The 69,191-nt window shown below is 49.3% G+C and overlaps 4 protein-coding genes across 23 annotated transcripts in view; 2 read left to right on the top strand and 2 right to left on the bottom strand.

Moving 5' to 3' along the window:
- Positions 1-3,715, top strand: part of HEPACAM (hepatic and glial cell adhesion molecule) — a 15,425-nt gene extending 11,710 nt beyond the window's left edge. The window contains exons 3-7 of one of the 3 annotated variants that reach the window (XM_019037731.4): positions 462-743; positions 1,039-1,132; positions 1,654-1,727; positions 2,018-2,085; positions 3,031-3,715. In XM_019037731.4, coding sequence (XP_018893276.1) covers positions 462-743; positions 1,039-1,132; positions 1,654-1,727; positions 2,018-2,085; positions 3,031-3,333 — 821 coding nt within the window. In that variant the 3' untranslated portion in view covers positions 3,334-3,715. Of the gene's footprint in view, positions 1-461; positions 744-1,038; positions 1,133-1,653; positions 1,884-2,014; positions 2,086-3,030 lie in introns of all 3 variants that reach the window. The other 2 variants (XM_004052354.5, XM_019037730.4) reach the window with 2 other exon arrangements.
- Positions 3,716-3,798: 83 nt separating this feature from the next.
- On the bottom strand, positions 3,799-4,709 carry HEPN1 (hepatocellular carcinoma, down-regulated 1). Its single transcript, XM_004052355.5, has one exon. The coding sequence runs from the start codon at positions 4,707-4,709 to the stop codon at positions 4,443-4,445; it is 267 nt and encodes an 88-aa protein (XP_004052403.2). The 3' UTR covers positions 3,799-4,442.
- A 20,199-nt stretch (positions 4,710-24,908) lies between these two features.
- On the top strand, positions 24,909-39,784 carry ROBO4 (roundabout guidance receptor 4). Of its 5 annotated transcripts, XM_063693637.1 has the most exons (19): positions 25,182-25,594; positions 26,013-26,266; positions 26,758-27,087; positions 27,349-27,506; positions 27,702-27,822; positions 28,108-28,235; positions 28,335-28,563; positions 28,827-28,939; positions 29,651-29,819; positions 29,973-30,158; positions 30,288-30,330; positions 32,210-32,346; positions 32,450-32,713; positions 36,170-36,277; positions 36,512-36,653; positions 36,798-37,034; positions 37,189-37,547; positions 38,754-38,960; positions 39,088-39,784. In XM_063693637.1, exons 2-19 carry the CDS (start codon positions 26,197-26,199, stop codon positions 39,108-39,110), a joined length of 3,024 nt encoding a protein of 1,007 aa, XP_063549707.1. In that variant the 5' UTR covers positions 25,182-25,594; positions 26,013-26,196; the 3' UTR covers positions 39,111-39,784. The 5 variants fall into 5 exon arrangements, with proteins under 5 accessions (XP_063549706.1, XP_063549707.1, XP_004052400.3 ...); XM_063693636.1 differs by having other exon boundaries at positions 24,909-25,594; positions 38,754-39,784; XM_004052352.4 differs by having other exon boundaries at positions 25,182-26,266.
- Positions 39,785-42,511: 2,727 nt separating this feature from the next.
- Positions 42,512-58,385, bottom strand: ROBO3 (roundabout guidance receptor 3). Of its 14 annotated transcripts, XM_004052351.4 has the most exons (28): positions 58,226-58,385; positions 54,832-55,158; positions 54,351-54,508; positions 53,890-54,010; positions 53,655-53,793; positions 53,230-53,357; positions 52,820-52,944; positions 51,406-51,577; positions 50,869-51,074; positions 50,569-50,650; positions 50,098-50,263; positions 49,724-49,890; positions 49,051-49,172; positions 48,624-48,849; positions 48,275-48,396; positions 47,835-48,006; positions 47,502-47,687; positions 46,778-46,801; positions 46,653-46,695; positions 46,304-46,443; positions 45,831-46,025; positions 45,526-45,664; positions 45,166-45,378; positions 44,620-44,771; positions 44,386-44,496; positions 44,013-44,174; positions 43,371-43,543; positions 42,512-42,739 (listed from the first exon to the last, which is right to left on the bottom strand). In XM_004052351.4, exons 1-28 carry the CDS (start codon positions 58,383-58,385, stop codon positions 42,728-42,730), a joined length of 4,143 nt encoding a protein of 1,380 aa, XP_004052399.2. In that variant the 3' UTR covers positions 42,512-42,727. The 14 variants fall into 14 exon arrangements, with proteins under 14 accessions (XP_004052399.2, XP_063549698.1, XP_055211821.1 ...); XM_063693628.1 differs by lacking the exons at positions 47,502-47,687; positions 47,835-48,006; positions 48,275-48,396; ... (12 more) ...; positions 54,832-55,158; positions 58,226-58,385 and adding an exon at positions 47,030-47,486; XM_055355846.2 differs by lacking the exons at positions 45,831-46,025; positions 47,835-48,006; positions 48,275-48,396; ... (12 more) ...; positions 54,832-55,158; positions 58,226-58,385 and having other exon boundaries at positions 47,502-47,637.
- Positions 58,386-69,191: the final 10,806 nt, after the last annotated feature.

Genomic DNA, 69,191 nt, shown 5'->3' with positions numbered 1-69,191 from the left:
CATATCATTATCCTAATTTTGCCGATGAGGAAAGTGAGCCACTGAAAGGTTGAATAACTTGCCCAAGGTCACACAGCTAGAAGTGATAGAGCCAAGATTTGAACCTAAACAGTTGGACCTAGGCTTAGCCCAACTGAAATATCTTCCTGGCTGGATCAGTTTAAGACATTAAAGCCCAGGGTTCATGGCAAGGCATTTGGAAAGAGGGAATGAGGGCAACACCATGTCTGCATTGTTCAGCATTGTACCCGCTATGCCTAATTGGTGCTCCATAAATAGTCAGTGAAACGAATGAATAAGCGATGGGAAAGAACTGGACTTAGGATGTCTGAAGTCTTCTCAGCCCACAGATTGAGTTGGAAGGTAGTGTTAAAGGTGTGTTGGAAGGCAGGGAGCTAAAAAGGGGAAGGGAGACACTTCTTAGCCAATGACTTACAGGCTCCCCCATTCCCGCGGCTCAGTGCCCATTTCGAGGCCACAGGTGTTGGTGGCTTCAACCACTGTGCTGGAGCTCAGCGAGGCCTTCACCTTGAACTGCTCACACGAGAATGGCACCAAGCCCAGCTACACCTGGCTGAAGGATGGCAAGCCCCTCCTCAATGACTCGAGAATGCTCCTGTCCCCCGACCAAAAGGTGCTCACCATCACCCGCGTGCTCATGGAGGATGACGACCTGTACAGCTGCGTGGTGGAGAACCCCATCAGCCAGGGCCGCAGCCTGCCCGTCAAGATCACCGTATACAGTGAGTTTCCCTGCAGGCTTTCCTTTAGTACTCAAAGCCCCAAAAGGCAGGTGACCATGAGGGACTGAGGACATCCCAAAGAAATGTCACTGGGGAGAGGGGAACAGAGATGGGCCAACTATCCATGGAGGACACCAACAGGTGGCCAATGGGTTCTGTGCAAGCTCCACCACCAGCATCAGCCAGGCATGCAGCCTGGGGCTCCCCCTCTCTTCCTTCCATGGCAGGAAGTTCTGCTCACCACATCTTGCCCCTTTGAAGTCCCTCCTGCCTCTCTGCTTCTCTCTCTCCCTAGGAAGAAGCTCCCTTTACATCATCTTGTCTACAGGAGGCATCTTCCTCCTTGTGACCTTGGTGACAGTCTGTGCCTGCTGGAAACCCTCCAAAAGGTCTGGGTAACTCTCCTGAGCACCTGAGTCCTTCAATCCATCCCAAACCTAAGCCCCATTATTTTCTTAAGTCTCTTTAAATGCCTTTCCTCCCAGGGCTCTGCATCTCTTTCCAAGAGATCCATTCTTCCACTGTGTATGCAACAGCACCTTGTGCTCCAAAGCCCCCACAACCCCAGCACCAGTAACAATAGGTTTTTTCACTTGCCAACCACCTTTTTTGGGACCAGGCACTGTGGCTGTGGTTAGCCTGCTACCTTTTCAGTATGATTATCTGTAGTTTACAGATAATGACACTGAGACTCGGATTGGTTAAATGACTTGCCCACAGTCACAACGCTAGTGACAGACTCAAGGTGCAAACCTAGATGTGATTCATTCCAAAGCTCATGAACTGTACCCAGCCCATCTTCCTGTCACAAGGCCTCTTTTATGGCCATCAGATCCCTCCCTGTGTCCCCACTGGATCTTCTGCTCACATTCAATAATTCGGCTCATAGTGGGGCTGAATTGATTCACAGGAAACAGAAGAAACTAGAAAAGCAAAACTCCCTGGAATACATGGATCAGAATGATGACCGCCTGAAACCAGAAGGTGAGCTCCCAGCCACCCACTCACCCAACCCATCAACACTCAGATCAGTGGGCTGCTGGGAAAAGGCAGAACTGGGCGACAAGGAAAGCAGCTCTGCAGGGACCCTTCCCCCACCAACTGCACGAAGACTGCAGAGGAGGGAAAGGTTTGGCCAAGGTAGGAGCCAGGATATTCAGATATGTTGGTGGAGGTTGTGGCGGGCCATTCGGGAAGCACAGAGAGTAGGTGCCGGCTGGTGGGGAAGAGTCTGTACCTGGGCCAGCCACCCGCTTCTCTCCCCTGTGCAGCAGACACCCTCCCTCGAAGTGGTGAGCAGGAACGGAAGAACCCCATGGCACTCTATATCCTGAAGGACAAGGTGAGCGGCTCTGGACTGGGTGCCCAGAAACATGCAGTGAGCCCCTCCCACATGCCTGGTGCTAGGGAGCCATACTATATTCCTATCCCTTATAGCAGCAGTCCCCAACCTTTTTGGCACCAGGGACTGGTTTCAAGGAAGAAAATTCTTCCATGGATGGTGATGCGGGTGGTTTCAGGATGAAACTGTTCCACCTCAGATCATCAGGCATTGGATTCTCTTAAAGAGCGTGCAACCTAGATCCCTCGCATGCGCAATTCACAATAGGGTGTGTGCTCCTACGAGAATCGAATGCAGCCACGAATCTGACAGGAGGCGGACGGAGCTCAGGCGATAATGCAAGCCATGGGGCGTGGCTGTAAATACATATGAAGCTTTGCTCTCTGGCCTACCGCTCACCTCCTGCTCTGCCGCTCCCTTCCTAACAGGCTACGGACCAGTACCAGTCCTCGGCCTGGGGGTGGGGACCCCTGCTTTATAGTACTCAGAATAACCCTGTGAAATATTTGTGTCATGCACATTTTAGAGATTAGAAAAAACAAGGCTGTGAGATTAAATGACTTGCTCAGGATTAAACAAGTCAATGAGTGGCAGATCTAGGTTTCAAACCTAGGTCTTTGGACGCCAGTTCTGGGGATTTCCCCAGTATTCCACAACTAACTCTGTCCCAGGCTGTCCACGACGGGTGGAAAGAGGAGAGTAAAGGGGAAAAGCACTGAAATCATCGCATTTCAACATTTACTTAACACCTATTATGTGCTAGGAGGCCCCATGCTCAGTGTGGCATATTGCCAGGAAAACCAGACCTGTCTGCAGCCTTCCAGGAGGTGGGCATGCAGAGGGAAACTGGGTCCCTCCCCTCGGAATTCCAGCAAGCTCTAACACCAGGCGCGCTCCCAGGCTGGGCTGACTGTCCCCTGACCCCTGCGGCGCGTGTCCTTGCAGGACTCCCCGGAGCCCGAGGAGAACCCGGCCCCGGAGCCTCGAAGCGCGACGGAGCCCGGCCCGCCCGGCTACTCCGTGTCGCCCGCCGTGCCCGGCCGTTCGCCGGGGCTGCCCATCCGCTCTGCCCGCCGCTACCCGCGCTCCCCAGCGCGCTCCCCAGCCACCGGCCGGACACACACGTCGCCGCCCAGGGCCCCGAGCTCGCCCGGCCGCTCGCGCAGCGCCTCGCGCACACTGCGGACTGCGGGCGTGCACATAATCCGCGAGCAAGACGAGGCCGGCCCGGTGGAGATCAGCGCCTGAGCCGCCTCGGGATCCCCTGAGAGGCGCCCGCGGTCTGCGGCCAGTGGCCCGGGGGAAGGCTGGGGCTGGGAAGCCCGGGCGCGGCGCGCTGGGGGCGAGGGGAGGTCCCGGCGGGGCGCTGGTGTCTCGGGTGTGAACGTGTCTGAGCATGCGCAGACGGAGGCGGGTGCGCGGAGGCGGCAGAGTGTTGATATGGTGAAACCGGGTCGCATTTGCTTCCGGTTTACTGGCTGTGTTCTCACTTGGTATAGGTTGTGCCCTCTTAGGACCACATAGATTATTACATTTCTGGCCCAAAACCCAAAAGGGTTTTATGGAAACTAACATCAGTAACCTAACCCCCGTGACTATCCTGTGCTCTTCCTAGGGAGCTGTGTTGTTTCCCACCCACCACCCTTCCCTCTGAACAAATGCCTGAGTGCTGGGGCACTTTTTTTTTTTTTTTTTTCAAGTTCAGATTAGAGAGGCCACTATCCCAGAATCCACAGCAGCACTAAGCTAAGGAGAAGCCAGATGCCGGTTACTGGGTGTGCAGGGGCTGTTCTGAGCTGGGGGGATCATTGTGAAGGCCTTCTTCCCTGGGCACCTGGTACCTGGGGACCTACAAGGTGGTGAGGGAAGGGTACGAGTACATTCCTTTTCCCTCTGACCTGGGCGCTAGCAAGGGCAAAGAACCCGAGCCTGCCAGCTTGGCCTCCTCCCAGAGCCTCCCTCCGAGGCATGCCATGCCAAGCATTCTTTCTGTCTCTGTTCATGAATAAAAGAGATGGATGGGCTTATTCTTATAGAGAAGTGAATTTCACTTACTCCCCTGGCCCAGAAAACTAGACCAAATGAGGAACTGTTTTAGCTCATCAAACTCATATATTCCTCCTGGCTTCCTTACAAAACAAGCTTTTCAAACAATCATTGTCCTCAGGAAAGTTGTTGAGCTTCCTCCAGCTGTGAGAATAAGTCCTAATCTCCAGAGAAATGGTGGGGGGAGGAGGAGGCTTATTGCTTCCCAGCATTTCGGGGGAACATGATCCAAACCCTGGCCTCCTGCCACCCATCTGCCCTGCTCCCACATGCTCAGGTCCCAGGGCACAGAAAAAGGGCAGACTCCCTAATCACACTAACATCAAAATAAAGAGGCTGGGCCGCTGTGTAGCCAGGACATGCCCATGCCACCGCCTATTGAACAGTTCATAGGAGTGGCGGTAATCTACTCTGTGAGGAGAGAGGGCAATTAAAAAGCTGAAAGAGAAGGAGGCCCTCTGTGTATTCCGTTCCCTCCTCCTTAATGCCTCCAAGGGTCCTTGCATCCCTAGTCTCCTAAACTCCAGCTCTGATTCGCCATCAACCCATGGAGCAATTCCAAGGCCCCTGTTACCCATCACCTCCACACCAGGTCAAGTTTTGTCTCAGCCCCAAAGGCACTGACATTTCCAGTTTGCCCCCTCTGCCCTGAACCCCACAGCATGCCTGTCTCAGCTCCCCGTCCCTCGGCACTTCCCCAGGCTCATTTGAGCAGGTGTGCCTTCGCAGCTCCCCTAAACTTCCCAGGTGCCTCATCCATAATGAGATAATGCATGTAGGGGAAAAGTTTCTCAGGAAGGTGGAAGAGGCAGCAGGACTTGGATAAGGAGTACCTGCTGGTCAGCCTTGAGATGCACAGGTGAAGGTTAGGGTGAGATGAGAACATGCCATACCCTGGTGCTGAATCCCTGAGGGGCCAGCTTGCCAGGCTTAAGCCAAATCTGCCTTAAATTGGGGGTGGGGAGGGGTAAGTGAGGAAGTGGGATTTTGTTTTTGTGTTGTTTTCATCTTCATCTTTGTATTACTAGCATCCAGCAGAGTGCCTAGCACATACTGGATGCGCAATAAACTTTTGATGAAATGAAACGACAACTTTATTCCACATAAACAAGGGTAACAAAACAAGCTGCTTAAATATACCAGTCATTTCTCTTCTTCTCCTTTCACATCCTTTACCCTCATTCCAAACCCCAAATTGTCCATTCCAAAATCACTTACCCATTCATTCATTTACTTATTCAGGTGTTCTTTTATTTATTCGACAAACATTTGTTTATCTACCATGGACTAGGCCCTGTGCTAGACACTGCCGATACAGCATAACTATGTCAGGAAGACAGATCAGTAAACAGATTACAATATAGTGTGTGAAATGCAATGGCAGAAGTAGATACAAGGTGCTCTGGGAGCATGTAGATTAGATGTCAGCAAAGGCATCTTGGAGGAGAACAGACCTGAGTTGAGTCTTTCTTAGAAAGACTTGTTAGTTAATCTGGTTCTTAAAAGTATGAGAGGACACACTCCAAGCAGAGGGAGAAGCATGTATAAAAGCTTGGAAGTGCAAGACACGATGGGAGGGAATTCAGGGTACTGAGCCTAGCAGTTGATGAAATTATTTCAGGAAAGTATACAAAGTAGAAGGTGAAGAAAGCTGCAGATAGATTTCTGAGGCATCAGTATGTGTAGAAAATTTAAAAGGACTTCACCAAGAAGGCTAAAAAGGCACAGCCAGTAAGATAGGAGAATATATAGGAGATAACTATATCGCACAATCAAAAGAACAAGAGAGTTTCAAGAAAAAGGGAGCATTCGGGACTACAAGGGCAGGGGGCTCACATATGAAATGAAGTTAAAAGTGCATGTTAAATTTGGCAACAATGAAAACATTGAGTGACTTGGCATAAGTAGTTTCAGACATGTAGTAGGGGTTAAAGCCAGATTGCAACAGGTAAAAAGTGATATGTGGAACTTCTCTGCTAAATACTTGAGACTAGATGTTTGAGAGGTCTTCCTGTTTCAGAACAACTAGGTCATGCTTAAATGATATTTGTTTTGCATTGCTGGCTTCAAGAGATGGGGGAATTTTTTTTTTTTTTTCAGACAGAGTCTCACTCTTGTCACCCAGGCTGGAGTGCAATGGCGCAGTCTAGGCTCACTACAACCTCTGCCTCCTGGGTTCAAGTGATTCTCCTGCCTCAGCCTCCCTAGTAGCTGGGACTACAAGCACGTGCCACCATGTCCAGCTAATTTTTGTATTTTTGGTAGAGACAGAGTTTCACTATGTTGGCCAGGCTGATCTCAAACTCCTGACCTCATGATCCGCCCACCTTGGCCTCCCAAAGTGCTGGGATTACAGGCATGAGCCACTTCCCTGCCAGAGATGGGGGAAATTTTAAGCAGCCAGAAGTAAAACAAAATTTAAAAGCACAGTGAGCTCAAAGTACTTAGCACTCATTAAATATGAGATTACCAAGGGAGGTGAAGCAAGATGGCTGAATAGAAGCCTTCACTGATTGTCTTCCCTGCAAAAACACCAGATTGAACAACTGTCCACACAAAAAAAGCACCCTCATAACAACCAAACATCCAATGAGTGATCACAATACCTGGTTTTAACTTCATATCACTGAAAGAGGCACTGAAGAAGGTAAGAAAGACAGTCTTGAATTGCTGACACCACCCCTCCCTCATCACCCAGCAGCTGCCGCATGGAACAGAGAGAGAATCTCTGCACTTGCGGGAGGGAGAGTGCAGTCATTGTGGGGCTTTGCGTTGGAACCCAGTGCTGCCCTGTCACAGTGAGAAACAACACCAGGCAGAGCTCAGCCAGCACCCACAGAAGGAGCATTTAGACCAGCCCTCGCCAGAGAGGAATTACACATCGCAGTGGTTGGAACCTGAATTCCAAAAAGACTCACGACCATGGGTTAAAGTGCTCTGGGGTCCTAAATAAACTTTTAAAAGTCTGTCTAGGACACAAGGACTGCAATTCTAGGGGGAATTCCTGATGCTGTGCTGGGCTTGAAGCCAGTGGACTTGGGGAGCATATGATCTAGTGAGGCACCAGCTGGTGCAGCCAAGGGAGTGCTTGCATCATCCCTCTGCCAACACCAGGCATCACAGCTTGCAGCTTTGAAAAAGACTCCTTTCTGTGGTTGGAGGAGAAGAGCAGGAAGAGTAAACAGGACTGTGTATTGCAACTTGGATATCAGCTCAGCTACAGTAGGACAGGGCATAAGACAAGCTCAGCCACAGTAGGATAGGGCATAAGACAGAGTCCTGAGTCCCCCATTTCAGGCCCTAGCTCCCAGACGACATTTCCAGACACCCTGGGCCAGAAGGGAACCCATTGCTTTGAAGGGAATGACCCAGTCCTGGCAGCATTCATCACCTGCTCTCTCTAGAGCCCAAGGGCCCTCAATAATTTGCAGTAGAACCCAAGCAGTACTTGCCATTGGCCTTGGGTGAGACTAAGACACATGTTGGATTCAGATGTCACCAAGCACCTTTCCAGCTGTGGTGGCTATGGGAAGGGGCTCCTTCTGCTTGAGAAAAGTTGAAGGAAGGATAAAGGGGACTTTGTCTTGCAGCTTAGGTACCAGTGTGGCCTCAGTGGGGTAGAGAACCAAGTGGGCTCTTGGGGTCCCCAATTCCAGGGTTTAGCTCTTGTATGGCATTTCTGGACCTGCCCCAGTGGCCATAGTGGAGCCCACTGCCTAGAAAGGAGAGTCCTATGCTTGGCAGCATTCATAAGCTGACTCAAGAGCCCTTGATCCATGAATGAACATCAGCAGTAGCCAGGCAGTATTGACCGTGGGCCTGGGGCAGTGGTGACCAAGGGAAGAGACACCTCTGCTTGAGGAAAGGAGAGGGAAGAGTGGGAAAGACATTGCCTTGGGCTTGGGTGCCAGCTCAGCTGGAGTAAAATAGAGCACCAGGTAGATTCCTAAAGTTTCTTACCTCAGGCCCTGGCTCCCAGGTGGCATTTCTGGACCTGCCCAGGACTGGTGGAAACTTGGCACCCTGAAGTAATGGATACAAGCCTGGCTGGCATTGCCACCTGCTGACTCTAGAGCCTTAGGGCCTTGAGCGAACATAGTTGGTAGCCAGACAGTGGTTACCACAGGCCTTTGGTGACACCTGGTGCTGTGCTGGCTTCAGGTCTGATGCAGCACAGTCTCAGTGATGGTGGCCACAGGGGTACTTGTGTCACCCTTCTTCCAGCTCCAGGCAGCTCAGGACACACAGAGAGAGAGAAGGAGAGAGAGAGAGGGAGAGAGAAGAGGAGAGGAGAGGAGAAAGAGAGAGACTGTTTTGGAGAAAGAAAAGGAAGAGAATAAGAGTCTATGTCTGATAATCCAGAGGATTCTTCTAGATCTTATCTAAGACCATAGGGGGGTATCTCTTCAAGTCTGCAGGAGCCACAGTGTTACTGGACTTGGGGTGCCCCCTAATGCAGATAAAGCTGCAGTCACCAAAAACTAAATCACAACACCCAAGTTCCTTTGAATACCTAGAAAGCCTTCCCAGGAAGGAAGGGTGCAAACAAACCCAGACTCCAATGAACATCCACAAGCATCAAGACCATTCAGGAAATATGACCTCACCAAATGAACTAAATAAGTCAACGGTGACTAATCCCAGAGAGACAGAGATGTGTGACCTTTCAGACAAATAATTCAAAATGGCTGTTTTGAGGAAACTCAAAGAAATTCAAGAGAACACAGAGAGGAATTCAGAATCCTATCAGATAAATTTAACAAAGAGATTGAAATAATTTAAAAGAATCAAGTAGAAATTCTGGAGTTAAAAACTGCAGCTGAAATACTAAAGAACACATCAGAGTCTGTTAATAGTGGAATTAATCAAGCAGAAGAAAGAATTAGTGAGCTTGAAGACAGGCTATTTGAAAATACACAGTTATAGGAGACAAAAGGAAGAAGAATAGAAGAGAATGAAAGTATGCCTATGATATCTAGAAAATAACTTCAAAAGGGCAAATCTAAGAGTTTTGGGCCTTGAAGAGAAAATCGAGAGGTGAGGGTAGAAAGTTTATTCAAATGGATAATAACAGAAAACTTCCCAAACCTAGAGAAAGATATCAATATTCAAGTGCAAGAAAGTTACTGAGCAGATTTGACCCAAATAACATTAACTCAAGACATTCAATAATCAAACTCCCAAAGGTCAATAATAAAGAAAGGATTCTAAAAGTATGAAGAGAAAAGAAACAAATAACATATAGTGGAGCTTGAATATGCCTGGCAGCAGACTTCTCAGTGGAAGCCTTGCAGGCCAGGAAAGAGTGACATAATATATTGAAAGTGCCAAAGGAAAAAGAACTTTTATTGCAGAATAGTATATCTGGTGAAAATATTATTCAAACATGAAGGAGAATTCAAGACTTTCCCAGACAAACAAAAGCTGAGAGATTTCATCAACACCAGACCTATCCTATAAGAAAGCTAAAGGGAGTTCCTTAATCTGAAAGAAAAGGACATTAATAAAAAATAAGAAATTATCCGAAGGCACAAAACTCACTAGTAATAGTAAGTACACAAAAAGACAGAATATCAAAACACTGTAATTGTGGTGTGTAAGCTACTCATATCTTGAGTGGGAAGACTAAAAGATGAACTGATCAAAAATAATAATTACAACTTTTCAAGACATAGTACAAGAAAATATAAGTAGAAACAACAAAAAGTTAAAAGTAAGGGCATGATGTTAAAGTATAGAGTTTTTATCAGTTTCCTCTTTACTTGTTTGTTAATTTGTTTATGCAATCACTGTTAAGTTGTCATCAGTTTAAAACAATAGGTTATAAGATATTATTTGCAAGCCTCATCGTAACTTCAAATTTAGAAATATACAACAGATACACAAAATATAAAAAGCAATAAATTAAAACATGTCATCAGAGAAAATCACCTTCGCTAAAAGGAAGACAGGAAAGAAGAAAAGAAGAAAGAAGACCATGAAACAACCAGACAAAAAAAAAACTAACAAAATGGCAGAAGTAAGTCCTTACTTAACAATGATAACATCGAATGTAAATAAACTAAACTCTCCAAACAAAAGATGTTGAGTGGCTGAATAGATTACAAAATAAGATCCAACAATTCGTTGCCTGCAAGAAACATACTTCATCTATAAAGACACACATAGGCTGAAAATAAAGAGATGGAAAAAATATTCCATGCAAATAGAAACCAAAAAAGAGCAGGAGTAGCTATACTTATATCAGACAAAATAGATTTCAAGACAAAAACTATAAAAAAAGACAAAGAAGGTCACTGTGATGGTTAATACTGTCAACTTGATTGAATTGAAGGATGTAAAGTATTATTCCTGAGTGTTTCTGTGAGGGTGTGGCCAAAAGAGATTAACATTTGAGCCAGTGGACTGGAAAAGGCAGACCCACCCTTAATCTGAGTGGGCACAATCTTATCAACTGCCAGCGTGGCCAGAACAAAAACCAGGTAGAAGAACATGAATAGACTAGACTGGCTTAGCCTCCCAGCCTACATCTTTCTCCCATGCTGGATGCTTCCTGCCCTCCAACATCAGACTCCAAGTTCTTCAGCTTTGGGACTCAAACTGGCTTCCTTGCTCCTCAGCTTGCAAATGGCCTATTTTGGGACCTTGTGATTGTGTGAATTAATACTCCTTAATAAACTCCCATATATATACATATTATATATATAAAATATATAATATATATTTTACATATAATATATATTATATGTATTTTATATAATATATATTATATATTATATATATTATAAAATATATATTTTATATAATATATATAATATATATTTTATATATTATATATTTTATAGATATATATTATATATATTTTATATATATAATATATATATATTAGTTCTGTCTTTCTAGAGAACCCTGAGTGATACAGATTTTGGTACCAACAAATATTAATGATGGAGTTCTTTTGTTGGTTTTGGGGTTTCTGGAATTGGCTGCTAAATATGATTAGACCCCAAAATGCTAAGGACTCTACTTCTAATAGTATGGAGAACACTAATAGTCCCTGGCATGAGCTGTTTAGAGAGCTACGCAAAATAAGTGCATTTGACACTCCTGATTCACTGCCTATGAGAGGCAAGGAGTTTAGTGACTCTGTACATAATAACTTTGACCATATGTGGAGAACCAAGGAACATAATGAAGTTGGTTGGTTGCTCCTAAGTTCACTGGACAAAGTGATGAAAGAAAATGGTGAACTCAGGGATTCTAACTCCTGGCTTCAGAAGCAGATACTGAGCCTCAAATCTTCTAAGATTGCCCTGAGTAAGAGTCTTATCTCCTGAAGAGAAAGAGATGAAGCTGTGGAAAACCAGACACAAGCTTTTATCATGCGAGTGGCTGGCCTGCAATGAAAGGTGCATCCACAGCCTTGCCAGGTGTCTACTGTTAAAATGAGGGCATTGATTGGAAAAGAATAGGACCCTGCAACTGGGAATGGGGATATGTGGGAGGACCCTGATGACACTGGGGACACTGAGCTTGTAAACTCTGATGAATTTTTTTTGCTGGAAGAAAGAGCTTTCTCATCCCCAGTAGTGGCAACATCCCCTCCCTGACCCACACTCCCATCAACCTTTCCACCTTTGTCTGAGGGGATAAACCCTGCGCTGCCTAAGGCAACAATGATGGCCTCCCCTGAGGCAGTTGCCAGGCAATATAAGTTGATTCTCCTCAGGAGCTATCCCCAACACCTCTGTTTGCTTCTAGACCTATAACAAGACTAAAGTCCTAGCGGGCTCCTAGAAGTGAGGTTCAGAGTGTGGCCATGAGGAGATGTGCTACACTCAAAAAGAACTGCTTGAGTTCTCTAATTTATATAAGCAGAAATCTTGAGAAGAGTCATGGGAATGGATATTAAGGTGTGGGATGATGGTAGAAGGAACATAGAGTTTGATCAGGTGAATTTGTCGATTTGGGCCTACTAAATAGGGATTCTACATTTAATGTTGTAGCTCAGGGAGTTAAAAAAGATTCTAATAGTTTGTCTGCTTGGTTAGATAAAATATAGCTTAAAAGATGGCCCACTGTGAGCGAGCTGGAAATGCCTGATTTCCTCCCTTGGTTTAGAACGGGATCCAAAGGTATAGGGAGATTGGAATGGTGGAGTGGATTAGTCACTTTAGACCTTCTCATTCCAGCTGGGAGGGTCCAGAATATATATGCTTGACCAATGCTTTCTGAAATAGATTTGTGAGGGCAACACCTACATCTTTGAAGAGCTCTGTAAGGATTGCTCTTCTAGATCTTGATGTATGCCAGATCTAACAATGGGAACCCCAGTCACTCAACCACAAAATTTAAATACAATGGAAATAATTGGATCCCGAGATGGCAAGGCCAAGTGGCAGCACTCAACCATCAAAGGTAAGGTGGGCATGGCTACCATAATGGACAGCAGAGGCAAAGCAACAATCAGAATCGTTTGACTTATGCAGAGCTCTGGCACTGGCTAATTAATCACGGTGTTTCTAGAAGTGAAATCAATAGGAATCCTACTGCATTCCTACTTAATTTATATAAGCAGAAAAATTCCAGGTCAAGTGGACAAAGACTAATTTTAAATATAAAAACAGAGAATCATGGCCCCTCAATCGATATCCAGACTGGAGCCAGTTTATAGACCCAGAACCTCTTGAATGAAGGGGAAGTCTGCTCCCCTTGAGGAAGGACCCCACTATACTACCAACAATTTATGCTATTAATCTTTCTCCCATCCTTCCCCAAGGAGAACTCTGGCCTTTTACCAGGGAAACTGTGCACTGGGGAAAGAAAGATGATCAGACATTTTGGGGACTACTGGATACTGGCTCTGAGCTGACACTGAATCCAGGGGACCCAAAACATCATTGTTGCCCTCCAGTTAAAGTAGGGGTTTACACTGCTCAATGAAATAAAAGAGGACACAAACAAATAGAAGAACATTCCATGCTCATGGGTAGGAAGAATCAATATCGTGAAAATGGCCATACTGCCCAAGGTAATTTATAGATTCAATGCCATCCCCATCAAGCTACCAATGACTTTCTTCACAGAATTGGAAAAAACTACTTTAAAGTTCAAATGGAACCAAAAAAGAGCCCGCATTGCCAAGTCAATCCTAAGCCAAAGAACAAAGCTGGAGGCATCACGCTACCTGACTTCAAACTATACTACAAGGCTACAGTAACCAAAACAGCATGGTACTGGTAGCAAAACAGAGATATCGACAAATGGAACAGAACAGAGACCTCAGAAATAATGCCACATATCTACAACTATTTGATCTTTGACAAACCTGACAAAAACAAGAAATGGGGAAAGGATTCCCTATTTAATAAATGGTGCTGGGAAAACTGGCTAGCCATATGTAGAAAGCTGAAACTGGATCCCTTCCTTACACCTTATACAAAAATTAATTCAAGATGGATTAAAGACTTAAATGTTAGACCTAAAACCATAAAAACCCTAGAAGAAAACCTAGGCAATACCATTCAGGACATAGGCATGGGCAAGAACTTCATGTCTAAAACACCAAAAGCAATGGCAACAAAAGCCAAAATTGACAAACGGGATCTAATTAAACTAAAGAGCTTCTGCACAGCAAAAGAAACTACCATCAGAGTGAACAGGCAACCTACAGAATGGGAGAAAATTTTTGCAATCTGCTTATCTGACAAAGAGCTAATATCCAGAATCTACAATGAACTCCAACAAATTTACAAGAAAAAAACAAACAACCCCATCAAAAAGTGGGTGAAGGATATGAACAGACACTTCTCAAAAGAAGACACTTATGCAGCCAACAGACACATGAAAAAATGCTCATCATCACTGGCCTTCAGAGAAATGCAAATCCAAACCACAATGAGATACCATCTCACACCAGTTAGAATGGCAATCATTAAAAAGTCAGGAAACAACAGGTGCTGGAGAGGATGTGGAGAAATAGGAACACTTTTACACTGTTGGTGGGAAGGTAAATTAGTTCAACCATTGTGGAAGTCAGTGTGGTAATTCCTCAGAGATCTAGAACTAGAAATACCATTTGACCCAGCCATCCCATTACTGGGTATATACCCAAAGGATTATAAAACATGCTGCTATAAAGACACAGGCACACATATGTTTATTGCGGCACTATTCACAATAGCAAAAACTTGGAACCAACCCAAATGTCCAACAATGATAGACTGGATTAAGAAAATATGGCACATATACACCATGGAATACTATGCAGCCATAAAAAATTATGAGTTCATGTCCTTTGTAGGGACATGGATGAAGTTGGAAACCATCATTCTCAGCAAACTATCGCAAGGACAAAAAACCAAACACCGCATGTTCTCATTCATAGGTGGGAATTGAACAATGAGAACACATGGACACAGGAAGGGGAACATCACACACCAGAGCCTATTGTGGGGTGGGGAGAGGGGGAAGGGGTAGCCTTAGGAGATATACCTAATGTTAAATGACGAGTTAATGGGTGCAGCACACCAACATGGCACATGTATACATATGTAACAAACCTGCACATTGTGCACGTACCCTGAAACTTAAAGTATAATAAAAAATATATAGAGAAATAGTATAAAAATAAAAAGATAAATAAATTAAGTAGGGGTTTATGGAGGTCAGGTAATTAATGGAGTTATAGCTCAGGTTTGACTTACAGTGGGTCCAGTGGGTTCTTGAACTCATCCTGTGGTCATTTCCCCAGTGCCAGAATGAATAATTGGCATAGACATACTGGCAGAACCCCCACATTGGCTTCCTGACTATTAGGGTGAGGGTTTTTATGGTGGGAAAGGCCAATTGGAAGCCATTAGAGCTGCCTCTACCTAGAAAAATAGTAAATCAAAAACAATATTGCATCACTGGATGAATTGTGGAGATTAGTGCCACCATCAAGGACTTGAAATATGCAGGGTGGTTACCCCCATCACATTCTCATTCAACTGTCCTATTTGGCCTGTACAGAAGACAGATGGATCTTGGAGAATGACAGTGGATTACTGTAAGCTTGACCAAGTGGTAACTCCAATTGCAGCTGCTGTAGCAGATGTGGTTTCATTGCTTGAGCAAATTGACACATTTCCTAGTACCTGGTATGCAGCCATTGATTTGACAAATGCCTTTTTCTCCATTCCTGTCCATAAGGCCCACCAGAAGCAATTTGTCTTAAGCCGACAAGGCCAGCAATATACCTTTAGTGTCTTACCTCAGGGGTATATCAACTCTCTGGTTTTGTGTCATAATCTTGTTCAAAGAGAGCGTGATTGATTTTCCCTTCCACAAGATAACACACTGGTCCATTACATTCATGACATTACGCTGACTAGATTCAGTGAGTGAAAAGTAGCAAACACACTGGACTTATTGGTGAAGGATTTGCAGGCCAAAGGATGGGAAATAAATCTGACTAAAATACAGGGGCCTTCTACCTCAGTAAATTTCTAGAGGCCCCGTGGTGTGGTGCCTGTCGAGATATTCCCTCTAAGATGAAGGATAAATTGCTGAATTTGGCCCCTCCTACAACCAAGAAAGAGGCACAACGCCTAGTGGGCCTATTTGGATTATGGAGGCAACACATTCCTCATTTGGGTGTGTTACCCCGGCCCATTTATCAAGTGACCCAAAAGGCTGCCACTTTTGGGTGGGGTCCAGAACAAGAAAAGGTTCTGCTGTGCAAGCTGCTCTGCCACTTGGGCCATATGACCCAGCAGATCCAGTGGTGCTTGAGGTGTCAGTGGCAAATAAAGATGTTGTTTGGAACCTTTGGCAGGCCCCTATAGGTGAATCACAGCAGGGGCCTCTAGGATTTTGAAGGAAGGCCCTGCCATCTTCTGCAGATGACTCTCCTTTTGAGAGACAGCTCTTGGCCTGTTACTGGGCTTTGGTGGAAACTGAACATTTGACTATGTGTCATTAAGTTAACATGCCACCTGAACTGCCTATCATGAACTGGGTGCTTTCTAACCCGTCTACCCATAAAGTGGGTCATGCACAGCAGTATTCCAAAATCAAATGGAAGTGGTACATACGTGATCAAGCTCAAGCAGGTCCTGAAGGCACAAGTAAGTTACATGAAGTGGCTCAAATGCCCACGGTCTCCACTCCTGCTACCCTGCCTTCTCTTCCCCAGCTTGCTCCAATGGCCTCATGGGGAGTTCCCTATCATCAGTTGACACAGGAAGAGAAGACTAGGGCCTGGTTCACAGATGGTTCTGCATAACATGCAGGCACCACCCGAAAGTGGACAGCTGCAGCACTATAGCCCCTTTCCAGGACATCCCTGAAGGATAGCAGTGAAGGGAAATCTTCCTAGTGGGCAGAACGTCGAGCAGTATACCTGGTTATGCACTTTGCATGGAAGGAGAATTGGCCAGATGTGCAAATATATCCTGATTCATGAGCTGTAGACAATGGTTTGGCTGTATGGTTAGGGACTTGGAAGAAGCATGATTGGGAAATTGGTGGCAAAGAATTTTTGGGAAGAGGTAAGTGGATGGACCTCTCTGAGGGGTAAAAAACTGTGAAGATATTTGTATCCCATGTGAGTGCTCACCAACAGGTGAACTCAGCAGAGAAGGATTTTAATAATCAAGTGGTTAGGATGACCCATTCTGTGGACACCACTCAGCCTCTTTCCCCAGCCACCCATCATCACCCAATGGGCCCATCAACAAAGTAGCCATGGTGGCAGGGATGGAGGTTATGCATGGGCTCAGTAATATGGACTTCCACTCACCAAGGCTGACCTGGCTACAGCCACTGCTGAGTGCCCAATTTGCCAGCAGCAGAGACAAACACTGAGCCCTCAATATGGCACCATTCCTTGGGGTGATCAGGCAGCTACCTGGTGGAAGGTTCATTATGTTGGACATTTTCCATCATGGAAAGGGCAGCAGTTTGTCCTCACTGGAATAGACATTTATTCTGGATATGGGTTCACCTATCCTGCATGCAATGCCTCTGCCAAGACTACCATCCGTGGACTCATGGAATGCCTTATCCACCATCATGGTATTCCACATAGCATTGCCTCTCACAAAGGCACTCACTTTACATCTAAAGAAGTGCAGCAGTGGGCTCATGCTCATAGAATTCACCAATCTTACCATGTTCCCCATCATCCTGAAGCAGCTGCATTGATGGAACAGTGGAATGGCCTTTTGAAGTCACAATTACAACGCCAACTAGGTGACAATACTTTGCAGGGCTGGGGCAAAGTTCTCCAGAAAACTGTGCATGCTCTAAATCAGTGTCCAATATATGGTACTGTTTCTCCCATAGCCAGGATTAATGGGTCCAGGAATCAGGGGTGGGAGCACAAGTGGCACCACTCACCATTACCCCTAATGACCCACTAGCAAAATTTTGCTTTCTGTTCCCATGACATTACATTCTGCTGGCCTAGAGGTCTTAGTTCCAGAAGGAGGAACGCTGCCACCAGGAGACACAACAATGATTTCATTAAACTGGAAGTTAAGATTGCCACCTGGACACTTTGGGCTCCTCCTACCTTTAAGCCAACAGGGTGAGAAGGGAGTTACAGTTTTGGTTGGGGAGACTGACCCCGACTTTCAAGATGAAATCAGTCTACTACTCCACAATGGAGATAAGAAAGAGTATGCATGTAATACAGAAGATTCATTAGGGCATCTCTTAGTATTACCATGCCCTGTGATTAAGGTCAATGGAAAACTACAACAGCCCGATCCAAGCAGGACTACAAATGGCCCAGACCCTTCAGGAATGAAGGTTTGGGTCACTCCATCAGGAAAAAAACCACAACCTGCTGAGGTGCTTGCTGAAGGCAAAGGGAATACAAAATAGTAGTAGAAGGCAGTCATCAATACCAGCTAGGACCACATGACCAGCTAAAGAAACAAGGACGATAATTGTCATGTACTTCTTTTGTTAAAAACATGTTTGTGCAGGTATACACTTGTACTAAGAAAACATCTTCATTTTATTGCCTTTTTTAAAAATCATGTGACATAAAATTTATTGGCTTCATATCAGCATTTAAGTATTGTTAACTTTATGTAGTAGCATTTGGGTTGGGGATTGGTGCATTTCCGGTTGCACAACTGACAGTTGTATTATGTTAGGCATAATTATGACCTTATTATTGTCTTTATTTAAAGATTATATATGATCTCAGGAGATGCATACGGATTCAAGTTGACAAGGGGTGGACTTGTGATGGTTAATAGTGAGTGTCAATTTGATTGGCTTGAAGGATGCAAAGTATTGTTCCTGGGTGTTTATGTGAGGGTGTTGCCAAAGGAGTTTAATATTTGGGTCAGTGGACTGGGAAAGGAAGACCCATCCTAAATCTGGGTGAGCACAATCTAATCAACTGCCAGCGTGGCCAGAATAAAAACCAGGCAGAAGAATGTGGATTAACTAGACTGGCTTAGCCTCCCAGCCTACATCTTTCTTCCATGTTGGATGCTTCCTGCCCTAGAACATCAGACTCCAAGTTCTTCAGCTTTGGGACTCAGACTGGCTTCCTTGCTCCTTAGCTTGCAGATGGCCTATTTTGGGACCTTGTGATTGTGTGAATTAATACTCCTTAACAAACTCCCATATATATATATATATACACACACACACATACATATATCTACATCTATACATATACATATATGTATATGTAAATCTATACATCTATAAATATACATACATATATATATATCTTATTAGTTCTGTCTCTCTAGAGAACCCTGACCAATACAGTCACTATATAATGATAACATTTCAAATAGCAAGACGGCATAGCAACTCTATTTGCACCCAACACTGGAGCACCCAAATATATAAAGCAAATATTATTAGAGCTAAAGACAGAGATAGAAAATAAAAGCTATAGACTTTAACACCTCACTTTCAGAATTGGATAGATCTCCCAGACAGAAAATTAAAAAGGAAACATTGGACTTAATCTGTGCTATAGACCAAATGGACCTAACAGAATATTTACAGAACATTTTATCCAATGGCTACAGAATACACACCCTTCTCCTCAGCATGAAGATCATTCTCAAGGATATACCATGTGTTAAGCCACAAAACAAGTCTTAAAAATCCAAAAGCATTGAAATAACATCAAGTATCTTCTTTGACCACAGTGTAATAAAACTAGAAATCAACATGAGGCTTGGAGGAGATGAACATCCAAACTATATCATGAGAGAACAAAATCAGTTTGAAAACTTAGGCAAAATGGAAAATTGTCCAGAAAAATGTATCATACTAAAACTGACTAAAAAAGAATTAAAATATTGAATAGTCTTGTTATTATTAAAGAAATTGTGCCAGAAAAAAATTAAAATCATCCTATTTAAAAAATCAGCTTAAATGTTTTTTCAGGAGAGTTCTACCAAACATTCAAGCAACAGATATTTTCCATTATATATAAAATATTGCAGGAAATTTAAAAAGTGTGAATACTTTTGAACTCATCCTATGAGATTGGCGAAACCGTGATATCAAAATGAAACAAGGAAAGTAAGAGGAAAAAAATTATAGGTCAATTTCATGAACATAGATGCAAGCCATTCTAAACAAAATATAAGCAAGTGAATCCAAGAATGTTTAAAAGGGGTATCTATCATGACCAAACTCTATTTTTCCCAGGAATGCAAGAATAATTTAACATTAGCAAATTCATAAATATCATTTGCCACATTAGCAGATTAAAGGAGACAAACTATCTCAATAGATGCCCAAAAAAAGCACTTGTAAACTTAATACTTAATTATGATTAAGAGCTCTTAACAAACTAGAAGTAAAGGAAACTTGTAAAACCTGATAAATAGTATCCATAAAAGCTAACAACAAACATCATTCTTAATGGTGAAACACAAGAAACATTCCTTTTAAAATGAAGAAGTAAATAAAGATGCAATCACTCCTATTCAACATTGTACTGGTAAAGTGAGAAAAAGAAATAACAATATAAAGTTTGGAAATAAAAAACCAAAACTGTCACGTATTCAGATTTTATGACTTTCTACATAGAAAATTCAAAAGAATCTACAAACCATTATTTCTAATATCAGGATATCTCAGTTCTTTATTGCCCTGTAACAAACCACCCCAATATTGTGTGACTTAATAGCGTTTCATTTGTTTGCAGTGCTTTGTGTCAGCAATTTGCCTACTCAGGTGGGCAATTCATTTGCTGTGCTGCCTGTGGTCACTATATTATCTAGGGATTTGAACTGGAGCTGGACGCCTTGGATAGCCTCATTCACACGTCTGGTGATTGATGCTGGCTGTTGGCTAAAAGAGTTCATCTCTGCTCTATGTGGCTAACCCAAGCTTCTTCACATGGTCATCTTAGGAAGTGTTTCAATAGGGAAAAGCAGAAGCCACAAAGCTTCTTAAGGCTTACTCTTGGAAGTCCTGTGGTATCACTTCTACTCTATTCTGTGGGCCAAAGCAATTCACAAGGCCAGCCCAGCTTCAGGGGGCTGGAAAATAGATTTTATTCTTCATGAGACAGGAAAAAAGCATTGTAAATGGATATGCATCAGGATGGTAGGGATTATTGCAGCTATCTTTACAGATAATCTGCAACACAATGTTTAACAAGTATGCTAATAATACATCTAGCAACATATGTGTAAAATCTATATAGTGTGAATTATAAAACTTTATTAACATACATTGTAGAAGATCTAAATTTAAAAAGAGGTACACATGTTCCTGAATATGAAGACTTAAATGTTAGTTCTTTCTATAGATTCAAACAATTCCAATAAAAATTCCACAATATTTTCAAAGAACTTAACAAGCAGAAGACCCAAGAATAGCCAAGATACTCCTGAAAAAAGAAAGGAGGGAGGAGAAACACCCTACCAGATAGCAAAACTTATTATATAGCTCTAGTAATAGAGAAAGTGTGGTATTCATGTAGGAATAGACAATAGGTTAATGAAACAAGCTATGTATACATGAACATTTGATGTATGAATGAATCATAGCAGGTCACTGGGATTAAGCAATGAATAGGGCTGGGATAATATGCTACCATCTGAAAAAAATATATCCCTACCTCAAGCCATATAAAATAATCAATTAGCGATAGTTCAAAAATTGTAATGTAAAATGTTTAAACTTTTAGAAGAAAATATGGAATAATATATTTACTTTAGTGTAGATGAAGTTTTCTTTAAAAGTAAAAAGAATACACTAAACATAAAAATAAATATTAATAACTTTACAGTAAAATTAACAACTTCTGTTATAAAGAAATAAAATATGAGATCAAACTTGTTTTTACAACATCTTTAATCCACAGAGAATTATCACCCAGAATACATAAAAATTCCTAAGAGTTATTGAGAAAAAGACAAATAAGCAATAGAAAAGTGGGCAAAATGTAGAAGTAGATATTTCCCAGAAGATAAAACCTAAACTGTGAGTAAACCCGTGAAAAGATGCTCAGCTTCATTATTTTTTAACCAGGCAATGCAAATTAGACAACTATAAAATATCACTTCTTCTAGTAAAGTCGCAAAAATTAAGAAGTCCACCAACTGCTCTGAGGACGTGGCTCAAGGACATTGGTACAATTGACTCGGAAAACAATCTGCTAATTTCATCAAAAGTGGAATATTTGTACATCTCAAGACCCAGATATTCTACTCCTAGGTTTATTTTCTAGAGAAACTCTTAACTGGTTATACTAGGGGACATATAAAATAGAGATTCAGAGCAGCACTGTTTATAATAGAAAAAGAACCACTTGATATACTACATATTCAAGAAAAAGAACCACTTGATATACTACAAAGACACTCCTCTGCAAAGAATCATTGCATGTCCTTTCTTCCCAACAGCACCCAATTTTGAGTGAAGCCTCACTTCCCTGGACCCTCCACGAAATCACCCAATCAAAGCCCAAATCCTAGAACAGGTTCTTTCTAACATCTCTCTTACTGAGACATTCCATAGTTCTCCATGGCATGCACTCTCTCAAGCTGCAAGAAGTAAATCAACTTGTTCAACAATAGGTATGTTCTTGATGGTCTTTGACTGGAGGGCATTGACAGGGTGAACACAAAGCACAGTAACAGATCTCCCCTTCTTCCTGGACATGTGAGAAAATGGTTAAATATTGATGTCAGCAGCCCTTGAAATCTCCAACTGGGCAATGTTTAAGCTAGGTGTGACCCATAGTCATTGGTGTCGAGAAAGTTAAGAAAATGTAGGGTTGAGAGTATTCGATGTGATTTTAGATTCCAAGCACCTAAAATCACCCATGATGTTGATGGGACCAGAAACTAGGGAATAGATGCTGTCCAGTGAAGTGGCCTTAGGGTGAGTTTTCCAGCCAGCTAAGAGGAGGTTATTACTGTCTTCTCTCTTGACTCAATTTCCCTCCAGCTGTTGGCATCTTGGAACAAACATGAGAATTTATAGATTGAGACCAAGCAGACTCAAGCAAAAAAGGGGAAAAAACAAGAAGGCAAAAAGTGTGAGTCTCAAATCCAAAAAGAGTATCAAGGGGTAGCTGGGACTGGCTATGGCTGTGTTGGTCAGGCATGCTGATCCCAGAACACTCAAAGGACAACTAACACATATCTAGTGTTTTCAGAGAACTTTCATGTCCATTGTCTGTAAACCTCATGCAGACATTTTACAAATGAGGGCAGTGGGACTCAGAGAGGTTATGTGACTTACTCAAGATCTCTCTTCCAACAAGAGGTGGAAGCAGGATCTCAACCCCAGTGTAACTGACTCCAAATCCCACCTGAGTTTATCCCTTTTTCTCCACCAGCTTGGCTAGCAGGAGTCTCAGATTGCATCTTCAGAGATCACAGAGCAGAAAGCCAAAGAAGCCAGGAGCCAGAGGTTGAAGAGAAATTTCCTCTGGAGGCTTGCTCAGAAGGGCACCTGGTGCTTCCCCTCTCTTCTCCCTCTTACAAGCAACGAAGGGGGAGTTAGAAAACACAAAACACCAGAATTAGGGGTGAAGGAAGGCACTGCTTAAACTGCTCACCAGGACTGCACATCACCAGAGCCCCAGAACAGAGCTTCCCTGAAATAGCAATTGGGGCGGCTCCCACCAAGCCACATCATCCCCATGACTCATGCAGTCGGCTCTTCCTTAGTTTGTGGAAATGAGACAATGAGGATGCGGATGCACCAGGTTGCTGGAAATGAGCCCGCAGTCTCTGGGAGCCATCCAGACATACCCTACTGTTGGGAAGTCCCCTCGGCCACCACCGCATGTCAGTCACTCTGAGTGCCCTGGAGAGAAAGTTCTAGTATCCTGCAGGAACAACTGAGGAATCTGCCCCTCCAATCACCTTCAGGTGTTAGCACCTAGCTCTCCAGAACCTGGGAGTAGGGTGAGGCTCTGCTGAAGGTGATCTCCAGGCACGGGGCATGTGACTGTGGGGCAGGGGACATTCCTCGGGCTGCGGGAGCCTCTGGGGCTCTGTCCCTGCGGTGCACACAGACCGTTTCACCTCTCCTTTCTCACCCTGCTGAGGACAGGGCTAGTGATGGATTGGAATTCCTTTGAGATTTGCCTTATTTTCCCCTGAGGGAAACCTAGCATCTTTCTGGATTGTGGAGATTGGAGTAAAATCCAGTTGGCATTAAAACATTAGCGAGCACTTAATTAGTGTCCCCAAAACCAATGTAGAAGCAGAGGAGACTAAAAGCAGACTGCTGGCAGTGACATTCTTGATAAGCTGATAGTCAGGGAGTCAGACAGTCTTGGAGGCTTTGTACCTGGGAAATCCCAAATTGGCCTCCTGTGCAGTAAATCCTCCAATCCCACCACATCCTTTCCTGTCTCATCCTCAGCTGACTTCAGTGTCACATGAATCTCCCCTTCATCACTCTGGCCCCACAGATCCTTGACCCCATAAACTCGACTCCATTCTGCCTGCCCCACAATAAATACACAACGTTAGCTCAGCTTTATGGATCACTCACAATGCATCAGGTACTGGATGCCAGTGGTTTTATGCTTTATGTGTTTCATCATTACTTTATCCCTCAAGGTAGTAACTACTATTACTATTTCCATTTTACAGAGAACTACTATTACTATTTCCATTTTACAGACTTGCCCAAGGTCTCCACAGAAGCTGATTTCATCCATCTCTGAGCTGAATATGGACATATCCTGTGGGAATCTCCCAGCTTATCCCAGACGCTCTGAGTCCTTCTTGTCTCCCACCCTACTCCATCTCGTGGTCCATCTGCCCCTGGGGAAATGGACCAGGGCGTTACAATCCACCCCTGCTCCACTTCACTCAGCCTCCCCAGCCTGCAGCCCCACTGCCCTCTGTCCTCAGCTTCTTGCTGTGTCCTGAGACTCCCGGGGTTTTCATTCCTCTCTAGCAGGTGGTAAAGGGATAAGGATTGGGATCCAGGGATAAGATTTAAATAGAGGATTAAGGCTCTGATTGGAGTTATGGTTAGTGTAAGGATACACCCACAGAATTTGGGGTAGGAATTGGGGCCAGAGAACAGAATTTGGGATTTCAGAATTAGAGGTGCTAAGGGTAGTGACATTCTGTTCTCTGGCCCCAATTCCTGTCCTTCCAGCTCTGCCACTCCATGACTTTCACTCTGCCTATTCTTTAGCCTCTGCAAACTCCCCAGTTTGTAGAGACCTTGGTGTTTCCTTGCTCCAATTCTGTCTTTGTCAGTATTGGTCTGAGTTTGAGAGGAAAGAGGAGGAGTGAAGGAGACTTCTACTTGACAGGCTGTTTGTTAGTCTGTGGCTGGCACCGAAGCCAGGATGGGAAGGCGGAGGAAGGGAGGGCGTCAGCTGGGTTAGGGGCCCTGCAGAGAAGCTGGCCAGGAACAATTGGGAACAAAGGCTGGATACTCTTCCGCTGAGCCCCAGAGCCTGGCCTTGGCCTTCCGGGAACAGCTCCAGGAAATGGCTGAGATTCCAGATTTGGAAGGAAGAGGCCAGTAAACATGAGCTGGGATCTGACAGGGCAGTGTGGCCTCTGTCTAGGTTGTGGGGGAAAGGGGGCAGCGGGCAAGAGCTGACATTGTAGGCTCAAAACCTGCAAGGCCTGTCTGCTACAGATATGGACACAGGCTCTTGGGACTGGAAAGACTCTTAAAAGGTCTTTTACTCCAACCACCTTTCCAGGGCCTGAAAAATACTCCTGCCGAGGATCCTCCAATAGTTTCAGTGATGGGATGGGCCTAAAAATAAATACACAATGTTGGCTCAGCTTTATGGATCACTCATAATGAGTCAGGCACTGGATGCCAGTGGTTTTATGCTTTATGTGTTTCATCATTACTTTATCCCTCAAGGTAGGAACTACTATTATTATTTCCATTTTACAGAGAAGGAAACTGACTTGCCCAAGTTCTCCACAGAAGCTTATTTCATCCATGTCTGAGCTGAATATGGACACACCCTGTGGTAATCTCCCAGCTTGTCCCAGATGCTGAGTCCTTCCTGTCTCCCACCCTACGCCACCTCCTGGTCCATCTGGCCCTGGGGAAATGGACCAGGGCGTTACAATCCACCCCTGCTCCACTTCACTCAGCCTCCCCAGCCTGCAGCCCCACTGCCCTCTGTCTTCAGCTTCTTGCTGTGTCCTGGGACTCCTGGGGTTTTCACTCTTCTCTAGCAGGTGGCAAAGGGATAAGAATTGGGATCCAGGGATAAGATTTAAATAGAGGATTAAGGCTCTGATTGGAGTTATGGTTAGTGTAAGGATACCCTGTAAGAAATCCCCGACTAGATCATGAGATAAAGCTTAGCGCTGAAGTTAGGGTCGGGGGTTATAACTAAATGGTCGAGGTCAGAGAGTTTCTCGCCTCTGGTCTCCTCCCAGTTCTCCAAGGCACTGAGGGCCAGGCAGGAAGCATCGGTTTCCTCAAAGCCGCTTCCCTCCTGGGGCAGAGTCTCGGTCACAAACAACCACCACCGGCCCACCCCGCCCCTCCTTCCCTCTTCACTGTGAGCTCAGAGCAGCAGGACAAAGTGCTCGGGACAAGGACAGAGGGCTGAGAGTAGCCATGGGCTCTGGAGGAGAGAGCCTCCTGGGGGGCAGGGGTTCCCTGCCTCTGCTGCTCCTGCTCATCATGGGTGAGTTGCTCTCCCTCTCCTGGCCCACGCTCCCTCCATCCAAGGCCTGCTCAGGGCAGAAGGGGCCTGCTGACTGCTTGCTTCCCTTTTGCAGTGGGGGGACCAGAGATGAGGATGATGATGATGAGGATGATGACGATGATGAGTGTGTGTAAGTGTATGTGTGTTTGTGCATGTGCGCACACACCAGAGAGAGAGAAAGAAGGAAAGAGAGACAGAGAAAGAAAGAGAGATTGAGAGAGAAAGAAAGAAAGAGAGAAAGAAAGAGAGAGAGAGAGAGAGCGAACATGCTATGCAAGCCCTGGCCTGGATGCTGTGCATGCTGGCCCTCTCTCCTCCTAGCTAGCTTGTTCTTTGGGAGGCAACCTTTGGTAGTTCCGATTACAGGTTTTCTGGCAAACTCGCACACAAGAGAAGACAGATGAGGGGTGGGCCAGGAATTTGGGGTGTTGCTGGTGATCAGACTGGGCTCTGCTCCCTTTCCCCCCCAGGAGGCATGGCTCAGGACTCCCCGCCCCAGATCCTAGTCCACCCCCAGGACCAGCTGTTCCAGGGCCCCGGCCCTGCCAGGATGAGCTGCCGAGCCTCAGGCCAGCCACCTCCCACCATCCGCTGGTTGCTGAATGGGCAGCCCCTGAGCATGGTGCCCCCAGACCCACACCACCTCCTGCCTGATGGGACCCTTCTGCTGCTACAGCCCCCTGCCCGGGGACATGCCCACGATGGCCAGGCCCTGTCCACAGACCTGGGTGTCTACACATGTGAGGCCAGCAACCGGCTTGGCACGGCAGTCAGCAGAGGCGCTCGGCTGTCTGTGGCTGGTGAGGCCTGGGAGGGGAGCTTCAGGGTGGGGCAAACCTGGGTGGAGACATCTGAGTTGAATGTTCAAGGGAACATCTGAGAGGTCAGTGGGATACCTGTGAGCAGAGGCCTGGGCTGGAAGGCTTGGGAGGGCAAGCTGGGGTGGGGCTGGCCCTAAATGGGAGGCCAGGAAGGTGGGCAAAGCAGAAGGGGGCAAGAGTGATAAGGGAGAGAGAAGAGGCCTGGGCCCTGCTCCCTGTCACCTTCCATCCTCCCCACAGTCCTCCTGGAGGATTTCCAGATCCAGCCTCGGGACATGGTGGCTGTGGTGGGTGAGCAGTTTACTCTGGAATGTGGGCCGCCCTGGGGCCACCCAGAGCCCACAGTCTCATGGTGGAAAGATGGGAAACCCCTGGCCCTCCAGCCCGGAAGGCACACAGTAAGTGTGGCCCCCTCCCCCACACTTCATCCTGGCCTGGGCAGACCTGGGTACACCCTGAGGGACTGACCTGCCGTCCAGCCCCGCATCCTCCGGTAGAATTTGAGGAGGGGAGAGCAGGGGGGCCTCAAACTTCCCCCCAGCTCAGAGCCCCTCCCCACATAGGAGACTTCACTGTGAACCTGGCCCTGACAGGTGTCCGGGGGGTCCCTGCTGATGGCAAGAGCAGAGAAGAGTGATGCAGGGACCTACATGTGTGTGGCCACCAACAGCGCAGGACACAGGGAGAGCCGCGCAGCCCGGGTTTCCATCCAGGGTAAGGGCAGGGGTCGGCTAAAATCAGAGCCAGGCTGCAGGCTCCAGTTGGGGTGGTGTATTCTGGTTTGGGCTGGGGTTAAGGTGTGTGGGGTCAGGGTCAAAGTGCTGGGGGTCTCATGTAGCGGGAGGTTCCCCCCTGCTAGAGTAGAAATCGGAATGCTCAAGACCTGGAGACTCTGGGAGTTTGGGTTCCCTGGGGTTCCTCCCTGGCTGAGGGATGTTCCACGCCTCAGTTCTGTCATTCTGGCCTATAAGCCCCATCCCAGCCCTATCCTCCCCACAGAGCCCCAGGACTACACGGAGCCTGTGGAGCTTCTGGCTGTGCGAATTCAGCTGGAAAATGTGACACTGCTGAACCCGGATCCTGCAAAGGGCCCCAAGCCTAGACCGGTGGTGTGGCTCAGCTGGAAGGTGAGGGCCAGGTGCTAAGGGTAAAAGCCAATCCAGAGCTCAAGAAAGGGCGTTCCTGAGCTCTCTGACCCCCCGCCCTTCCTCAAAACTCCTTCCCAGGTCAGTGGCCCTGCTGCACCTGCCCAATCTTACACGGCCTTGTTCAGGACCCAGACTGCCCCGGGAGGCCAGGGAGCTCCGTGGGCAGAGGAGCTGCTGGCCGGCTGGCAGAGCGCAGAGCTTGGAGGCCTCCACTGGGGCCAAGACTACGAGTTCAAAGTGAGACCATCCTCTGGCCGGGCTCGAGGCCCTGACAGCAACGTGCTGCTCCTGAGGCTGCCGGAAAAAGGTCAGGGACTGATCCCTTCAGAACCCAACAATATCCCCTCTGGCTCCTTCTTATTTGGGGGCCCCTGGACTGTTCTGCTTCAGTCTTGAGGGGAGATTATGGGTCCTACCCTGGGACTCCCTTCTGCCCCGGCCAGGCCAGCAGAGCTTCAAGAGGCTTCTTGTCTCTTCGGTGGGGTTCTGACTCTGTGTCCGCCAGCCCAGCTCCTTTCCCTAGAGTCCTCTCCCTCAGAGCCCCTCATAGCCTCTCTTCCACCCCTCCAGTGCCCAGTGCCCCACCCCAGGAGGTGACCCTAAAACCTGGCAATGGCAGTGTCTTTGTGAGCTGGGTCCCACCACCTGCTGAAAACCACAATGGCATCATCCGTGGCTACCAGGTACCCCCACTAGCTGACATAGCCCTTCCTAGTGCTGCCGGGACATCTCTTTTCTCTGGAGTTCTGCATACCCTTGCTCTGGGCACTGAGAAAGGTACCTGGGCAGAGAAGCAAAGGAAACCTGCTTTTGCTGAGCAAGGACCCACTGTCTTCCAGACCCTGCCAAGCACTTGACCTCCATGATCCCGTTTTACCTCACAGTCCACCCTGGGGTATTATCCCCAATTTACAGACATGGAAAGTGGGGTGAAGGCCACAGGAATAAGAAACAGAGTAGATCAAACCAGGCTGTGAGTCAGGGAGTGGTGCTCACAGTTTGACTTCTAGAGCAGCAACATCAGCCTCACCCAGGACCTTGTTAGGAATACAAACCCTCAGATCCTTTCCCAGGCCTAATAAATCAGAAACTCAGAGATGGGCCTGGCAAACTGTACTTTAGCAGGCCCCCCTGGTGACTTGGAAGCACGCTGTTGTTTGAGAATTGCTATGTTACATGTATTTTAGCAGCTTGCTTTTGCCCTTCTACTGTTGATCTAGAGAGAGGTATCTCTCACTTGGTAGGGAGAATAGGAGGGGAATAGGAAATTGGGTGCATTCCCCAAGTGGATGGCAGGGCAGAATAACCACATCCCTGGAGTCTGATCTGCAGATAAAGGGCTTGGCTTCTGGGATGGTGCCTGGGGCAGCTGTTCACCTCTGCTTGTGCCTCAGGTCTGGAGCCTGGGCAACACGTCACTGCCACCAGCCAACTGGACTGTAGTTGGTGAGCAGACCCAGCTGGAAATCGCCACCCATATGCCAGGCTCCTACTGCGTGCAAGTGGCTGCAGTCACTGGTGCTGGAGCTGGGGAGCCCAGTAGCCCTGTCTGCCTCCTTTTAGGTGAGGGCAGTGCCCACAGACCCACCCTACCCTTCAGCCTGCATCCCGCCTTCCTCTCCCTGCTCCCGCCTCACACTTCCAGCTCTTCCCCCTTGCCTGCCAGGCCCTCAATGCCTCGACTCCCTCTCCCCCTGAGCTCTGCATCCCATACAGAGCAGGCCATGGAGCGAGCCACCCAAGAGCCCAGTGAGCATGGTCCCTGGACCCTGGAGCAGCTGAGGGCTACCTTGAAGCGGCCTGAGGTCATTGCCACCTGCGGTGTTGCACTCTGGCTGCTGCTTCTGGGCACCGCCGTGTGTATCCACCGCCGGCGCCGAGCTGGGGTGCACCTGGGCCCAGGTGAGAGTCTGAGGGGGACCCACACATATACAGGCCTCCTCAGCATCCAGCCAGAATGGTGCAGGGGCTTTGGATCTCTGGCCAGGTGATCCAGCCTCTGGATTTAGCCTTCCTCCTGCCTTCTCCCAGGTCTGTACAGATATACCAGTGAGGATGCCATCCTAAAACACAGGTGAGAGGTGAAAGGGGAGGTCTGAAGTAAGGGGGGGTGGCAAGGGACAGTGGAGTTGCAACAGAGAAGAATGGAGTACTAGTCTACCTGCCAGGGAGTTTGGGACTGTCGTACATGAATCTCTCCTGTAACTCCAACTGATAGTTCATTTCTCTGTCATTAATATTCCTATCACACCACTTGACAGACTAGTAAACTGAAACTCATAAAACCTTCTAAACCCCCAATCCAGGACTCTTGTCACCCCACCTCTCCTGCTGCCTCACCCGCTAGGTGGAGAATAATCAGCATGAGACGACCACCTCAAATGTCTCATCTTGTGTGTGTACCCATGGTCTACCAAGTAGTGACTTTGCACTCAGTAATTCTCTCACTGAGCCATTGTGCCTACATCATCGTCCACCCGCAGCTCCAGCAGAGGGTGTTCAGTGCCTACATCATAGATTCTTCCTCACTGTTCTCAAAAACAGGATCTGCCCATGGGCCCTTCTGCTTCCGGTATATTCGGCTGCCAGAACAAGTCTGCAGTTTTGGGACATCATGCTGATAGAGAACACATCCTTCTTGCTCCCGTTGTCTTTGTGCTAAGTAACCGCCTCATCTCTCTGTCTGCCTTCTTGGCTCTTTATTTCACTAGATCTCCTCTGGGAGGCTTCCCACTCCAGGTCTGCATCTATCCACAGAAGTTACTGAGCACCTACTATGTGCCAGCATATCCAGGCCTAGAACTGCCATTTCACTGTCAGGTCCTCAGCCCAGAGCAGGGGTCCAAGCTGGCTGGTGTTGTGTTTTGAGTTTTCTGAGCTCACTGGCTTCTTTCTTCCAGCTACCTCCTGGCTTTGTCTGCTCTGCCTTAAGCTTTCTGTGGCTTCCCTAGGATCTCCTGTTCTGTCCTTGAGGGAGATTCCTTCTGATCTTTGGTTCATTCTTTCCTTTGGAATAGCCTCCACCTGCCAGAAACTCTCAGTGTAGGCAGAGACAGGCATGAGGGGATATGAGTGCAATCCTGTATTGGCCACGCAGAAGCGGGTACAAGACACATGGAGGGGGTCAATGTGGAAAAACATAGGAGAAAGAAGATTCCACATTACCCTGACAGTAAGAAGGTTGTGGAGAGAAGAGCAATGAAGCGCAAGTAATAGCCTGCTATGTCCACAGGGAAAGACAAACCATTTGTTCTGGCTCGGGTATAGGGTGTGAGATGGGTCAGAGCAAAGGCTATAGTTAGGGAGCTGGAAGCCAGACCAAGGAGGGTCCTCTTAGCCATGCTAGGTACCTGGGCTCTATCATGGTAAATGAGGGGCCATTGAAGGTCTTATGCAGAGAAGCTCCTTGCTCAGATCCCTGTTCTTGAAGGATCACTCAGGCAGCCAGAGGCCAATATCCATGGAGCAAGCTCCTGCTCTGCCAGCTGAGTGATCTCACATTTCCTCATATAAACCCAGACCATCAGTCTTGAGTGTGGAAGGCCCTATTGCTATCATTTTACAGATGAGAAAACTGGGGCTTAGAGAGGATGTACTTACCCAAGTACAACAGATGTACTTACCCAAGCTAAGCTGTGACAGATAGAGATTGTCAAACCAGATTTGTCTTCAGGTCTTCTTTTTACCTCAGCATACATAGCTGTCTGTCATTACTACCTCCCAGCTCTGGGTGACTCGGATTTCCCCTCATCCAGGAATAAGAAAGGGGTGCTGGGTTTAGGGGACCAGGTCAGAGATCTTAAGGAGTCTGTGAAAAGCTGAAAAGCAGTAGTAAGGATAAAGCCACCATCTCCTTGCCCTCTTCTGCTGCCTCTGAACAGGAAGTCTTGGCCAAAAAGGTTCTCACTTCTCCTTGTTTCTCCTGGCCTCACCCCCTCCCTCCACTGCCCCAGGATGGATCACAGTGACTCCCAGTGGTTGGCAGACACTTGGCGTTCCACCTCTGGCTCTCGGGACCTGAGCAGCAGCAGCAGCCTCAGCAGTCGGCTGGGGGCGGATGCCCGGGACCCACTAGACTGTCGTTGCTCCTGTGAGCATGCTCAGTGGGGGCAAGGGCCTAGGTGGGCGCAGTGATCTCAGGGATGGAAAGTGGGACATGCTCACCATAATTCCTCCTGTCATTTATATCACAGTGCTCTCCTGGGACTCCCGAAGCCCCGGCGTGCCCCTGCTTCCAGACACCAGCACTTTTTATGGCTCCCTCATCGCTGAGCTGCCATCCAGTACCCCAGCCAGGCCAAGTCCCCAGGTCCCAGCTGTCAGGCGCCTCCCACCCCAGCTGGCCCAGCTCTCCAGCCCCTGTTCCAGCTCAGACAGCCTCTGCAGCCGCAGGGGACTCTCTTCTCCCCGCTTGTCTCTGGCCCCTGCAGAGGCTTGGAAGGCCAAAAAGAAGCAGGGTAAGGAGGGGGAGAATAGACATAGACTGAGCTGGTGGTAGGCGGGCCCAGGAATGGGAATGTGATGGGAACAAGGCCTCAAAGCCTGGAGGGGCGTGCAACCTCCACACCCTCCTTCCATTCTCCTCTCCAGGTGGACAAAAGACCTCTTTCTCCTTCCACCAGAGCACTCAGCTAGGGGTGCAATAGCCTTAGCTTTTTGCAATGTGCTCTTGTTTCAGTTTGGCTACACCAGCAGTGAGCCCTAATTCTGCACTCAATTAAACTCAGCAAACGTTTAATAAGCACCACTGCATGCCAGACATGGGGAACACAAGAGACGTCAGACACAGCCCCTGACTTCTAAGGGCTCAGGGCCTGTCTAACGAAAGTGTTGACTAGCAAACAAGTAATGCTAGAGCCTGGAGGAATGTGACCAGTGCTGGCACAAAGCCTCAGGCTCCCACGAGCTCATCTCCTGGTGTACTATGTACAGGTGTGCTTGGGCACCGACTCCCAACTCACTTCTCAGAGAGGAATGGGTATTTCCTTTCTGGACAGGTTTATCTCCTGACTCCCAGCTGCCTTCTTAGACTTTTCAGAGAAAAATAATTATAGCCTCCATTTTTTATCAATTGCTATATACTAGGTGCTTTACTTATGTTTGTTATTTCATTTAATCCTCACAATAGATTGGCTAGCTACTATTTCTCTAATTTTACAGACAGGAAGAGGGTCAGAATGATTGCGTTACTGGTTCAAAATTCTGCAAGTAATTAGCTGCAGGACTCAAATCTGAAGGCAGGATAGTCTGCCTCTGAAGTGATTCTGAGTCTCTCTGGAGCTCCCTCAGGAAATCCTATTCTCTCTTTGAGTATTTTTTCCTATTTCTGGCCTGCAGAACATTGGCCTGCACTCTACCTGCTGTCTTCTTGAGTCTTCTGTACTAATTAGTAAGACCTAACAAATGTTCTACAGCCAAGTCTTTTTTTTAAGTGGATTTAATCCAACTTTTAATAAGACAAAGATGGATTAAGATAATTAACAGCTTGTTCAATATCCAGAATTTTATGACTCTAAATATCAGCGAAGTTGGCATTCTTACCAGCTTTGCCTCAGAGCTATTGCATTATAAATCCTTGGTGGTAACGAAACACCAGCTAAAAAGAGGTGGAATAGTCTCATTTAAAAAACAGCCTTCCCAGGGAGAACTACGCCAACTTTAATGGAATGGATAGCCCTTCTTAGAACAGTAATGGTACTGGAAAGAGGTGAGTGGTTTTCTACAGCCAGTTCTTAAGAAGGGTTCCAATTCTGAGATGAGGCTTCCTAGCCTGTGGTTTAGGTCCTTACTTCACTCCCTGTTTCTCCTCGCTCCAGCCCCATCTCACCACTGCCCCCAGGATAGGTCAACTGCAGCGACTCCTTGGCTGGTAGACAGTAGATATCCTACGTCTACCTCCCAGGACCTCAGCAGCAACAAGATCATGCTATGGTCTTCTCCAGACCCATGGAGTTGATTCTACTGCTGTTTCTTCCTCTTCTAAAACTGGCAGGCTCTCCCAGTACCCCCCACTCCCCTTGACCTGCTTGTTCCTTTTTCTTATTATTTGGCCTTAGTTGGGGTTTCTTCTCCAGTGCTGATATCCTCACAATTACAGTCTCCTGTCTCTCATCCATCATAGCAGGTTCTTAGTTCTGCTCAGTTTGCCAGATACATGCACTGAATATCCTCATTCATTCATTATTTTATTCAAACAAATATTTATTGCAATTTGACCAATGAGTTTCAACCTTTCACCTTGATAACATTTTTCTTGTCCAGTTTATTCAATTAGAATTGAAACTAAAGTCCAAGTAACTCCAAGCAATGTAGGAGGAGGGCTTTTGTTACCAGGGTCCCTTAGAGGAAGTGAAACAGGCTAGGATAAAAGTGGCCTTTTCCAGGCCTGGCTGTTTTCTTTCCCTTTCCACTCAAACCAGCCAACCAACTTGTGCTCATATTTCTGAGCTTAGTCAAGAAGCCAGGCACCAGACAAGACATTGCTGATGATAGCAGAGTTGGCGCACCAACCTGAAGTTGGCTCCCCGGATTACCTGGCTCATATGAAAGCTATAGAAAATCAATAAAAACCAAACAGCCAAAGTACCAAAGGAAACTTTGATGGAGGGAGTCTAGTCATTGATGAGTTTTCATCCTAAAGGATCAGAAGGTCTGGCCACTAGTACATAAATGGGGTCTTGGTCAATGCCAAAGCCTGGCTCACTTCCCTTCTCTGAAGCTGCCCGTAGTGGCCCCCAGATCTCTGATATGTGACTGACTAGATAGCTCTACCCTGAAGGTCCTGCCTGGTCCCTGGTCCACCAAGAAGGGAAACTCTTTCCTAGCTGGGCTTCTGGTCATGGGACACTAATCTAAAGGCTGTTTCTTTTCTCCTTTGTCTGATGTTCTTCAGGTTCCTGCTCCTGGAAAAATCTCTCTCCTGTATTACCCTATTCCTCTCTGGCTTAAACTTAGATCCCTTTTGCATTCTGGTCTGACCAAGAAGCATGCTCACAGGTCATTGCACATAGTTGGGGCTGTCTCTTTAGTTTCCAGCTTCTCTGTTGTGAAAGTTCACTCAGAGCCCTGTCTCTCCACTGCCCATGTGGGCCAGATGACAGCGTCCATCTTCTAGGTGACTCTTCTCACTGTGTGTTTATATCCACATTTCTGATATCACCCATGCATTCATTCTTTCATTCAACAAAAAGTATGGGCAGGGCATTGCGTCCCTGGGATAGACCAATACCTTTTCCCACTCTGAAGTTCCTCTTCCTATTAGCTGACTGTCTCCTGTCACAGCCGACATTGTGTGTCGATCCCTGTTTTTGTCCTACCCACTCAGCTCAACCTGACAGTCTACCCCATCTTTCAAGTGAGAGACAGTCGAGTTTCCCAGAGCAGGGCTATCCAGAGCCATGTGAGATATTTGCAATGTGAGAAATGGAAATTAATAGATTCTGTCCAAGAAAAGAAGGAGTATTTTTCTTACTGAGCCAAAATTCATGAGAGTAGCAATGTGAGGGTATAGAGATCAGGAAGATTGGAATGAATACAGTCAAGGAAAAGAAAGTTGTTTTTTAAAGCATCTATCAAGGCCGAGAACTTGTGCAATCTGTTTTTACTTAATTGTCAAGACCATCATTCGAAGTGGTTGTTTACACATGAAACTGAGACTCAGAAAGGTACATGGACTGCCCTGAAGTCACACAGCTGAGCTGGGCAGGTCTTTTGACCCCAAGCCTAGTGCTCCTTCTACCCTATCACAGCTGCTGGATGAAGATGGGGGTGTGGAGGGGATTCGGGGGGTTCCCCCTCTTTTCTCTGGGTTCAGGGTTGTGCAGGCTGAATTGAATAAGGCTGAAGATAGAGCCAGCAGCTGGGGTCTGAAAAGTCTATCCTGGGCCCCACAACTACCAACCCTTTCTTTGCAGAGCTGCAGCATGCCAACAGTTCCCCACTGCTCCGGGGCAGCCACCCCTTGGAGCTCCGGGCCTGTGAGTTGGGAAATAGAGGTTCCAAGAACCTTTCCCAAAGCCCAGGTGAGAGGGGGGTCCCTGAAAGGGAAGTGAAGGGGTGAGATAGGGTGTAGGGATGCAGGGGCTCACCAGTCCAGGGCCCTCCCACGGGCTCATCCTCCTTTCCCTGAGGAGGCTGATGAGGGTTGGATGGAGTAGTGGACAGGTAGCTAAGGGGGCTGTTGGGCAGGCCGGCAGGCTGAGCTCCAGAGCAGATGGGGATGCCACTGTTCTCACACCCAGGCTTCTCTTCCCCAGGAGCTGTGCCCCAAGCTCTGGTTGCCTGGCGGGCCCTGGGACCGAAACTCCTCAGCTCCTCAAATGAGCTGGTTACTCATCATCTCCCTCCAGCACCCGTCTTTCCTCATGAAACTCCCCCGACTCAGAGTCAACAGACCCAGTAAGAGGGCATGGGGTCGGGAAGCAGGGCTGGGAGAGTGGGGGTGTGGGGAGTGTGTGCCGGGATTGGACAGGCTGGGGAAGGGGGGAAAGGACTTGAAGAGCTGTAGTAACCACCGTGCCATCACTCTCTCCCCCCAATCAGGCCTCCGGTGGCACGACAGGCTCCCTCCTCCATCCTGCTGCCAGCAGCCCCCATCCCCATCCTTAGCCCCTGCAGTCCTCCTAGCCCCCAGGCCTCTTCCCTCTCTGGCCCCAGCCCAGCTTCCAGTCGCCTGTCCAGCTCCTCACTGTCATCCCTGGGGGAGGATCAAGACAGTGTGCTGACCCCTGAGGAGGTAGCCCTGTGCTTGGAACTCAGTGAGGGTGAGGAGACTCCCAGGTGAGTAGCTTGAGAGATAACCAAAGAACTACAGAAAAGCTGTGGGAGCAAGCGCCTCTCCACCCATTCCGCCCTCCCTCAACTGGGGCTTTTCTGTTACTACAACCCTCATCCCACCCAAACCATTGCTGTCTCCCCTTTTGCCTCTCCCTAGGAACAGCGTCTCTCCCATGCCAAGGGCTCCTTCACCCCCCACCACCTATGGGTACATCAGCGTCCCAACAGCCTCAGAGTTCACGGACATGGGCAGGACTGGAGGAGGGGTGGGGCCCGAGGGGGGAGTCTTGCTGTGCCCACCTCGGCCCTGCCTCACCCCCACCCCCAGCGAGGGCTCCTTAGCCAATGGTTGGGGCTCAGCCTCTGAGGACAATGCCGCCAGCGCCAGAGCCAGCCTTGTCAGCTCCTCCGATGGCTCCTTCCTCGCTGATGCTCACTTTGCCCGGGCCCTGGCAGTGGCTGTGGATAGCTTTGGTTTCGGTCTAGAGCCCAGGGAGGCAGACTGCGTCTTCATAGGTATGTGAGGTCTCCCCATCTTACTCCTCACTCATGCCCCTTGCCTTTCTAACAACTGTTATCATGTCATCATTGTTAAAACAACTAGTTTTATTGAATGATTATTGTATCTCAGGCACTAAGTGCTTTGCATACATTTAATATTGAAAGTCTATGTGGAATATTCTTTATCTCTCTTATCCTAATGAGGAAACTGTAAGTCAGATAGTTTTATTGGCTTGCCCAAGTTCACCCACAGAACAAGGACAAATTGTCCAATTCTTTTTGTTTGTTTGTTTGTTTGTTTTTGTTTTGTTTGTTTGCCCAGGCAGTGGCATGATCTCAGCTCACTGCAACCTCTGCCTCCCAGATTCAAGAGATTCTCCTGCCTCTGCCTCCCGAGTAGCTGGGATTACAGGCACCTACCACCATGCCCAGCTAATTTTTTTGTATTTTTAGTAGAGACGGGGTTTCACCATGTTGGCCAGGCTGGTTTTGAACTCCTGACCTCAAGTGATCTACCCGCCTCAGCCTCCCAAAGTGTTGGGATTATAGGCATGAGCCACTGAGCCTGGCCCAAATTGTCCAGTTCTAAAGGCAGCCAACTGTAGGTCCATTTCCCTGCCTCTAGGACTTCCCTCTTACCCTGACTTGAGTCTCCAGGAAAGGTTGCTCCATCCTCTTCCAATCCCATCCTCCTGTCCTGTCCATGGCTGGGGCTGAGGAGCCACTGGGCTCACCTCTGACATTCCCAGCAGAGTGGGACCTTTATCTCCATGTCAGCAGAAGGTAGTACAGGGTCTTGGCTCCTTGGGTGTCCCTTCCCCACATGCACCATCAGATCCCCCATCCCCATTTTACTAACCTTAACTCTATCCTTTGCCCCCACAAAAAAACCAGGCTTGTGGTAAATGGGAGGGCAAGGGTTATCCAGGACAGAAGTGCCCATGATGGCAGAAGAATACCCAGGGAATGGGGACGTGAAGGGACAGTGCAGATAGAAGGCCAGAGCTGGGCTGGAAGGAAACAGTTCAATCACCTCTCCCTAAAGAAACAAATGGATTGGGCCCCTGGGGATGTGGCCTCTGGGACTGATGGGCTCAGTTGGGGCTAGGTTATGTTTAGGGCTGGGTACATGCCCTGAGCTGGTCCTAAGCTTTCTGTACTAAACTGGCCCCTAGGGGCTGAAGGTCAACCCCCCACAGACACCTCTACCCTCCCTGACAGATGCCTCATCACCTCCCTCCCCACGGGATGAGATCTTCCTGACCCCCAACCTCTCCCTGCCCCTGTGGGAGTGGAGGCCAGACTGGTTGGAAGACATGGAGGTCAGCCACACCCAGCGGCTGGGAAGGGGGATGCCTCCCTGGCCCCCTGACTCTCGGATCTCTTCCCAGAGAAGTCAGCTCCACTGTCGTATGCCCAAGGCTGGTGGTGAGTGCGTGTCTTCCTGGCTAATGTGTTCATCTTGACCAGAGGGCCTCTGGGAAGAAGCCAGGAGGAAGCCTGGCACTGGGGAAGGGAGATAAGGAGCAACGGAGATAACTCCACTGTCCTTCAGCTTCTCCTGTAGATTACTCCTGAACCGTGTCCCTGAGACTTCCCAGACGGGAATCAGAACCACTTCTCCTGTCCACCCACAAGACCTGGGCTGTGGTGTGTGGGTCTTGGCCTGTGTTTCTCTGCAGCTGGGGTCCACCTTCCCAAGCCTCCAGAGAGTTCTCCCTCCATGATTGTGAAAACAAATGAAAACAAAATTAGAGCAAAGCTGACCTGGAGCCCTCAGGGAGCAAAACATCATCTCCACCTGACTCCTAGCCACTGCTTTCTCCTCTGTGCCATCCACTCCCACCACCAGGTCGTTTTGGCCTGAGGAGCAGCCCTGCCTGCTGCTCTCCCCCACCCGATTTGGATCACAGGAAGTAGAGGAGTCAGAGGTGCCTTTGTGGAGGACAGCAGTGGCTGCTGGGAGAGGGCTGTGGAGGAAGGAGCTTCTCGGAGCCCCCTCTCAGCCTTACCTGGGCCCCTCCTCTAGAGAAGAGCTCAACTCTCTCCCAACCTCACCATGGAAAGAAAATAATTATGAATGCCACTGAGGCACTGAGGCCCTACCTCATGCCAAACAAAGGGTTCAAGGCTGGGTCTAGCGAGGATGCTGAAGGAAGGGAGGTATGAGACCATAGGTCAAAAGCACCATCCTCGTACTGTTGTCACTATGAGCTTAAGAAATGTGATACCATAAAATGGTAAAGACTTGAGTTCTGTGAGATCATTCCCCGGAGCACCATTTTTAGGGGAGCACCTGGAGAGATGGCAAGAATTTCCTGAGTTAGGCAGGGATCAGGCATTCATTGACACTCAGGGAGTGTCACACATTTCTGTTCTGCAATTAAAGGGAGAATGAGGTTCATACACCAAATTTTAAGCAGAATATAGGAAGGGCAGGGGTGGGGAGTTTCAGGGTCTGCTGGTCCTGGCAACTTATATTAAATCCACCTCCTCAAGATAAGCCTTAGGGATATTTATGGCTGAGGGAAGTGGGATGGTCTAAGGCATGGGGAAGGGTGATTGGCTGTGGGGAAAATGAAGTAATAGGTTCATTCTGCCCAAGTGTAGTTGGGGTTCATGGCATTTCATAAGGACATTTGTGTAGAAAATTGTTTTGCTGGCTGGGCACGGTGGCTCACGCCTGTAATCCCAGCACTTTGGGAGGCGGAGGTAGGCAGATCATGAGGTCAGGAGATCGAGACCACCCTGGCTAACATGGTGAAACCCCGTCTCTACTAAAAAAAAAAAAAAAAAAATACAAAAAATTAGCCAGGCGTGGTGGCGGGCGCCTGTAGTCCCAGCTACTCAGGAAGCTGAGGCAGGAGAATGGCGTGAACCCGGGAGGCGGAGCTTGCAGTGAGCCGAGATCGCCCACTGCACTCCAGCCTGGGTGACAGAGAGAGACTCGGTCTCAAAAAAAAAAAAAGAAAAGAAAATGGTTGTGTTATGATCTGAAGGTGGAGTTTTTGGCCCTCCGATGTCAAAAGGCCACCCCTCGAGCACTTGCAGAGGCCCAGTAGAAAAGTCGGTGGTCTCGATCAGTTTGAGCTGGACAAGAGCTGTCCCAAGTTCCTGAAAAATGACTGTAGCGCCCATTCTCATAGTGACCTATGAATGTTACCTATAAAGTAGCCAGTGAAGGTTGTTTCCACATTCAGCAGCGAGGCCTTCAGCTACCGAAGCTTTGTGCTCCATGGAAAAAGGGAAAAAACAAAAAGCAAGCAGGGCAGGCAGACTTGATCAAATTAACCCCTTGATTTCACCCATCCTGAGGAGAAAACTGCTTTCAGCAGTCCCAGATGGTTTCTTAAAATAGACAAAGCAGCTGAACTCCACAAAAGGTAGAACCACCTGTCACGGTTGGCTTAGGAACACCCTTCAAAGAAAAAAACAGAACAGAGAGATGAACCTCGAAGCAGGACTTCCAGGGCCTGAGCCACAGGAGGCGCTGGAGGGTAGGCAGGCCTGCGTCTTCCTCCCTTGGCGGGAAAGGTCGGGGGCAGAATCCACAAGTTGGTGGGGGGGATGCTACAGAGCATGACAGGGCCGCAGGAAGCAGAGCCTAAAAGGGGGTGCTCATCCCTCAAACCCAGCAGCTCTACTTGGAGGCCACTGGGAGTTGAGAGGCTGAATGAGGCAGGACCATGGGGACTGGGGGCTTCCTGAACCACATTAATCAGGACAGTCTGGGCCAGATTTTTGTGATCTCAGGAGGAAGAATCAGTATTCCACATACACATCTGTTCCTCTGTATTTGCTTTTCCTTGTCTGGATTTTGTGGCAGTTGCAGGGAGGAGGTTGTTTTGGGTTTTTTTTAGCTTCCTGGTAAAATTCCTTTTGAAAACATCCCAACCCTGTTTGCCAGACTGAAAGGGAAAGAGAGATTTGTACACTCACAGGTCAAAGGGGCAGACGAGGTCAGGGCCTGGGACTGGAGGGCAGCTGCCAATCCCAGAGAGTCCAAGGAAGTCACTGAGTCAAGGGTGGAGCAAGCGAGAAGGAACAAAACCTCAGGTCACCAGTGAGCACACGGGATGCAGGGCACGAGGTGACGAGGACCACGGCATTCACCACAAAAAAGTTTTAACAGTTCTGTGCCCATCAACCCAATCACATCTGGGCCCACCAAGAGCTGCCCATTTGCACATACCCTCTGTGACGGAGTCAGATGGTTTGAAAAAGCATGCTCTTCCTTCTTGCCTGGGGTTTCTCCCATAAGCTCCTCCTTTCTTCGAGTTTTTCAAAATAATTTTTTGTGAGGGCTGTATTTTCTTGTGGGAAAGTAGACAGACCCGAGAGGAGGGCACTAAAGAAGGGCCTGGCTTGACCTTCCAAAGGTGGAACATGTGTCTTATTACTGGGCATTTGGAAAGTCTCTATGGTTGTAACTCGGGAACAGTGAGCTTCTTACTCCTTTAAGAAGCAGGACAGTACAGTCCCCACCTAGTGTTTTTTCAGTTTTTTGTTTGTTTGTTTGTTTTTGAGATAGGGTCTCACTCTGTCACCCAGGATGAAGTCCAGTGGCACAATCATAGCTCACTATAACCTCCAACACCTGGGTTCAGGCAATACTACTGCCTCAGCTTCCCAAGTAGATAGGATGACAGGTGCACACAACCATACCTGGCTAATTTATTTATTTATTTATTTATTGTGTGTGTGTGTGTGTGTGTGTGTGTGTGTGTGTGTGTGTGTAGACACAAGTTCTTTCTAGGTTGGCCAGGCTGGTCTCAAACTCCTGGGCTCAAGTGATCCTCCTGCCTCAGCCTCCTAAAGCGCTGGGATTACAAGTGTGAGCCACTGTGCCTGGCCTAACTTAGTGCTTTTGACGGAGTGGAAGGGGAAGCAGAAGCTACCAGTGTGCGTTGATATACAGGACCCTGCAGTCCCCTTCTTCCCAACCTGCTGCACAGAACCAGACAGACAGGGCCCTGGGCTCTGATCAGACTCTTTTTATTGTTTTGTTTTTTATAAACAAGTCTCAGGTGGAAAGAGAAAGAAAGGGAGGAGCTAGCTCTCTGCCTTCTCAGCCAATTGAAATCGTGGAAACCAATGGGCTTCAGCTAGCCCCACTCATCACTGCTGGGAGGGAAAAGACATCCCTACTCCCCTTCCCCGTGGCACTCATGATATTCTCAATGCCCCAACAAGGGTCATCTTGGTTCCTAGGGAGAGAGAGAGAGATGCTGTTTTGTAAAACCCTGGCCCAGGGCAAACAAGTCCAAGAAGGGCTCAGGCTTTCTCTTTCCTAACCCAGTTCTCCTACAGTGAGCCCAGGCTCCTCTATTATGTGTCATCTTGTCCTCACCCCTTGTCATTTCTTTTGTTTTGTTTTGTTTGTTTGTTTTTTTGAGACAGAGTCTCACTCTGTCGCCCAGACTGGAGAGCAGTGGTGTGATCATGGCTCACTGCAGCCTTGACCTCCCAGGCTCAAGCTATCCTCCCACCTCAAGCCCCCTGAGTAGCTGGGACTACAGGAGCACACCACCACACCCAGCTAATTTTGTATTTTTTGTAGAGATGGGATTTTACCATATTGCCCAGGCTAGTCTCAAACTCCTGAGCTCAAGGGATCCGCCCATCTCGGTCTCCCAAAGTGCTGGGATTACAGGCATGAGCCCCCACGCTCAGTCCCCTTGTCACTTCTACAGGATTCCTCCCTCCCCCTCACCCTCTCGATCCCCTCCTTTTGACACTCCTCCACAAGCCCTTGCCCACCTTCCTGTTTTCCATTACCCCTTGGTCCACCCTTCCCTAGTCCTCTGCCCTCATTTTTCTGCCATCTATGGCCCCTACCTCTCGGCGTTTCTGTCCTGGCCTTTGGCTCTGGCTCCGGATCCGGCCAGGGCCCCGGGAGCCCCTAGAGCTGCTGGAGCCCCTGGAAGAGTTGCTGCCGGCCGTGGAACATGTGCTGGTGCCCTGGCCCCGGGACAGGAAGCTTGGTCTGCTGTATGGGAGCCAGGCCTCTTCTGCAGCACAAGAGGGAAGGGTAGCCAGGTGCAGGCAGGAAGCAGAACTTCCCTGTCACCCACCCTGCCACCCTGACCACAAGCTCAGCTCTGGAAGAAGATGAAGGGCAGGCACAGGGCTCAGCCAGCCTGGGGCTGAGGAGCAGCAGAGTGACCGGCACATGGCCTTGACATCACGGGTGCTCAGAATGCTGCGGGGGAGCTCCCAATCAGAGGGAGCCTTGTGGGGAGCGGGGACAGAGCACCTAGAGCCCAGTCCTCTCATCTGGGCTTCCATCCTGGGAATGAACACAACTTGGGACTTCAGGGGATTGTGCTCAGATAGTTAGAGAGACAGGGGAGTTTGATGTGGATCAAATGCATGAACCTAACTAAAGGGAGGGCTGAGCTGGTCTACTATCAGCCCCCAGTCCCAAAGCCCACAGTCTCCTGTGGCAGCAGCCCTCCTGCCTGCCCTGGCCCTGCTTACCATCTGGGTGGAGCCCCCGCTGGGCTGCCAGGGGCACGGCCTGGACCGCTTTCCTCTCCCCACTGCGCTCCCGCTCCAGGGAGGACATGCTGCCTGCTGCCCTCAGCTCTAGGGCCCAGCTCGCCTCTTCCTCTGGTGGTGGCAAGGGTGGTGGGGGCAAGTCTGGGGAGGGAGCTGTTTTCAGCGGAGCCTCCTGCCACTCCTGTCACTAATCTTTCTCTCACCTGCATTCCCTGGCACCAGGAGGCTGCCAATGAACAGCCCAAGATTGGGGTTCACCTGTTCCCTCCTCCAGCCCCCAGAGTGCACCCTTGGTTTCCTGCCTATCCCCCCACCACTACTGTCACCATCTCCCAGGTGCATCCCCCCTCACCCCCAGGACTGTTCTCCCTCCTGTAGGGAAGAGCCTTGGGTTTCTTCCGGAATCGAGCACGGGGTCCTTGAAGTGGGGGAGTCATCTCCCCATTCCCCTGCCAGGTCCTGCCTGCAGTGTTAGGAGACGGGAAGAGGATTGGGTAAAGGCAAAAATCAGGAAAAAGGCCTAAGGTTGAAGGGGAAGCAAGCACTGGAGGGAGCCGGGGGGCAAAAGGAGGTTGTAGAGACTTACCTGGGGCACTGCTGGCTGTGCTAGGGGCAGGACTGGGGCTGAGGTGGGGTGAGGCTGCAGGGCCAGCACCCAAGCCAGCAGGCCTCCCTTCACGGATGCCCAGCATGGGCTGGGATACACTGAGAGGGGAACTCGGCCCAAGGGGCACCCTCCTGCAATGACAGGAGGCCTCAGCCTCTGTTCCCTCCACAAAAACTGAATGCCTACTATGTGCCCGGCACTGTGCTAGACAATCAACCTAACAGATAAACAAGACACAACCCGTCCACCCGTTAAGTCCTCCCAAGCTAGAGAAGCATGAGGAGAGCCATATCTGAAATGTCTCAGGTAGAGTGCTGACCACTCCAGCAAGAGCCAGTCTAACGGGCATGAGAGATCTTGTCGGCCTCCATATTCCTGCCCAAATTACACTTCCACCCTGACACAGCCCTGAGACCTCTGTACCCCAGATCCATCCACCCATCCATCCATCCACCCACCCAGTCATCTACTGAGTAGATACGTATAGAGGGCTTGCAATGAGTGAGGTACTATATACCTCCCTACCTGGGCATCTGATGGAGATGGGGCATGTCAGTTGGGGGCTGGGGAGGGTCAGGAGGTGAGGGTGTAAGAGTGGCTGTGGACTGTTGTCCATAGGAAGGTGTGGGAGAGGGGGTTTCCCTTCGGGATGGAGTGACCAGGCACCCTCCACTGGAGCTGGGCTCCGTCAGGTGACTTCTCTCAGGCATTGGCGGGCACCACTCCTCTTGCTCTGAGCTGGGATCAAAGAGGCAGGAGAGAAGGAAAGGGCTCAGTTGCTTCCATACCTTCCCGTTGGCCTTCCTGCTGCCCCCTCCCCTTCCTCCCCAGCAGCCCATGGTCTGGCCGCAGGTGTGTGGGCCTGGAAGCAGGGAGCATCCCTACCTGCCCTCCAGCTCCTCCTCCGGCCCTTCTAGGCAGCTCAGTTCACAAGAAGGAGGAGGTGGGGGCAGGGCTTCTGGCCAGTTCAGAGAGGGCATCTGCACAGGTTTCCCCAGAAGCTTCACTTTGCCTCCCTTGGCTCCTGAGGAGAATAGGATGGGGACACCCAGAGAACAGGCAGGAAAGAGCCAGAGATGAGACAGGTCAGAAGGAAGTGCTGGGCTAGGTGCCAGAGGGTCAGGGAGGAGGATCCTCTTTGGGGATACCCTGGTCAGGGCTAAACGGGGTTTCAGGAGTTGGAGTCATACCACTGTCCCCCTGGCTCCACTCTGGAGGAGCGTACTGGCTCCAGGGGCCCAGATCTCCTGAGGGATGTTGGGGGAAGCCCCCGTGGAAGGTCTGCAGCTCCTCCCCCGCTGGGTCAATGGTGCTATAGACAGGACCCTCGCCAGGGGCGGCCGTGCCCCTGGCCGTCTGAGCTAGATACAGGGAGATTCCTGCTTCTGCAGAGAAGAAAGAGGGAGGCCCGGAAGCAGAGACAGAAACATAGAGGACAACAGACTGGAAGACAAAGGGAAATCCCGCAGGATCAACTTCTTCCCCCACACAAGCCTTACATCCTAAACCAGGGTGGAGGTAGGTCAGAGAGGCTTCCCCAGCTCACATCCTCCCCAGGGACTGACCAACCTCAGAGAGACCGGGCTCCCGGGCGCCCTTCGGTTTGCCCCAGTAGGTCGGGAGAAGTGCACTGAAGCGAGGTGAGGGAATGAGAACTCCTCACCGTTGTAATATCTGTCGTCCGGGTCAGGATTGCTAGGGCAGCAGCTTCCCCTGGGTTCCTGGGCCGAGGGGCTTCGAGATGGGTGGGGCCACGAATCTGCCAGCCATGAGTAGGGGGCGGGCCCAAGGCCCATGGGTGGCCTGAGGGAGAGCAGGTGAGCGTTGGGGACGGAGAGCCTGAAGAGGCCAGCAAAGGAAAGGGAGGTGGCGATATTCGGGAGTCTCAGGACAGTGGCGGTGGCGTTGGGGTGGGAGGTGGCCATGCTCCCTCCACCTGGGGCGGCAGCGGGGCGGAAGAAGAGTGGCCTGTCGGTGGAGGTCATCCTGAGGAAATGGGCTAAGAGAATTACCTGGAACTGGCTCCAGAGAGGCCCTCTGAGTGCGGGAAGGACACTGGGGAAAATGAGGGGGCGAATGAGTGAGAGAAGGGCCCGTCCTGGGGGGTCTGAACCCCACTGGGGCAGAGATGGCTTACCTGCCGGTGTGTAGGCAAAAGAGGCTTCCAGAAAGGAACCCGTGGGAGAAAGAAGAGGTGAAATGAGGAGAAGGGTCAGAAATACCCCTATACTTGTCCACTCCTCGGCCCCGGTCCCAGTTCCACCACTCAGGCTGCACCCTGGACCCATTTCATCAGAATTTCTCGGGGGTGGGACTCAGGTGTCGGTATTTTTCTCAAGCCCCTCAAGTGATTCCTATGTATAGCCAACCAAGATTGAAAACCACTGACCTCAAACATCTCAGAATCTCTCCAGAGACGTCCCTTACTAGGAAGTAGCAGAACTCGGGTCGCCTTCTTTCAGCGGGCCACGCCTTTCCATCCAGACCCCGCCACACAATTTACTGCCTGGGATCCTGGCCTCACCCTCTCTTGCCAGGCCCCGCCCCCCTCCCTTTGAGTGGGCTTTCCGTCCTCGAACTTGCCCCTTCTTTATGGAGATGGTTGCAAAGCCTGGCCTCCTCGCGGCGTCTTAGGGGCAAACGTCATCCAGATCCTGCCCCGTCTTGGCCCGCAGCCCTCCCTAGTCCTGGCAGCTCCTCGAGCCGCCCCACGTATCCCGCCCCTACCCAAGAGGCTGAACTCCAGGTGCGACCCCTTCCTCCCGACCCGGTCCTCACTCGCCAGCGGCTAAGCCCCTGCCCCTCCCCATGTCCCGCCTGGCTCCCTCCCGGATCCGTCCGCTCCGAGGCCGGGCGCTCACCCGTGTAGTGGCTGAGCTCTTTGCGCTGTTTCCGGCGCCAGTAGAGGGCGGCGGAGAGCCCGAGAAGCAGCGCCCCGCAGGCTGCGCCGCTGCCCGCGAGGAAGGCGGGCTCCCGCAGCACCCTCGCCAGCCGCACCGCCAGCCCCGCGCCCACCTCCAGCCCGGGCTCCAGGTCCGGCGGGGACGCTGTGGGAGTCAGAGAAGTGAGGGGAGGAGGGACCCGAAACCCTGGAACTGGGAAAGGGTCATTCCCGACCCGGCAGGCACAGCTACCCCAGCGGGGGGCTTGCCCCGCCCCCGCCAAGATCCCCAACTGCCCTCGGGTGGACTCACGGAGCTGCACCAGCACTGGGGCACTGGGCACGCCCACGCCTGCCCTGGTGGCCGCCGCGACCAGGGTTCGATAGAGGAGACCGGGCACCAGTCCTCGGAGCATTGCGGAGCGTGCCCAGCCTGCTGCAGATTGATTGAGGTGAAAGCGGCTCTCATTGCCCAGGCACCAGATCTAGGGAGGCCGAGTCCCGGATTTAGAGTCAGAAATGGGATTCTTAGCCTCACCGGGATACTTAAGGCTCCAAATGGTAGAGAAGCCTTATACAGATGTAATTCAACCTGGAAACAACACTTGGAAACCTCTCTCTTCTCCCCTAAACTCATCCCCAACCCTAAAGCCAAACCTATAATAGATTTCCTCCACCCTAATTCTAGCCACTAGGTCCTCCCTCTCCCTCCCGGCCCGGCCCTCACATCCAGTCCCTTCTCAATCCCTCTACCTGGTATTCCGTGATGACCCCATTTTGCTGGGAGGGGAGTGGAGGTTCCCAGGACACAGTGATACTGCTGTTGCCATCACCCCCCAAGGCCACCGCCACTCCCTGTGGGGGGCCACTGGGGGCTGGGCCAGGGTGGAGCATGGTGAGAAGGACACAAATAGTCATTGCAAGCTGCCCCTCCTGCCCCAACATTCCCCCTCCCTGTTCTAACATCTTAGGGAACTGAGAGCCATTCCTCCTTCCCACCCACTCACCCTGCTCTCCTCCTGCAAATTTTCATCCCCCCTCCACCTCCACCCCCACCCCTTCTTCCCTCTTGTCCATCCATCTGTTCAGTGGCCCTCCTTACCCTCCTCAGGAATGCTCCTGGTCACAGAGAGGCTTTCAGCCCCCAGCCCCTCCTGGCCTTGGGCTTGCACCTTGATCTGGATTTGGGTCCCTGGAGGGAGTCCTCTTAGCACAGTACTTTGCTGGCTTGGGGACTGTAGGTCCAACATTGTCCAGCTTCCTCCCTCAGGGCCTGCTACCCTCCAAGACACCCGGAAACCTTGCACCAGCTGGACTGGGCCATCCACCTGTGGGAGACAGGACAAGGCACACCAGAGGGGGGGGCTGGGCCCATACAGGCCCTCCAGGCCGTCCAGGCCCAGCCCCTCCTCCCACTCATGCCACCTTCCCCAGCCACTCACCTCCCACTCTCCCATACTCACTCTTGGAGGCCCTCATGTGCCTCATAATCATCCCCACCCTGAATCTCCTCCCCATACCACACTCACAGTCCAGGACACCTGCAGGGTCCGTGGTCCCAGGACTATGGGCTCCTGCAGGCGCACAGCCACTTCCGCCAGTCCCTGCTGGCCTCTCCATGGGTCCTCCACTGGCCTAGAGGGGCTGCTATCTGTTGACCAAAGAACCCACTCAGCAGAGGCCACCAGGGACAGGGAGATAGGGCTGAGAGTGTGCTCGTGTCCTACCTCTGCCCTGCTCCACTTAGTACTCCAGAGCACACCCCATGGTCAGGAGGGGACTGGTCAGGAAAATAGCTTCCAGACGTGGGCCTCGGTGTCCAGCTAGCATAATTACACATGCCTGCTTTAAAGGCCTCAGTTCCTCATCTCTAAGATGAAGATGGCCCCTCCATGGTCCCTTCTAGTCTTAATAATCTATATTATTATCTATGGGTAAAAGGCTCAGAAGTCAGAAGCTGCCAAAATGAATGACTACCTCTCTCCCTTTCCTTCTCCCCTCCTCCCCTCTCCCTGCCTTCCTCCTCCCTTGTCTCTTCTGTGAGAGGCAAACATGATCTCCTATTCCAGGCCGGGCCACCAGTATAGACCTGGCGTAGCAGGAAAGAACTGTATGAACTGCCATGGTGTCATGGTTTTGGGGGAGAGGGTTGCTTTATGATGTTACATTTCATGCTCATGAGCCCAGGGACTCTGACCTTACCCTGTGTACGGACAGGCTCAGAGACGGGGCTGGGCTCACTGAGGCCCCAGGCTCCCACTGCTCGAACCAGAAACAGGTAGATGGTATTGGGCTGCAGACCGCTGACTGTGTGTGTCTCCAGTTGCACGCCATCTGCCACAGTACGCCACGTGTTGCCAGCTGCTGGGCTACAACAAGAAGGAGATGACAGGGTTGTCTAAGCCAGGAACTCCCAACCTGCCTACTCCATCTCATCCACTCTCTGTGAACCACCATTATGTCTTCCCCTTGCAAGAGGGTACTGGAGAATCCCGCCTCACAATAGCAAAGACCCTAAGGGCATAGGATCCCCTCCTTTTAACTCTCCAGGTTTGCATTCAAAACTTTCTCCATACCTGAAGGCCTCTATCACATAAGACGTGACTGCAGCCCCAGTCTGTGGGTTGGGCTTCCAGGTCAGGGTAATGCTGTTCTTGGTGATCTCAGTGACCACTGGCTGAGAGGGAGCCCCCGGAGGGGAACTGGGTTCTGTAGGGGGGTCTGGTGATACTCCCCAGTCTTCTGCAGTGGGAGATAATCTTTAAGTAGAAAGATAGGGAAAGGATAATCCTAGTGTAACCTGTCTCCTTTCCAGGGGAGCTATGGAGCTCTGAGCTGTGGTGATGGTCAGAGTGGGCTATAGTATATGAACCCCTACTCACATCTGCCTCCCATGGGTACCACTACTGTCCTTCTCATCCTCACCACCGTAACCATGGCATTTGTGACATAAAGTTAATCCCGGAGTTTGAGGAGGTATTGACTACCTGTTGAAGCAGGTTTGGAGGAAGGTATTATCAAAATAAGGGAAGAAAGAAAAAACTCACCCCGCATCTTAAGCCAGCCACTCCACGTGGCTTCCCCTATGGAACTCTTGGCCACGCAGCTGTAGAAGCCCATGTCCATCTCCTGTAAGAGAGGGCAGAGCACTGGCAAACAGAGTGGAGCAAGATCCAGTGAGGGGGTGGAGGCAGGTAGCAGAAGGATGGGAAGATGTTGGACACTAGGTGCTCTGAGAGAACAGAGGGGTAAAGATGGGGCTACAGGCCCAGTGAGTACTTACTTGTGTAAGGAACGTGGAGCAGATAGCCATTCTCAGCTACTAGGGCCCCAGGGGTGACACTCACCTGCACATTGGCGATGTACAGGGTACCGTTGGCCATTGTCTTGAACTGGAGGTCATCCCCCTGCAGCCACTGCCCATCCTTCTTCCATCGGACACTGGGTTGAGGGTTCCCAGTCACTCTGCATGGCAGCCACACGGAGGAGCCAAGCACCAGCGTCTGATTGGCTGGTCCCTGGAGGATGACAGGAGGCAGCCCATCCAAAGAGGCTGAGAGAGGAAGAAGGTGTGCACCTCAGGGGAGGAGCTTAGGGCCCCGCGGCCAGCCCCTTGTCCTCATTCTCTGCTCCTTCACCCTCCCTACCCCAGCCCCTGAAACTTCCGGTGATCAGAGGGGGCTTTGATAATCATCTGAAGTCTCTGCCCAGGACCAGCCATTATTAGTGGCTTCTGCTGCTGGTTTCCAAACTTCAAGGTCATGCCTCAGGAACACACCTCTCCTCTTGCAGACATAGTATATAGACTCCAGGAGAAACACATCACTTTAGGCCATTATTTCCTCCCAAGCCATGGATCCAGTCCTGTCTCCATGGGCATGTACCTCCTTTTATCTCCAGCAGGGCCTTGGCCAGGATGCTGCCAGCCACACTGACAGCCTGGCACACGTAGTACCCAGCATCCCCACGCTGCACCGCGGTGATGTTAAGTTGGCCTCTTGGAGACACTGAGAAGCGCCCCGTCGGCTGAAGTGACTGACTGGGGAAAAGCAGGACCTGGGGACAGAGCCAGGAACCAGGGTAGGGAATGAGCAGGCAGCTGGGCAGGGAGAGGTCCCCATTCCTGTCAATCTCAAAATTCAGAGAATTCCTATGATTCTAGTTCATCGTCTGTCTCCAGCAGTGATGTGAACTTGGGCAAAGTAGTTAAATGTATTCACAAAAACATCAGGGAATTTTATTAGACAATTTCAGAGTCTACTTCCCAGCTCTGTGACTTACTAGTGGGGAAACCCTGAACAAGCTGTTTAACCTGCCTGAGCCCCAATTTCCCAAATTTGACTCCTAGAGGATAGTTATAAAGATCACATGAAGTAATCATATGAAAGTCTTCTAACACGTTGTGGTAAACACATTCCTCTTCTTCCTGCTTTAACAGTTTTCATTCCATAGATCCATGGAAGATAATCCATTAGATTAGACAGGGAAGCAGGTTTGGGTCTCAGGACAAAGGGCACCATGCTGAGACCCTGGGTAATACCTGCTTCACCCCTACTAACCATCACCCTTTTTATTCATGTGAGAATCTAATTAGAATTCAGCAGTCCCAGGTGCTAGAAAAGATGTTAGAAAATTGTGGCTGTCGATTTGGAATGAGGTAGCAGGTTGCCTTGTTTTCCAACAGAGTGGAGCTCATCATACTTACTTTATCTTGCTGACCCTGTTTCCAGTAGCAAAATTCCTACCCTTCCTTTAGAGAGAATTATTTATGTGGTAACTTCAGTTAATGTTCATTCTGCTTCTGGATTTTGAGATTTGTTTGCAAGGTTCAAAAGGGATGACTGTGAGCTCTCCTTTGTGAAAGTCCCTTGTGGCTCTTATAAATAGAAGAGCGAGTACTTTTCTACCCTGAGCAGCTTTGGTTCAATACTGTTTCCAGAGCAGTGTGTTATGTCCAAAGCCAAAGCCCAGGGAGTCTAAAGGAGGAGAGATAAACTGAATTTGTTACATCCTCAGGATAGCCTTGCCCAAAACAGAAAGATTCTCTAAGAAACTACCATCCAGGACTGTTCTCCACCATCTAAATGTATTATTATCATTTATTAAAAAGTGTCCCTATGTGTTCCAGGCCTTTTATATTCATTATCTTACTTAATCCTCTCAAATAACCTGCAAGGGTTTCTGGGGGCTCCCAAAGATAAAACAGAAGCCCCAGAGAGAAGTTTGCAGAATGTAGAGGGAGGGAGGCTGAGCCGCAGAGGAAGGCTGATGGGAAGCTCCTTGGAGATGGCCACCCACCTGACTCCCCTCCTTCTGCCAGAAGATGGCAGGTGGGGGGTTTCCTTTGGTCTCGCACTGGAAAGCCACGCTTTCTCCAGGAGCTGCCATCTGGTCCTGGGGCTGGGTCACCAACTGGGGTGGGACTGGGAAGGGCAGGTGAGAAAAAGGAACAGGTAGTCAGAGGCACTAAGAAAGGAGACTGCAGGAACAGGAGAGAGAAGCTCCAGCTTAGCTCCAGTGTGCAGGAGCAGATATCCATCTCTTCCTCCCGGCCTGTTTAGTGTTCTCCTCCTCCCACTCCTTGCAGAAGTCTCAGGTGTCCCATCCACATGCCCTTCTCTGCCCTTTCTCCCTCAGTCTCCTGCCAACCATCCTCCTTCTCCCCTCCTACCATTCCTGCTGCAGGCAGTCCCAAGTACAGCCCTCACCGTGAACACTGAGGGAGCCAGATGCTTCAGCGCGGCCCACGCTGTTCTCTGCCACGCAGGTGTACGTTCCCTCATCTTCGGCACTCACATGCCCAATCCAAAGGCTGTGGTCACTCCGGATCTCATACCTGCTCCACTCCCCACCCCAGGCTGGGTTGGCCACAGCTACAGACCCTTTCTCTCTCCCCCAGGACAGACACCAGGGTCAAGGTACATAAAGACAGGCAGGACCCAGCAGGGACAGAAGCTGGTTACCCATGGACCCATCAATGGAGGTGGGGACTGGATAGGACTGGGGCCACAGGCTCTAGGGAACAGACTTCTCTGTGTTCTCAAGTGAGAATGTGCCTGTCTTCCGGTTTTCTAGGGCAGAATAGTCTCTTGATCAGGTTGGGTCTTCCTACAGGCAGAAGGGGGCCTCTCACCTGCCTGTGGGCAGTTCCCCATCCTCCTTGCGCCAGCGTAGACGAGGTGGGGGATCCCCCTTCACCTCACATAGGAAAGTCACAGGGGCATCAGCCAGGACCACCTGATTCACTGGTCTGCGCAGGAATGAGGGACGCTCTGTGGAGTGGTAGTGAGTGAACAGTCAGGGTGTCTGCACGGCTACTTACTCTGCAGGCTACCTGTTCCCATAATGTCAAAATTCCCTGTGCCTACCCAGTACCATGACTTCAGCTGCCGCACTCTCCCGTTCTCCCGCCATGTTGGAGGCTACGCACACATACATGCCTGCATCGCTCTTGAGTGTATGTGACATCATCAGCTTCCCTCCACGGATCTGCAGAGCAATAATGGTAACTTTGGTCCATTTCAGCTATCACAGCCTATATATATATGGTGAATATATGTGTATATACATATGTATAAAGTTTATTTGATCCTCACAGCAAGCTGATAAAGGAGACCAAGGAAGTTGACCCACATATCAAATGGGAAGTTCCTGGGGCATCATGCCCCCGCCCCTTTTTTATACCAATTCCATCTTCCTTATCCCTCACTGTATAGCTGACTCTTAGTCTCTGGTTAGCTAATGCCCTGATCTCAATCTCCAGCCTTGTCACCTCCCTACCCTATGTCCCCTCCCTTGTTGGGGTCTCCAGTCATAATCCCGCCCTCACCGTGATCCTTCCTTCCTCTTCCTTGAGTCTTGCACCGTCCTTCCTCCAGGACACGGAAGGCTCCGGGTGGCCGCGGGGGGGCACGCATTCCAGTACTGCTGGCTCCCCCACTGCCACCACCACGTTTCCAGGAGACTGCCGGAAATCATCACGGAGGACTGGGCGGGGCGGGGGGTGGGGGAAAATAAGCAGGGTGTAGAGTGACATAACTGGCTGAGGACACAAGGAAAGTGTTGTCTTGGGAAGGGGTTGATCGCTGCAGACTGGAATTCGTTCCCAGGTGAGAAAATATCAGCCTGGAGTCAGATCCACTTCCTTCTCTGGCCGTGATGTGGCTATTAGAGATCAAAGGTCGCGGTCCCAAAGAAGGATGCTGAGTGGGCTGAAGTCCTTTGGGGCTGGTTCTGGGTCTGATTGCCCAGTGCCCTCCCGCCTACCCCAGACTCTGGAAGCAACCAGCTGACGGTCAACTGAGTCTCACCTGCCACTTCCAGCGAGGCGTTTCTGCTCGCTGCTGCCCCCAGGTAGTTGCGAGCCACGCAAGTGTAGACACCTTCGTCCGGCCGCGCGCGGCGCCCGTGCACGATGCGCGGGAAGAAGAGGGCGCCGCTGGGCAGCAGCAGGCGGTGCGCACGCGGATCCTCTCGCACAGTGGCCACACGCGCCCCGTTCTTGTACCACTCAATGTTGGGTCGGGGTCGGCCTTCAGCGCGGCAGGGCAACGTGGCGGGCTCGCCTCGGGAGACCAGCAGATCTGGCGGCTGCTCCACGATGCGGGGCATAGCGTCCTCCGGTCCTACACTTGACCCTGGGGACAGGGGGTGGCGCAGAGCGTTCAGACAGGGAAATTGTGGGGCGAGATTGGGGCTCCAGAGGGAAAGAGAATCCTCTGGTCGTTCCATCTCCTATGCTTCTCTGCTGGAGCTCAGTCCCCACCTGCCTACCCTCTCCCTCTGCAGGATCCAATATGTCCTTATTGGCAGACGTTCCGCGTTCCTCGTCTCAAAGGAAGATGCCTACAGACAGGCCGGTTAGTAGAGGAATCGGGACACAAACTTCTAGGCCGGCTTTCCGGACCACCTAGAGACCTCCGTCTCCTCTCCTGCCAAGTTTAAGCGGGAGTGGCTGAACCACCGCTTGGCGAGTAGACCGCTCCCTCGCCTCCTGCCCAGTGGTTTCCATCTCCACCTGCACTGGTTCACGGATCGTCCTTGCTCAGTGAAAGACCATAAACCGTGCACTGGAGCCAACAATTTGTTCTTGACTTCTGCAAGGTCCCGGCTCAGTGAAATTGGGAATGTGGACTGGCTTGGGATCCCTTATGAAAGGCAAGACGGGAGTGACAGGGCCGGGCCTAGAAGGGCTTGTCAACCTGGATTCTATGAATCGGCACAGAGTCCTTCTTACTGACACCCCGGATAATCACGCTTCATTTCAAGGGTCCTGTGAAGTCACAGGAATTGAACGCAAATAGCAGCAGAAATGTTAGTAAGGCTCCTTTTCCTGAGAGGTGCATAGTTTCCAATAGATTATTCTACTGATTGATGTTCCTCTACTTCCCCTGTTCACTCCGATCAGTTCATCCACATATTCTGTCCTACCTGTCACTTGGCCTGCAGACTTTGGCCTGTTTCGCCTTCTGCAGCACGGTTAGGATCCCGGAGCCTGTTATACTCCGGCACTCTCAGCCCCTAGTCCAGCCAACAAAAGTGGATTTGTAACCCGTGGCGGCCAGTAGGTGCCACTGCAGCCTTGAATAACCCGCTGTAAAATAACCAGGGACCACTTCAAGCATCTGTTCTGCCCCCTGCCCCCTCCCCCTGCCCCCGCCCCTCCTACCCTGTTCCAAAATCTGCAGGAACCTCCCGCTTCCAGCCCGCCTGTGAGATTGGGTTTCATTTCCTGCCCCTCCTCTTAGAAGTTCTGTTGTAGACAAAGCTGGACAGGCTGACCCGTGCTGGCGCTGTTCTGAGTTTATTTTAATTGCCTGGAGTCAAGAAGATCGATTTCTCTCCCACTTGGGAGAGTAATTTTCTCCATCTCCTCCCTTCCAAATGGAAATCTCTGCTTTTCACCCTTCTCTTCTCCTCCATCTCCTCCCATTCACAATTTTGGAACACCCCGTGGTGAGCAACCCTGGAGTGATTGAGAACAAGCGTTGCTGTTGAACCAACCAGGGCTGGAATCTCAGACTTTGACGCTTCCTAGCTGTAAGAACTTGGGCAAATTATTTAACTTCTCTCAGTCTCAGTTTCTTTATTTGTGATGTGGGAGCAGTGATAGGGTTGCTCTAAGACCATAATGTATGTAAAGCCCTTGGGGGATAAACGTCACTACTCTGCCATTATTTAAGGGCTTGTGTTCCCAGCATATGCACCTTATCTTGGCTCCTACAGTCTCTACCTGAATCAAATTCTACCAGGCCCCAATATTCTTTTTTCCCCTTGGTATAGCCCTCAGGTGTAATGGAAATGGACTGATCTGTTATCGCTAGGTTTTGCTTCATGCTGCTTTTGTGACGATTAGGGCACCATTCACTCTATAAAGCATTTTCTCAGCGGCAAAATGTGTCTGTCAACACCTTCCTTGCATACCTCACTAAGTTTCGAGCTTAGATGAGACAAAGTATGGTGAAAACACTCTGTAAACGCGCTAGGTGAGCAGAAGCGGGACTCTGCGGGGTGCCAGCGAGAAGGGATCTGTGCTTAACCTCCTGGGAATCTAGGAGGGTCAAGAGGTTGGAGAATCGGGCTCCTCCCCCGTCGTCTTTCTCCCCAATCCTTCTATACGGACCACACCCTTCTGGTCGGCCTTTTCCCCCTAATTCCTGTAGACACAGCTGCAGGCGCCCTTTCCCTGGAATTTCCCCCTCTACCCTTCCCGGTCTCAGGAGATGCTTCGACTGCAGCCTAATGAATAGCTAATGGCCATGCTAATGAGGCTCTGGGGCTCCTCCCTCAGCACCTGATGTGCCCCACACATAAACACCCACATATTGCCAGGGTCTCCTTTCTCTCCACCTTCGAGTCCCCAGCACAGTGCTCGTCACTAGACTCGAGTGGGTCGAGGCAGAGGGATGGGGACCGCGTGCACCTGGAGGGAACCACACGCGAAAGCGCCCGGTAAAGCGGGGGTTCCCGATGCGGCAGGCAGGGGGCGCGCTCCGGCCTCTCCGCAGGCTGGCGGCGGCCGGCTCCCGCAGCTTCCCCGCGGCGCTAGGGGAGAGCGCGCTGTCCCAGTCATTTATTAATCACCGTAATTAGCGGTAACGACCTCGCCGCCAGCTCCGCCCGCCCGCCACAGCTCTGCCGGGGTGGGCCGGCTGAGAGTCCCGCCGCTGAAAGACAAACTTCTAAGTTTCCTTAAAATGATCGCCGCCCCTATCCCCTCCGCAGCAAACACATCCAGCATTTTGGCTTCCTCTGGTCCTAAGTGAGTTCTTGGGAAACTTCGGGGTTCCGAAGACCAGCTGCCTGGGTGGGTCACCGAGTGACCTGGCTTGGCCGAGGCCGGCGGGAGACTGTGCCCCCTCCTCTGCCCTCCCTGCGCTGGGCCCGGGCCTTTCTTAGCTCGGACTTCCCTGCCCGTTACCAGCAACGGTTCTTCTCACCTGGGGTGGGCGTTGTAGGGGAAGGGAAGGAGGTGTAAAAAGACTCAGTAGCCATCTTCTCCCAAGCCCTCGACCTCCCGCGGGTACCCCCACTCAGGTGCTCGAAGCTCCAAATTATCCCTTAGACCCCATGACCCGGGGAGGCGCTGGGAGGCACCACTCAATCCTGGACCTCGGGACAGGAGCGCTTCTCCTTCCCTTCCACGCCGCCCTCTCACCTCATCCCCATCCCAGGATCCCATATCCCCAAGAGGCAGGGTCTCACCGTTGAGAGAGGGATCGCCGGGAGGCAGCAGGGTGTGGTTGAGCGCCGCCAGCGAGGAGTTGAAGCCCAAGAGCAGCTCGCTGGAGTTGGAGATGTCCCCGGCCAGAGAGTCCGCGAACAAGTTCATCTGCAGCAGCGTTTTCAGCAGGTAGCGCAGCATGGCTCTACCCAGCTGGGATCGGGACGGGGGGCTGGGGGCCCAGCCCCTGGGTCTGAGACCCGTGGGCTGGGAGCCGTAAGCCCCTCCACAGCCTCTGCGCGCTGCGGCAGCCACGGTGCCGCTCTCCTGCCGGTGCGCCTGGGTACGGTCGGTGCCTCTCGTGCCCTCCTCCTTCCCTCGTCCTTCTCTCCACCCCCTAGTGCCGGAGTCCCCTGGGAGCTGGGCAGGCGGAAAGCAGGTGCCACGCCGATCACGGCGTAATTAAGGGATTAATCCGCCTCCCTCCACCCTCCCACCCTTACCTCTACAGTCACTATCCGAGCAGGAGACACGAGTAGCGTAGCGCGCGAGTTGGAGTCCCCGCCCCGCACCCCAAGCCCAGCGTTCCGTTCTGGACGCGGCGAGAGATTTTCCCTTTCTCAAAGCACCCAAGATGAGGGTCGAGGCTCTGTCGGACTCTGCCCTTCTGCCCAACTTTAGAACAGGAATCTGTCCTCTCTTTTCCCGAACCTTTTGGAAACTGAGGCAAAGCGCAAGCAATGCTCCTTGCTGCCAAAGTTCTGGTTTCCATTCCCTTCCAAGTCTAGGGGTTTGGCGACGGAAGGGCAGGAGACTGGGGTGGTTTGCAGCAAGAGTTGGGAGTAGGAAGAGAATTCCAAGACAGGTCCACCTCTCTGCCCTCTGGTCCTTTGGTCTGCAGCCGGGAGGCCAGAGGATGGAGCGGCGCGCCCTGACCCGGGAGTCCTGCTCCAAACGCCCTAATCTAGGAGTTCCTGTAGGAGACTGAAAGCCAGGGAAACCCAGGCAACTGTCATTTGTTTGAATCCTTTTACATTACCCTGCTTTGACATTTTTTATTAAATTGTTTTACGTTTTTGAGGAGACTGAAATGGAACCAAGGATTCTAGGACAAAAACAAAGATAATATTATTTTTGTAAAGGCATGTGGGATTGCTGCAAAATTAGTGCAAATCTGTTCAAATCGGATAGCAGTCGTCCTAACTGGGGGGCGAAAAGAAAACCATGTGCCCCCACTCCCACCTCCCACTTGCGGTCTGCTTCTGACTTTTCTGGAGTTCTTTCTACCTGAAGACCCACCTCGACAAACTCACTTTCCTAGACAGGAGATGGCTTTGGGGTATCAGGGAAAGAGAGAGGCCGGGGCATTCCTAACCTGAGGTAAGGCCCTGCTGATTGAAGAGTCAGTGCTGGAGTTCTGGCTCAGCCGTCAGGTTCTGGGATGAGACAACCTTCATGGGGCGACTGCTTCTGACCCCAAAGGGGTCGAGATCAGAGGGGTGGGTGCTATACAGTCGCAGACTCGGGAGTAAGCAGAATCAAGAATTGAAATATTTCAGGCAGAGCTTGTTCAAGGGAACCCGAGACATTGTCAAGGGGTGGGGGGCTTGTTCCAAGCCTCCTTCCTCAGTCCAGGCGCCCGGCTGTGAGCCTCCAACTATGGGTGTTTAGGTGCCTTCCAACCCTAGCAGTTCTGGGCGGGACTCAGAAAGGCTGGAAGCACTAGGTGTGGGGGAGGGGGTAGGTGGGAGTGGGGGTGGGGCCGGATGGACCCCCCACCCCACCGCCACGCAGCGCCCTGGGAGCTGTCCTTTTCAGCACCTCATCTGCCGGTGCCTGACTAGGGTCCTGGAGCCCCCAGGGAAGACATAAATCCGAGCAGACCCTGAGGCTGAGGACTGGGGTAGGTGGGAGACGGGCTAGAGACACATCCTTTCAAAAGCAAGAAGATAATAAGAGATTTGACGCCCCTCCCTTCCTCGCTCCAGGGTGCTATTCAGATAAGAGAGAAAGTAAGGGATGTATTTCCCACCCGAAATCTATCCTTCAGGAACGACCAACACAGAAGTGGGTTCTAATTCTACGTTTGCCAAGTACAAGACGTCACCGCTTTGGATCTCAGTTTTCCCATCTGTTAAGGAGGAATTGGAGTGCTTGATCTACTCTGACCCGTGAGATTCGAGGCTCCGGGGCCCTTTGCTCCGCCCCCTGCTGACCGCGGTCACCTGGGTTCCATCACAGCAGAGGCTGAACCGGGATAGAAACCCCACGTCCTGGCACCAGGCCCTGCTCTGGGGCGGAGGGGGCCAGAAACCCTCCCACCATGCGGCTCCTGCCCGGTCCTAATCCCCTGATTTGCTCCCGGCTGGCCTCTCCGCAAACACAGGGCCTGCCAGCGTCTAGGGGCTTGTCACCCTGTTAGCGGATTTGTTCCCGGAGACGGCGCAGTTAATTGGCTCTTTATGTGGGGATCAGGGCGTATTTGCTGAGGGTTCCCTGAGCGGAGGCGCGGCTCAACCCGTGAGCAAGGCTGCTTCACAGTCCCTGTCATGTGGGTTTGGAGGCTGGACAAATAGCCGGGCCACTCTACTTTCCAGGAATCTGCTCTCTCCTACACTTCACCTCATCTGGGCTCTCTCTAATTTTCACTCTCCACTTTTTCTTGTTTCTCTCTGCTCTTTCCTTCTTTGTACTTCTCTTTATCTTGATGATACTCTCCTTTTAAACCAAACTCAGATCTAAGCCAAGAGGGCTGAGTTCTCCCAACTGGGGATATCAGAGAATAAATACCTCCCAACCATAACCTAAGTTCCCTCCCTTTTCCTTCCCATTCTCTAGTGTCCTTACGGCCCTGGGCTAGGCAGAGTGGAGCGGAGAGTGGGCAGAGAAGGCCCAGCAGAAGTCACACCTCCCAGCTCTTCTGCAGCCCTCTCCCCACCTTCTCTTCTTTACTGAGGGTCAGACAGGCAGCCTAGAAACCGGCCCTGCCCCTGTCCACATCCAGCTTCTCTCCTGGCTACCCCCATAGGCAGTTCTGAAAGGGGTTTGCCTCCTACTAGTCTCCTCATTGCCTGCTCTGCTCTCTGAAAATTACCAAGACAACTCTTTGTCCTTTTGCTGGAGTGGGTATGTAACTCTTTGCAACTATGTCCATTTCCTAATTTGTCAACTGTAAGTGCCTGTACAGCACCTAAAACACTGAGTAGATGCCCTGCAATTGGAGGAGCCTCAGCCAGGGTGCATTCATTTTGTTGACTTATAAATTTCCACCTTAGGCTGGAGAAAGAGTCAGAGTTGGGTTTAGAGACCCTCTCTTCTACCACCTCAGGAAACTACTTCTTTCCCAGAGTTTTACCAACAATATGTACAGTCCAGACTTTAGAAAGGGTAAGAAAAAGAAACAGAGGTTTTGAAGGAGAGTTGGCAGAAAGAAGAGAGAGTAGCAGGAAGCAGGGAGGATGGGGTGAGTTGAATTTGTAGAGTTAGGGGCTAAGTTTGTTCTGATAAGGTTACAGCATCTGATGGGAAGAAGTGTGTGTGTGTGTGTGTTTGCGTGTGTGTGCATGTGTGGGTTCACAGGTAGAGCCCTAGAAAAGAGCCCTGGGCCAGGAGTTGATGAGGTAATGTAGAAGAGGAATATTTCTTTCCTATGGTGGTATTTTGGGTGGGTGGATTTGCAGAGGAACATGGGAAATGGGAAGGGCAAGTGATTATGAGTAAGGCAGGAACCCGACACAAGAGTGGTGTTTTGGGAATCACGAGCCTCTAAAGGAACTCTCCATCCCACCCCCCACTGGTGTGTGAGTGTGTGTGTGTGTGTGTTCACGTGCTAGGGGAGAAAACAGCTACCCCAGGCTAACTTTCTTGGCCTAGTGCCAGCATGTCGGCCAGAGAATGTGGCTGGGAATTTTCAGTGGCCAAGCTGGGGCCATATGGTGAGGCTTCTTGGTGGCCTAAAGCCTGCATGCCAGCTGCTAGTGGGTGAAGCTGCTGGCATGTAATTGCCCAGGAGTGCAGTCTGAAGACAACCCCCCATTACTACCACTGCCTCCCCCCAATGTATACACACACTGTCCAGTCCATTTGCATCCCCCCAGAGCCTGTAGCCTCCCATCACTCTCTGCCTGGACCCCTTCCCAGGACATTAATACATATTGAGTGTGAGATTGTGTGTGTGTGTGTGTGTGTGTGTGTTTGCTGGGAGGGGGACAAAGAAATAACATCTGCCCCTTACCCCCACTAGGGTATGCCTGTGAATGGCCCAGCAGGGCTGCTGGCTTCAGAGTGATGATGCCAGGGGGCAGCGACCCAGCCAGCAGGGGCCAGAGAACCAAACAGGAGGGGGAATCAGAGAGCAAAGAGCAGGCACCCAGCTGGAAAGCAGACAGCAGGAGCCTGCCCCTGGCAGGAGCCAGAGTGTGTTGGCTCAACCCCTGTAGCTGCTGAGATAATAAGCCAAGGCCCTCTGCATGAGAGTCCCCCTTTCCCCACAGGGTTCCAGTGGAGGAGACTGTGGGGAGACACTTTGCAACACACTCTACCAAGACTGGAAATCTGGAGGCAACTGGGCAGAAATGTTCACATCCCAATACAGATAAAACAAAGTCCAGGGAGAAAAAGAGCTTTCTTGGTTCCTTTTATAAAACTAGATACAGAGCAAGCTTCCATAAATATACACTTGATGACTATACCTGATTAAATAGTTAGTCCTCACAACTACCCCTGCAGAGCCCACTAGCCTTCTCTGTCTCTCCTTTTGCATTACAGCTGCTGTAAGAAAGTACCAAAAACTAGGTGGCCTAAAACAACAGAAATGTATTCTCTCACAGGTTAGAAGCCTGAAATCAAGGTGTCAGCTGGGCCATGCTCTCCCTGAAGGCTCCAGGGAGGGATCTGTTCTTGCCTCCTCCAGCATCTGCTGATTGCCAGCAGTGCTTGGCCTTCCTGGTCTTGAGGATTCATCACTCCATCTCTGCCTCTGTCTTCTTATGGCCTTCCCTGGGTGTGTGTCTCGGTGTCTCTTACCTCTTCTTATAAGGCCACTAGTCATTGGATTAGAGTCCAATTTAATCCAGCATGACTTCACCCTAACTAATTACATCTGCAAAAACCCTCATTTTCAAATGAAGTCACATTCTGAAGTTTTGGGTGAGTAGGAATTTTTTAGGGGGGACAACACATTTAACTTAGTATACCTTATTTTCCTGTATTTCCTTCCTCTTCTGCTCTCTCCATATTCCTGATACTCTGCCAGGGCCCTATTATTTGAGTTTTTAAAATATTCTTGTAATGATAATCATAATGCATGTTCAGGCAAACATATTCAAGCAGTATAAGAAAGTATAAGATGAAAAGTCTAAGTCCTCACTCCATCAAGTCCTTCTTTAGCCTACAGATCCAGTTGCCTGGGTAGCTACCCATGGTTTCTTGTGTGTCCTTTCTGATTCTTTTTTAAAAGCATATATAAGCATGTGTATCTCTATTCCTTTTATTTTATTTATTAATATATTTTTTGAGACAGGGTCTCACTCTGTCACCCAGGCTGGAGTGCAGTGGCACAATCTCCACTAACTGCAACCTCCACTTCCCAGGTGCAAGCGATCCTCCCACCTCAGCCTCCCGAATAGCTGGCACCATAGGCGTGCACCACCACACCAGGCTAATTTTTTTAAAATTTTTTTGGTAGACACGGGGTTTTGCCATGTTGCCCAGGCTGGTCTTGAGCTCCTCAGCTCAGACAATCCACCTGCCTTGGCCTCCCAAAGTGCTGGAATTATAGGCACGAGCCACTGTGCCCATCCTCTCTATTCTTTTAAAGTACAAATTAGCCAGGCATAGTGGCACAGGCTTGTAGTTCCAGCTACTTGAGAGGCTGAGGCAGGAGAATCACTTAAGCCCAGGAGTTCAAGACCAGCCTGGGCAACACAGTGAGACCTTTGTCTCAGATTATTTGTACTGTTCTGCAACTTGCCTTTTTTAACCCATCGATATTTTTAGGGCATCTCTTTCTATCAGTTCATGTATCTCCATCTTTTTTACTTTACTGGCTGGCTAATATTCCATTGCATAGGATTATTGTACATTTGTAATCAGTTCCCTATTTATGGAGGCTTAGGTTGTTTCTGGCTTTTTGTTTTACAAACAATGCTACTAATAAACATACTACACCTATATCTTTACACACATCTCTAGCTGTAGAATAAATTGTAAAAAGTGAAATTATAGAGGCAAATAATAACTAACAACAGCTAATGTTTATTGAGTGGTTTTATTAATTTCTTCATTCAGCAGATGTTCACCAGGTACCCACTGTGGGCCAGACATAGTTCTGGATGTGCAAGCTACCAGGAATGAGAAAAATCTGAGCACTTTGCGGGCATAATCTCATGTAATGCTCATAGGAACGCTGCGAGGTGGGTACTATTATTTCCAGTTTTCAGATAAGAAAATTATTCCTAAGAAAGCACAACAAGTAAAGTAACTTTACTTAAGTAACTGCCTAAAGTTATATAGCAAGAAGTATGTGCATTTATATATATATATACATTTTTTTTTGAGGTGGAGTCTCGCTCTGTTGCCCAGGCTGCAGTGGATCAATCTCGACTGACTGCAACCTCTGCCTCCCAGCTTCAGGCGATTCTCCTGCCTCAGCCTTTTGAGCAGCTGGTATTACAGGAGTATGCCCTGATGCCCGGCTAATTTTTGTATTTTTAGTAGAGATGGTGTTTCACCATGTTGGCCAGGCTGGTCTCAAACTCCTGACCTCAAGTGATCCGCCTCCCTTGGCCTCCCAAAGTGCTGGGATTACAGGCATGAGCCACCGAGCCCAGACGCATTTAAATTTTCATATACATCATCAAATTGCCCTTCAAATGGTGCCACAACTGACAGTCCCACAGCAGTGTGTGAGAGTCTCTGTCTGCTCACCATGACCAAATATTGTGTTTTTATTTTTTACAATTAAATAAATAAAATATGTATTTAATTACTGTAATTTATATAGTTAATTGTGAGTGAACTTGAGCACATTTTCATATGTTTAATGGCCACTTACACATTTTTTCCATGATTTGCTCTCTTGTGTCACTGGGGAAAATTTATTATTTGTCTCATGTGTATATGTTGAAAATTCCCCTCAGTTTGTCATATAATGTTTGACTTGAAAATATTTTACCAGATTTTAGAAAACAAAGTCAAATGTATTAATGTATTTCAATATAGCTTTTCAGTTTGTTTCATGCTTAGACTTTCCTTATGCTAAGATTATAAAAATAGAATCTTTACTTTCTTCTAATAATTTATAAGCTTTGATATTTTGCATACAGATCTTGGATGCATTTAGAATTTATTTTGGTATGAAGAGTAAGGTAAAAATATAGTTGTTTCTTAGATAAGCAGTTGTCCCTGATTCCTTCACTGATCTGCAGAACCACTTCTCTTATATGCTGAATTCCTATTCATATTCCTAAATGTGAATAGGAATCTGTTCTGTTAGTTGATCTGCATGTTATTTCCCGTGACTGTACTTAACTGTTCAATTATTATAGCTCTGTAACATAGTTTACTATCTGATAGTTTCCCTTCATTACTCTTAATGTTTAGATGTTCTTTGGCTATTCTTATTTTTTTTTCAGATGTCCTTAATTATTTTTCTATTAAGCTTTAGGTCCTTTGAGCTGGAGCTGCAAGGTAAAATTTTAATAATAATAATAATAAACAAAGCTATAGGAAATATATATATATTTTATATATATATTTATTTATTTTTTTTTTTGAGACAGAGTCTTGCTCTGTCACCAGGCTGGAGTGCAGTGGCCCAATCTCGGCTCACTGCAAATTCCGCCTCCTGGGCTCAAACAATTCTCCTGCCTCAGCCTCCCGAGTAGCTGGGATTATAGGTGCCTGCCACGACAGCTGGCTAATTTTTGTATTTTTAGTAGACACAGAGTTTCACCATGTTGGCTGGGCTGGTCTCAAACTTCCAACCTCAGGTGATTCTCCCACCTTGGCCTCCCAAAATGCTAGAATTACAGGCATGAGCCACCATGCTGGCCTATTTTTGATATTTTTATTGAGTTACATTGAATTCACAGATTAAGAAATTTGACATGTTTACAATATTGATTCTTTCAAGAACAAATTATAGGCTGGGCATTGTGGCTCACACCTGTAATCCTAACACTTTGGGAGGTCGAGGCGGGCAGATCACGAGGTCAGGAGTTCGAGACCAGCCAGGCCAGCATGGTGAAATCCCGTCTCCACTAAAAATACAAAAAAATTAGCTGGGCATGGTGGCGCATGCCTGTAATCCCAGCTACTCGGGAGGCTGAGGCAGGAGAATCGTTTGAACCCAGGAGGCAAAGGTTGCAGTGAGCCAAGATCGCCCCCACTGAACTGAAGCCTGGGCAACAGAGAGAGACTCCGTCTCAAAATAAATAAATAAATAAAAGAACAAGTTGCTGGGTGCAGTGGCTCACGCCTGTAACCCCAGCACTTTGGGAGGCTGAGGCGGGTGGATCACGAGGTCAGGAGATCGAGACCATCCTGGGCCATCACGGTGAAACCCCATCTCTACTAAAAATACAAAAAATAAGCCAGGCATGGTGGCAGGCACCTGTAGTCCCAGCTACTCCGGAGGCTGAGGCTGGAGAATGGCGTGAACCCGGGAGGCGGAGTTTGCAGTGAGCCGAGATCGCTCCACTGCACTCTAGACTGGGCAACAGAGAGACACTCCGTCTCAATTAAAAAAAAAAAAACAAAAAACAAGTTATTTGTTGAACATCTACTCTGTACCAAGCACTCTTTTAAGGCGCTGGGAATACATCAGTTATCAAAATAAACAAAAATTCCCTCATGGAGCTTACATTCTAATGGTGCTATAATTTAGCAGGCAATAATAAAGATAAACAACTTAAATATATAATAAGTTAAATTGTGATGAGAATTATATGGTAGTGGCACGAGAAACTAACATTTAAATGGGGTTCCCAGAAGCAGCCTCATTGAAAAAATGACATTTGAATAAAGCCTTTAAGGAAGTGAGAGAATTAGCCACGTGGCTACCTTAAGAAAGAGTTGTCCCAGATAGATGAAATAGCCAACGCAAAGGCCCTGAGACAGGAGCATAACAAGTGAGTTGAAGGAAAAAAAACAACAGGTGGAGTAGGGTGAATAAGAGAGAGAGACATCAAGACTGGGGTAATTACATAGGACCTTGTATGACATAATAAGAACTCTAGCTTATTTTGGGTGAGATGGGATTCCGTGGAGGGAGATTCGAGTGGAAGAGTGACATAACCTCACTTATTTTAATAGAGTTTCTCTGGCTGCTGTGCTAAGAACAGACTGAAGAGAAACCTGAAGGGAGGAAGCAGGGGAAGCAGCTGGGAAGCTTTGGCAAGCTTTTACAATACACACGTAAGTGATGGTGGTGTTTCAGATCAGGGTGGCACCTGTAGAAATGAGAAGTACCTGGATTCTGGATATATTTTGAAAATAGAACTGACAAAATTTTAGTGAGATAGAGAAAGCTAAAGGCGTTGTAGATTCAATGGGTAATATTAGGAACTCGGTTGGGGACATGTTAAGTTAGAGATGTCTGAAGTTCCAGGGAGTAGTCTTGGCTACAGGTATATAAATTGGAGCATCCTCATCATATAAATGGCATATGAAACCACAGAACTACATAAGATCATCAAAGGAAATTTTAAAAATCGACAGGTCCAAGGACTGGGCCTTTGGGTACCAAAACATATTGAATTTAGGGAGTTGAGGAGGAAGAATAAAGACGACTAAGAAGGGACCAGAGAAATAAAATAAAATCTGGGAGAGTGTGGTATCCTGGAAACTCAGTGAAGAAGGAGAAAGCAAGTGAAGGAGGAGGGAGTGACCAATGGTAAAATGGAGTAAGACCAACTAGTGTTATGGACTGGATGTCAGTGTCTCCTAAAAATTCAGATGTTGAACTCCTAACCCCCAAAGTGATGGTATTAGGAGATGGGGCCTTTGGGGGTTGATTAGGTCATGGGGGTGGAGCCCTCGTATATGGGATTAGTGCCCTTATAAAAGAGGCCCCAGAGAGCTCTCTCACCTCTTCTACCACATGAGGGCACATGGAGAATACAGCGTCTATGGACCAGGAAGCAGGTCTTCACCACTGAATCTGCTGGCACCTTGAATCTGACTTCCCAGGCTCCATAACCATGTAAAATATATATTTGTTGTTTTGGCCAACCAGTCTTTGGCATTTTTGTGATAGCAGCCCAAGCAGACTGAGACAGCTAAGATGAAGACTGATTGACTATTGAATTTAGTAACATGGATGTCCCTGATGACCTTGTTAAAAGCATGTTTGGTAGATTGGTGAAAGCAAAATCTGACTGGAGTGGACTTAACAGTAAGTGGAAGTACAGAAGTTAGAGTTTTGGTGAAATGGGAAGGAGATTTATAAAGAGATAGTTGAAAAAGAAATGCGGTCAGGAATTTTAACAAAATGAGAGAAACAACCTCATGTTTATGTGCTGACTAAAATTAGGTCATTGAGAGGGAAAACCTATGACACAGAGAAGAGAGGGGAGAGTTGCTGGAACAATATCCCTGGGTAGGAGAGATGATGGGGTCTAGAGCATAGCTGAATGGAGTCACTGAGCCAGGACACAGATATTTCATCCATAGTAATGGGACAAAGGACAGGGTGTGGACACAGACACAAGGAGGTGGTAAGATGTGGGGCTAGGAGCCAATGGGAGTTCTCTCCTGATTGCATCTCTATTCTCCATGAAATAGGAAACAAAATTACCAGCTAGGAGTAAGAATAGGTGAAGAGGTGATGAAAGTTTGAGCAGAGAGGAAAATATCTGACAGAGTCAGGAAGGAAAGCAGGACAGTTTACAGCTATAGAAATACAGTAAAATTGGCTGGGCATGGTGGCTCACACCTATAACCCCAGCACTTTGGGAGGCCAAGGTGGGAGGATCACTTGAGGCCAGGAGTTTGAGACCAGCCTGG

This window comes from Gorilla gorilla, chromosome 9 (genome assembly GCF_029281585.2).
Source record: "Gorilla gorilla gorilla isolate KB3781 chromosome 9, NHGRI_mGorGor1-v2.1_pri, whole genome shotgun sequence".
NCBI lineage: Eukaryota > Metazoa > Chordata > Mammalia > Primates > Hominidae > Gorilla > Gorilla gorilla.
The sequence above is the reverse complement of the archived record's forward strand: the minus strand, read 5'-3'. Positions and strand labels throughout refer to the sequence as shown.

Excerpts from the sequence above, each read along its gene's own strand:
- ROBO4 (XM_063693635.1), top strand. The coding sequence starts at position 26,197 with ATGGGCTCTGGAGGAGAGAGCCTCCTGGGGGGCAGGGGTTCCCTGCCT. Across the intron at positions 27,088-27,348 it reads CGCTCGGCTGTCTGTGGCTG|TCCTCCTGGAGGATTTCCAG; the intron begins GTGAGGCCTGGG and ends TCCTCCCCACAG. Across the intron at positions 36,654-36,797 it reads ACTCAGAGTCAACAGACCCA|GCCTCCGGTGGCACGACAGG; the intron begins GTAAGAGGGCAT and ends CCCCCCAATCAG.
- HEPN1 (XM_004052355.5), bottom strand. The coding sequence starts at position 4,709 with ATGGGTAACAGGGGCCTTGGAATTGCTCCATGGGTTGATGGCGAATCA.
- ROBO3 (XM_004052351.4), bottom strand. The coding sequence starts at position 58,385 with ATGCTGCGCTACCTGCTGAAAACGCTGCTGCAGATGAACTTGTTCGCG. Across the intron at positions 54,011-54,350 it reads AAGAGGAAGGAAGGATCACG|ATCCGTGGAGGGAAGCTGAT; the intron begins GTGAGGGCGGGA and ends ATTGCTCTGCAG. Across the intron at positions 48,850-49,050 it reads CCCTGCAGGTGTCCTGGACT|GTGGATGGCCCAGTCCAGCT; the intron begins GTGAGTGTGGTA and ends TGTCTCCCACAG.